At 28.6% G+C, this 69,476-nt stretch overlaps 5 protein-coding genes across 5 annotated transcripts; 2 read left to right on the top strand and 3 right to left on the bottom strand.

The window, feature by feature from the left end:
* Positions 1-2,886: 2,886 nt before the first annotated feature.
* On the bottom strand, positions 2,887-4,979 carry LOC114179625 (DELLA protein RGL1-like). Its single transcript, XM_028066039.1, has one exon. The coding sequence runs from the start codon at positions 4,606-4,608 to the stop codon at positions 3,058-3,060; it is 1,551 nt and encodes a 516-aa protein (XP_027921840.1). The 5' UTR covers positions 4,609-4,979; the 3' UTR covers positions 2,887-3,057.
* Positions 4,980-24,740: 19,761 nt separating this feature from the next.
* Positions 24,741-28,393, bottom strand: LOC114177358. Its single transcript, XM_028062667.1, has 2 exons — positions 27,723-28,393; positions 24,741-25,036 (listed from the first exon to the last, which is right to left on the bottom strand). The coding sequence occupies exons 1-2, from the start codon at positions 28,309-28,311 to the stop codon at positions 25,017-25,019; spliced, it is 609 nt and encodes a 202-aa protein (XP_027918468.1). The 5' UTR covers positions 28,312-28,393; the 3' UTR covers positions 24,741-25,016.
* An 18,354-nt stretch (positions 28,394-46,747) lies between these two features.
* Positions 46,748-50,633, top strand: LOC114178764. The gene is made up of 3 exons (XM_028064844.1): positions 46,748-47,192; positions 47,276-48,854; positions 49,113-50,633. The coding sequence occupies exons 1-3, from the start codon at positions 46,829-46,831 to the stop codon at positions 50,287-50,289; spliced, it is 3,120 nt and encodes a 1,039-aa protein (XP_027920645.1). The 5' UTR covers positions 46,748-46,828; the 3' UTR covers positions 50,290-50,633.
* Positions 50,634-55,435: 4,802 nt separating this feature from the next.
* LOC114175517 (lysine histidine transporter 1-like) lies at positions 55,436-57,230 on the top strand. Its single transcript, XM_028060273.1, has 6 exons — positions 55,436-55,629; positions 55,725-56,502; positions 56,596-56,701; positions 56,807-56,898; positions 56,986-57,054; positions 57,132-57,230. The coding sequence occupies exons 1-6, from the start codon at positions 55,436-55,438 to the stop codon at positions 57,228-57,230; spliced, it is 1,338 nt and encodes a 445-aa protein (XP_027916074.1).
* Positions 57,231-64,781: 7,551 nt separating this feature from the next.
* On the bottom strand, positions 64,782-66,183 carry LOC114176653. Its single transcript, XM_028061762.1, has 2 exons — positions 65,176-66,183; positions 64,782-64,959 (listed from the first exon to the last, which is right to left on the bottom strand). Exon 1 carries the CDS (start codon positions 66,100-66,102, stop codon positions 65,242-65,244), a length of 861 nt encoding a protein of 286 aa, XP_027917563.1. The 5' UTR covers positions 66,103-66,183; the 3' UTR covers positions 64,782-64,959; positions 65,176-65,241.
* Between the last annotated feature and the right edge of the window lie 3,293 nt (positions 66,184-69,476).

The raw sequence follows: 69,476 nt of genomic DNA, 5'->3' as shown, positions 1-69,476 counted from the left end.
ATAGTGTGTGTTTGATTTTGCTTTTTTTTTTACGCAAAATTAATGTTTCACCATAGAATTATTGTATGTTTGGTGTCAAAATTAATTTGAATGTCAAAATTTCACGTCTAAATAAAAACATCTAATTGTTGCTTCTCCATCGATAAATCGATTCAGTTCAAAATCAATTCTCTGAAGTATAATCAAACACACTTATAATTGAGATATATATATATGTAAATTGATATGATCTAATAATTATATAAAAAAAATATAAATTAATAAATTAAAAAATTGCATTTGAAAACGTGTACAATATCAAATTTACATGGTTATATTAGTTTTCCCAAGCCAAGATGAGAACATAAGTATAGTAGTCAAAGAAGTTATGCACTTAGAAGTGGTGGATGAACTAAATATGCTAATGTAATAAGTATTTTTTATTTATTAAATGAAAGGTAAAAATTGATAATGAGTCTTTCTTCCTATAATATGTTTTCAGCAAGTAAAAACTTGAAACTTGCATTAAGAGTCTGTTTTCTTAAGGTAGAAAAGAAGCCATATCTTTGTATTTCAGAAGAAATTAGAAAGTGAATCCCCTACTTTAAGTAAAAGTGATATATTTAGAATAAACAAATGTTTTTAAAAATCCATAATTATTGAACTAGTTACTATAACAAAGAAAAATACTTTTAAAAAACGATTATATTTGTAGAGATGTAATTTAATTAAGCAATATATATTTACTTTGTAATATAGATAATATTATTATATGTATGATTTTTACTTTTTATTTAATAATTTACTTCTAATATTATATTTTATTAAAAATAACTATGATTTATTTATAACTTATACATTATTTTATATATACTAATTTTAGTAATATAACACTGAATTATCACAAAATATATTTTTCAATATAACAAAGATTTTATTCAAAAGATAAAAGTCATAAAATATGTTATATATTCTTATAACTAATACTTATAATATATTAAAATTAGATATAATATACGAAAACTAATAATTATTCATTCCCCACAAAATAGAACATAAATTATATCTGTCACAATTAGCAACGGTAAAACGGTAAACACATACAAGTATTAAAACTCTTTAACCCGTAAAAAGTGTAGATTGAGTGAGGAATGAGTAATTATTAATTTTCGTATATAAAAAGTGTAGATTAGAATGAGTTTATTTGATAATTAAATCAAACTTAACTTAACTCGAACCGTATCTTATGAACGTATTTGAATGAGTTTATCTTACATGTTAAATCAATTTTAACCTAACTCGAACTGATCAAATATCCTATGAATTGAGCGATGGATTACATAAACTGACATCTAATTTAATTAAACAAGACTTTGTTTTATTATTAAAAACGTTATTCTTTGACAATTTAATTATTTCTTAAATTTTATTTTAATTTAATATTTAATTTATAGCTGGAAATTTTTGTTTAGTTTTATTTACCATGATTACATACTCTATTTTTTTTTTTATTTAAATATATATGTGACAACAAATGTTTGTTTGTTATTAATTTGGACAATTGTTTTTAGAATTGGTGACCAGAGTCGACCTAATTTGATTAAAAGCAGACTGAGTTAGATTAGATCTAAAAGTGTAGAAATTTAATTTAGGAAAATTATTTTTTGACAAACTTTTTTAATAAACTTTTGACAAAGTTTCTATAATTAGAATTAAATAGATTAATTTTTTTATTTTTTAATCAAAATAAAATAATAATAGTAATGTTTTTTTACTTAAAAAAAAATAATTTGTCAAAGTTTGTCAAATTTTTTTTTCAAACAAAAATCTTCCTTTAATTTAACCCAACCATTTCTTTACTACTGGATGATGAGTTTGTCAAATCTAACTCGAGTAGACCTGTATATATACGTACCCTTTGAGTATGTTACGTTTCTAACCCATAATCTGAGTAATGTTCATGAGAAATTTATTAAATTTTTATATTATTTAATATAAAAATTAGTTCATATGCATTAAATTCGTTGACTTCTATAAAAGTTAATTTAAAGGTTATATTTGTAATAAGTTTTATTGTTTAATTTTATATACTATTGCGAAAATATAACATGTCTATAAATGAGAATCGTTACTATGTAGATTATTTATTAATAAAATTAATAAATTGGTTTGACTTTCACAAATATGATTTATTAATCTCATTGAATACACTTTTAGAATATTTTTGTTAAAAATTCATGAGTTCATTATATAAAAAAAATTATTTTAGTAAATCACTTACTAACTTATTTCACTAATTTATAAATTTTTTTGGTCAATATAAAAAATATTTAATAAGTATTTCAAAATAATTTATTTTAAGATTTTTTTTATTTACAAGTTATGAGCTACATCTCGTAGTTTCTAATTGAGAATTTAACAACTTTCAATAAGCTTACAAGCTAGTTTGTTTTTTGGACAAAAGAGAATTTAACAACTTTCCCTGAACTGTTGTTTGAAGCCGTTTATTTGTGATAAAAGAGACATTGACCGCTCAATCGTGTAGATTTCGCTTAGCGTGTTTTTCATGTGTTTATTTCTAGTTTCATGTTTCTGTTTTTTCTGTTGGTTCCGCTTTTTATTAGCTCCTCTCTGCTCATCATTTCTGCTATCTGTTTGGTTATTTTTGTTTTCTTCTTCATGGATTTCAGTTGTGGTGCTAAAACGAAGACTTTTTAGATCTTTTCTATCTTTTTGTACTTTTCTTAATCTATAAATTCCACCAGATTTCCCTTTATCCCTTTTATTATTGTAAAATATGAAGCAATTGATTTTTGTTGTATAAATCGCAGGATGATTGATAGTAGAAAGAAAGAAAGAAAATACTGGAACAAGGTCACCAAACACGAAGTTGTTTATTTTTCATGTGTTCGATCCCCGGCAACAAGAACACATAATTACTGAAAAAAAAAAAACAATTATTCTGTGTCTAATTCACAAGGTGCATGTGAAATGACATTATTGAATGACACAAAAACAGCTCAGAAGAAACTGTTATTTATTGACATGGAACCAACTTCAAACTTCAGTGGAGATTCATCAGCATTTCCAGCAAGAAACCGCCACAATAGGCTTGGATTTCCATCCAAGAACCAGACACCCTTTCTCTTCCACCACCGTGTACCCCTCACACACCTTCCCATTCAGAAGCCACTGCTTCGCCTGAGCCACCATCTTGATCGGCGCAGCCTGAAACCCCGCCCTGCTCATCCTCCTCCGCCACTGATCCACTCTCTCGTGTCTCTCCATCCTCAACGGCCCCTCACGGCTCACTATGTTCTTTATCTCCTCAGCGAAGTAAAACTGCTCCATCTTCGCTCTCTTCGTGTCATACTTGGGCAGCATAACATCCAAGGAATCGAATATGGCAGAATAATAGTGCAATGATTCCATGAATCTCCCGAGGAAAAAGGGTCCGTTGTGACTCGAATCCTGCTCCACCATCACCAACACTTTCGGCCCAAGCCCGTGAACCATCTGCAGCACCGAATTCAAAGCCCCTCGGCTTTCCTTCACCACGCAGTGCAGCTGCAGAATGCTGTTCACCGCAAGAACCTCTTCCTCCCTCACTTCTATGTCCTCCGCTTTCAAACTTTCCAAATTCTTTTTCACCACTGAGAATTCAAAGTTGATACCCAAATTAGTCGCATAAACCGAGAGTTCGTCGCCGATGGATTGAAGTCTATCGCAGAGTCCCACCGCCGTGATTCGCAGACGACGAAGACGTTCGCTGCCGCCATTGGCGAGGCTCCGCATGAGTTCTCTCCATTGGTGTCCGTGCCGTAATCCGAGAGTCATCCCGAAATCCACGACATGGACAAAACTCTCACCCGAAAAGGCTTCCATCACTATAGAATTAGTGACAAAGTGTCCGAACTGGATTTGTGGACACAGCTCGTAAACCAATCTGAATGCTTCCTCCATTTCCTCGGAGGCTGTGTCCATAATGTTCATCATGGGTGGCATCGGGCTCACCGGCCCGGTGGGCTGAATCAGATTCAGCCTCTCCGTTAGGCCTTGAACAAAACAAGAGGCAACCCTTTGGAACGAAGATCCGAATACTAAAGCGTTGGCTTTCAGTTCTGATAGTAATATCGAAGCGTGCGATTTGTCTCGACAAGCCACCGCTTCTGCACATGCTATTAGAAGTTGAACCAGCCTCACACCGTCATGACAACCGTCTTCTTCAGCCCCACCACTTTCTGAACTATTTGTATCTTCTGGTGCCTCTTCTTCTGCTTCCGCTGCCAGATACCTTTGTTTGTAAGTCCGTATGTGATCTCTGAAGTGAAGCTTTGGTATGCTATCTCTACTCCTATTGCAATTGCTGGCGTTGGTGTTCAGGAAACAATGGGAATTGCTCATCAAATTTCCTAACCAATCAACGGGAATTCCCACCGTTCTCTTCACCCTTTTGTTATCCCTTATGCTTCCGTCACAATAGGGGAGAACTAAGCTGCAACTGTTACTCTCCGAGATTGGTTCAAGAGGAAAACAGCTATATTCATCGGTTGCCCATATATCAAACACGTACGATAGATTTTCACCATCGATTTCTCCGTTTAAGGCACTAAACTGAGGAGGGGCCATTTATGCAACCTTTTTCTTCTCTTTTCTTTCTAAAGATATTCAATAACGCTCTGAGAGAAACCTCCCCTTCAAATAATGCTATATATACACCCACACCATGACATCACTGATGCGTTACTTCCTAGTAGACGTGAACCTCGATGTTCTTCCTTAGATTCTACATATATACTTGCCTGTTCAAATTCAGCAAAGAAAAGCCTATAGATGAATTAGATATCTCCGAAACATCGTTGCTCCCAGCCTTTTGGAATTTCGTGAACGGTTTACACTGATTGGTCGCCACACCATTCTATATTCCCTGATGAAATTGCATTATCCATTTCGTCGCTTTCTATGTTGTCCCATTTAGGCACAACACTATGTGATATATGTACATGGGTAACATAGTTTCAACCATTTTTATTTTTTTTATGATTGTATTTACTGTAGCATGAATTGAACCAAATGCGTAGAAAATTTTCTGTGTGCGGCTGCCGCAGTTATTCTCAACCCAACCTCTAACTCTACCACTGGTTCAGAACTTCAGGGTTATCGTTTTTCTCTATCTGCATCATACAGAACACCATTCTTCATAGATGGGATGGCTCTGCTTACAGAAAGGTTTGATTTTCAAACTCGTTGAATCCTTTGAATGAATGCTGATTCGAACATGGCAAAAAAAAGTTGTCAGGAGTTTCCTCTAACAAAAGGGTGACTGACAAATAATATGAATTGTGTTGAAACATAAAGCAGAAGCATATTTCGCTCAAGTTGCTATGTAAAAGCATTGATGGAGTATTTCAAAGAACTTTAGCTTCTTACACTACACTCACATTTTAGTATAATTTTTCACTATATCACTGATGCTAACTACTAGTTTTACCGTTATTTTACAGACTAAATCTTTAAATTAGACTCTAATTATTTATCAAATTGATTCTTAAATTTAACAAAGTCATAAAATAGTTTCTCAAATTATTGATTAATTTAGTCTTTAAAAATAAATAAAACATTACAAATAAATTTTAATTTTTTAAAAGCATTAAAAGGATTTGGTGAGGAAACGACAGGGGTTCAAACCTTCATTAATAATTATTATTAACTTTTAATTATTTAATTTAATTAGTAATTGACCAAGTTTAACCGATTCTATTTTGAAAGAGTTGTTTGACAGAAGAAAGAAGATAAATGAAGGCACTTGCGAAGAGGCCTAGTGAAATGAATAAAGAAGGGAAGTGGCAATGAAGTTAAAGAGGAAGACAGAAAAAATGGTAAATCGTTGAATGCATGGAGTACATGATATGAATAACTATCTAACATAAAAGGAAAACAATCTATGCATATATTATATAAATGGATTAAATCACTCCAAGTGTTATCCTATAAATACACACATTCTTTGTTAAAAAAATGATAATAGGGTGTTAAGACTTTAATCCTCTCTCTCTTTTTTCAAAGAACATAAAAATGGTGCAGCTTTATATTTTCTTTAAACTGAAATGTATTTATAATTTTTAAAATTGAATTAATATTTATCTTTAGTCATTTAATCTTTTTAGCTAGGTAAACGAATTGTCTAGTTCATAAGTAAAATTCTATTTGAAACATAATTAAATAAATCTTAAGATTCCATTATGTTGGTTAAAAAATGTTTTAACTTTAATATGAACTGAAGTTTCTTTACTGGATTTTATTTTTGCTCAGCTGTATGTTATAACTGAAATGTTGCTAAAAAGTAAAATAATGTCGTCAACAACAAGTGTTGATTGAACGAAACTTTTCTATGTTTTTGTAACGACTCTAGTGAAAGGGAGATCCAACAAGAAATAAACACCCATAACTTGTCAAAATAGTAACTTTTCTAAGTAACAAGAGAGCTAACGAAAAAAAAAAAAGAGAATACTTTTAAAAAAAATTAGATCATCTAATTAAATTCATCTGACAAACTATTAAATTGGGTTTTTCAAATGTCATCTAATCTCATACTAAAATCCCATTAGGCAAGATTGAAAAACTAACAAATTACAAAATTTAAGAAAGATTAAAAAAAGTACTCCAAAGTTAAAGTAACTAAAATTATATTTCAATAATCTCTAACTTCTTATAGTATTTGAATATATGATGCACAAAAAGTACAAGATTAAAAGGCTGATTTATTTTGCTTGTCATATTTGAGAAGAAAAAGAAAATGTTACTCTTGATGTGCCTACTTGTATTCAGTGATGACAAAAATAGATGTGGCCACAATTATTTCTAGATATATTTGCATTATTTCTAGATATATTTGCATCCTATAGTTGGTATCTACATGTATCTATTATACGCGGGTAGCATGTAGCGGTATTTTAATACCTGCATTTATACATGAATCATGTGTAAGTATCATACTATTCGTATCTATAGGTATCAATTATTCGTAAAAGATTAAAATTAAAATTTAATTTATATTTTATTAAGATAAATTTAATTAAAATTAAAATTTAATCTATATTTTATTATGTTAAATTTAATTAAAATTTAATATATATATATATATATATATATTATGTTAAATTTAATTAAAATTAAAAATTTATATTATATTTTATATTTTATGTAATTTTATTTAAAGTTTGTTATAAAAATTTATAATTTCTGTTTTAAATATCCGTAGGTACTCGCAAGTACTTTTTAGACGGATATCTAGATAATAGGACAGGTAACTAGTGAATTCTTTTGTTGGGGCCCTATAGCGGGTAGACATTATCTATGTCCAATCTGACCTGTTGTCATCTTTACTTGTGTTATTTGAATGATGAGTTACGAATTTGAATTTATTTGTTAAATTTTTTGTATTATGTATACGTTAAACCTTTAAAATATATAGTGAACTATCAAATTTTTTTTAATATACTTTAAAACACTAAAATCAGTATAATATTTTCAAGTTACAAAAAAATTAAAAAAAAAAATCTGAACTCGTGTGGGAGAACCAACAACATTTTCATAAATTTAATTTTTTTTTTTTGGATTTCTATGATATTTTTCTATTTTCAAAATATATTGATTGGCTACTTTTGATATTATAAAATATATTAAATAACATCATAATATATCATCATCGGTTTATTTTAAATATTTAGAAGAAAAAAAAATAATAGAGAATCTAGATTTCATTTTTTCAATATTTGTATGGATCATCATAAACTTAATTATTTGAAAAAAAAAAGTCTGACTCAACATCTTTATAGTTAAAAAGATCTTATTGAGACCTTTAGTTAAGAGCATAATGAAAAGATTAATAGATAATGAATACAAAGCAATTATATTATGCTATTTTTATTTAATAAGATACGACATACTACATTAAATTAGAAATTAAAATAACATTATATTGTATTAACTTCAGTTTGATTACTTTTAAATTACCATTCAATCACCGAATATTAATACCTATCAGTCTATATTGGATCACTCATCTAGTTTTAAAACTTTGAAAACATATTTAAATTCATATAACTTAGGAATGACATTAGTACAAATTTATTAAATAAGTCCATCATAATTGTAGCATAGTATTTTTAAAAAGAAACTGCTTAAAGACTAAATGGCCGGCTTTAACCCCAACTAACGACAGGGAGAAAGAACAAACAAATTAAGGAACAAAACATGGGTTAAAATGAGTCCCGTACGTTGCTTAATGTAACTTTATATTTTAGTTTGAACACTGCGTCTAATTATTTAAAAATGGATTATTAGTTTTTATTGTTCCTAAAACTCTAATACTTTTTCCACTCTTGTTTTTCTTAGACGAAGCGAAATTCTTGGTCCATGTCGCCACAATGAATATTCTATTCTGCCATCGAAATGCTTCAAACGATAATATTTATTAAAAAGGGTAGAAAAACAGCTATGTATTATAAACAAATTCTCACCACTAAAATTAAAGGTAATAATGCATCAGAAAAATTATATAATATTCTTAACGCTCATCGTTATACAATGGTAATGTGCACACCCAAGCACCATGGAATCATGAAACAGAATTTTCTGTGTGGAAATATTCGTCTTTCAGTGTCAAGGAATCTAGGATCCAAATCCAATGTTAGACCTGTCATCTCATTATATATATATATATATATATATATATATATATATATATATATACAAAGTATTAATTAGTGTTGTGAATCTTGTATCGTAAGCTATGATGACAGCAACATCTTAATTTATATAAAAGTATACATATAAAATGGACAGAAAATATTTCTTGGACATCTATAAACAAAAGAGAAAAATTTATGTATGTAAAAGGTATATGATCTGATAAATAACGAGATAGACAAAGATTAAGATGTTTTGTGACAATTAAGTGTTTATTATATTTATGTGTCAAAAAAAGGAATTATAAAAATAGAAATCCTACTTGATCAACAAAATATGAGATTTTTCTTAAAAAAATATGAAAAGATTTGGTATCAATGAACTGCGAACAAACTTATATAAAAATTATCTTTTTTAATTCAAAATCTTAAAATAATTTATAAGCAATTTTATTTATATATTAGTCATTTTACTTATTTTTAAACTCGCGTTAAATTTTTAATACAAAATAAATATTCTTTTGCTAGTTGTGAATGAAAAAAAATGTTATACGTACGAAAAAATATGACAAAAAAAAAAGCAATAGCGATCTTTGCCTTTTAGTTTTCAACCCCATGTACTTTTAACTCAATTAATTATAGGAAAAAATCAATTTTCTCTATAAACATCTGTTAAAACCGATATTAATAAAAACGTCAAAGTTAAATTTTTTATATTTTTAAAATAAAAGGAAAATATTGAAAACAATAATATATGGGTTAATTTGGCCGGCTATTTATGTTTGCAATCATATATACATAAACATGTTGATAAAGTACCTAAATTTAAGAAGACTAAATCAATCGATATACATGGAATTTAACATTGAAAATAAATGTTACTCTGCATAAATAGTATTGGATATGAAAGCTAAAAAACAATATATTTGACTACATCATAATGAGTGTTGTTTTCTTGTTTGAGTTGCATAGTATTTCTATGTTTTTGTTCGCAATCGCATGACACTTTCAACTCTCTCTTAGCATGCTAACTTAGCATATATCATAAAAAAAAAATAGTAATTAAAGAAAATTTTCACAACGAAGTTTGAGGGTTGAAAATTAAAGAAACGTGGGAATGTGGGTACAACTTTATTTTATTGAGATTTTTTTGAACTTGATGAGATAACAAGGATTTTGGAAAATTTTCATGAAAATGGAAAATTCTTTTAAGCTATAAACTCTTTGTCCATTTCTTTGATTTCAAAGGTGCATGAGCCGAAAAAGTAAGAGGGTTGAATTGAAGCCTATTTTAGTGATGGTATATATGTTGTGTAAAATCTTAGCAGAGGATGAAGAAGATGTTGTCACAAGTCATTGGCCAAAAGTAGAGTGTGTCCTGAAGGAACTTACAAAAGAGTGGGTTGGTGATTAACGAAGTATCTGGGGAAAAGAAAGTGTAATCTATTATTATAAGATTTTTAAACAAATGTGATATCAAGATTTTTTATATAAATTTGTCTATAAATTAATGTTAAATATTATGATACTATGATTCATATTAGGAGAATGAATGTCTCAAGTTGTTGTTAGGAAGATGGATAGCATCTAAAGATGGTTATGAACTTTTTCCGGTTAAAAGCGAAAGAGTACAATTATTTTAGACACCTAATAAATTTTTACACACATTTTATGTCTATTATTTTACTTTTAATTTTTCTCTTTCTTTATAAATATAAAAGTTAACTATTTTAATAATTAAAAAATCTTTAAAAGTTAGTTGTCGACTTGTGTAGCATGTAGGGATGATAACGGGTAAGGTAGGACGAGTTTCGGTATTCCATATCCATCTCTGTAAAAAAATTTATCATCATTCCCATATTCAAATCCAACGGGTATTAAATTTTTGTCTCATTCTTATCTCTACTGGGTAATGAGTATATACTTGTACCCATACATGTATCCGTTTTCTTACTGTTTCAATATTAATTAATTTTTATAAAATAAAAAAAATTACGGCAAAAGAAACATAATATTATCAAAGATTCAATATTAAGAAGATGGTTATTTCTTCAATATCAAATATTTATAAAGAAATTATATTATAATTGTATACATTTCAAATTAGAATACTAGATAAAATTTTGATGCAAACCAAAACATCTATTAAATTTACAAACATTAATGAATTGTAGTTGATAAAATTTAATTTTAAAAAAAATATATATATAATGAAAACAAATATTCATATTAAAATATATGTTAAATGTATGTTTACTTCAATTTTTTAAGTTTAATGAATCTCTTTTTTATACACTAATAAAAATTATAATAAATCATTTGATCCAAATAACGCAAAGAACAAATATTAAACTAATAATAATAAAAGTTTAACATAGATATTATATCTTTTGAATTTTAATATATATTGGATGGAGATAAAAAGAAATTCATGGTAATTACATTAAAATTTTATATTATAGTAAATAAATTTTATTTATATAATTATAGTGACAAAATCACAGTATGATAATGAGTTAAAAAATAAAAGATAATTATATAAAATATATCTCAATAGTATTTTACATTATAAAAATAAAAAACAAATAAAAATATTAAAAAATTATTAAATATGTGTCTTAAAAAAATTTGAGAGATCATTGAATGAAATCACACAAAGAAAAACAAATATATAATTAAGAGTATGATAAAATGAAAAATACTTTAAAGATTTAAAAAAAAAATTCAAATATCAAGATAGTCAATGGTTGAGAAATAACGAAAATCAGTTTAGCAAAACGAAATAGTTTTTCAAATAAAAAAATAAATAATAAAGATAATTTTTTTATATTACATAGTAAATTAAATGTTCAAGCTAATGAACATTTAAATTAGTGTTAAACTTTCATATGTGAAAATAAAACAAACAATAAATACAAATATTAAAATAAATATAAATGTTCAAATGTGAAATATAAAAAATATTTAATTGACATACATCATTTAAATATAATTGCATAAAAGTTATGATAGGATAAAAAATATATTGGAGATACAAATAAATTTTATGACAAACCAAATAATTAAAAGAAATAAAATTAGAAAGTGTGTATTAATATATATATATATATATATATATATATATATATATATAGTTGACTTGATTGACTATGAATATTTTAATAATTTAAACAGAAACAGGGATATAGCGGAGACGGGAACGAGACGAATATTTACATCTCCATATCCATCCTTATACCTACTTGAAAAAGTCAAAGATTTCTCATACTCATACCTACTTAATCAATGAAAAAATTTTCTGTCAAAATAAAAACAGATTCAGATAATATTCACAAGAGTATGTTTATTTGTTGTTCCTAATAGTATGTGTTTGAGAGAATTTACGATGATAAATTTGGAGAAATGAAAAAAAAAAAAAATATTCTACTCTGGATGAGGCAAGAAGATTTGCGTAAGAAGTCAATTCACTCCCGACTAATCAACATTTTGTCCTTGTTTTTTTTACTCGACTTTTATTGTTAAAAATGTATGTTTTTTTAATTAATAAATATAATGATATTTTGTATACTAGGTTTAGGTTGATCGTATATCATATTTATAATTGATTTAAGATTAGGTTTGTGAATTAGGAAATTACAAATTTGTTTCTTATGGGTAAAATAATATTTAAAATTTTTTTACGCCATTATAGACATAAAATATTATATATTTTATAAAAATGTATGTTTAATTAGATTGTAATTTTAATTCTTTTACGCCATTAAAAAAATAATATTTATTATAAAAAGTTCTAGTTATTTAAATTGTAATTACTAATAACTTTACTTAATATTTAGATCAGTCGATTATTAATTAGCTTAAAAATACATTTATATGTAGGTTAAATTAGTTAATATCTAATTAAGTTAATTTTCTATTGCATACGAAAAAATTATATTAAATATTAATATATTTTTATCAAGTTTATTTAGTTAATGTAAATGCTTTTAACAAAATTAGATTTAATTTATATTAATTTTAAACAACTACATTTGAATTTAAAATAATTTAAAATAATTATTTAATTTTATTTAAAATAATCTCAAAATTTTATTTCATCTTAATTTTTAAAAATTATATTTTAATTTAATATACTTTTATGAATATTAATTTATTTCAGTTTAATAATCAATCGTATTTCATTATAATATAATTTATACTATTTATTTTTATATATAAGAATAAAATGATAATCTTATATTTTATTAATTAAATTATTATTTTTAATTTATTACATTCACCATATCATTCACAAATTTTCATAATTTTTTTTCATGTTCTTTAAATTTCTCTATTTTTCTCTTAATTCAACCGATCAAACTCTTATACTTTTTTTAATTAAAATTCAATCTCTCAAATATACTCCAGAAAAACAGACCTAAGTTTAAGTGATGTAAAAAATAAAATAAATTCCAAAATGAAAGGATATTGAGAGTGAGAGTGCAAAGGACAAACTAAGAGACACATTAAGTAGAGAGAGCGTTTGTGTTACTATACATAAAAATTGGTAGGTTAGCATTCACCATAAAAGGTTGAAGCTACTTCATTTTAGGTCCCTAGACAAGTGAAGATGACGAACCAACCAGACAAAAATCACAAGACAATAGTTTGGTGGAAATTATTTCAGAAAGGACTAGTCAAAACAAAAATTATTTCTTTTCTTATATTTATAACTTTTTTTAATTTTTAATTTATAAATTTTATAACTATTAACCTAAACCTATCAAATTACACCCCTGCATAAACCCTTTTTTTTTTGTTAGGAATTACATTAATAAATCTTGCAAACTTATTCAAAATGAGCGTCAAATTTTGAGGTGTAGGGATGTTTCCATTTAAATATACATTCCTTTTTAAAATATTGTTACCATACTAGATATATAATCAAAACAAAACCACTCAATGATTCGTTTTTATTTATTAAAAAAGTGTTGTCCCACACACTCATGATATATCCAATCCAATAAATGCTTCCATTCTTTTTTTTTTTTCTCCTTGTTTATCTGCAGTATAAGATGTACTATTGGGGAGCTACTGGCACAAGCTCCCACCATTTCTTTGCTATTTGAAATTGAAAATATTTAAAATAAATTTGGACATTCGTTTTAATCCAATAAACACGATAATATCTACTTTTAATCATTAAAGAATAAATCTTTCTTGTTCAGTCCTTTATGAAAAAGTACTATACATAATTCTTATTTTCATAAATTAAATAAAAACAGAAAGTATATAAAAGAGAGGTGATCTATTTTTGAGAGATAAAAACAAAAATTTTTCTCATTTACTCCTACATGAATTTGGATTCTTTATCTAATTTTTTTTTCTCTTTTGTATCTTTAAAGTATATTTATGGTTATTGATTTTAAAATTTTAAAATATATTTAAAAAAATTTCAGATATCATTTATAATACATTTTTAAAACTCAACAAAAGAACAACATCAAAAAAATTTAATAAAAAATCTGTACTCGACTAAAACATACATGTTTAGTTAAAATATCTGAAGATAGAAGGCAAACTTTTGAATTTGAATTTTCTGTTCAATATTTTGTGTTTCTTTTTTATTTCTTTGAAACATATATTTACAAGCACTGATTTTAATTTATTATTTTTTAAAAATATTAACGTAAAAATATAATGCTCATCAGAACAACACCCATTAATCCACTATCATCCGGAGAATTTGCAATCCAAAAATTCATACTTGTAACATCTAGAGAGCTACTTCAGAAAGTTACTAATATATTGACCCATGGTACAGTTATTGAAAAAGAATGAAGACACAAAAGTTATATAAATATATATTAATTGTTTAACAAATCTACTAATTAATTAACTGAAAAAACCCTTGCAGGTTATAAACAGGGATACAAAGAGATAGGAAGCTAGAGTGGGAAGAATAAGGAAGAAGAACTGAACATATATATATCTATATATATCTATCTGATAAGATAGAGAAGGAGAAAGAGAATAAGAAGGAATAAATTGAAAGTGTGGACTAGGCGAAAGAAGGAGCACAAGCTATGCAAGCAAGAAAGAGAATGGCAGAAGAAGCACCATCCTCTTCCAGATTGGAGCTGCTCCTCTTGAACTTCCCAGCTTTTCCTTTGTTGCACTGAATCTGTTTCTGCACCTGCTGTTGCTGGTTCTGCCCTTCTTGCTGCATTTGCTTCTTCCTCTTCATTGCTTCTTCCACTTTAGACACCATACTTTTTTTCTTCACTATAGAAAATTATTAGGAAGCAAGAGAGAGAGAGAGAATAGTGTGCATGGAGACAACCCTACATGCACCTCCCCCTTTTATAGACTTTTCTGGAACCAAAATGCCCCTTGCTGAGTTTTCACTTACCTCAACTGGTATAACATTGGGGGGCCCTTTACCCTATAAAAATCAGACACCCCAACCAAGAAATGTGTTTTCAATTTCTAAACTTTTAACCAACTCTACCATTCATAAATCCCTAATTTTCACTGTTATGCCAATGTTTGATGGTAAATTTCCTAATCTACAACATTACGTCTTCCCTTCCATGTCTGCCTAATTCAGGGGGAAAAAAAGGACACCTAAGCCGAAACAAATTATTCACAAAACAAACATTATAGGTGTATAATCATTGCATAATTACAAATTACAATGAATGGGATTACGTGCAATTGCCAGACCACAAACTTAAACCAGCCTTGTCTTTATCATATTATTGAAACAGCATGTGCGTAATTCTTTTAATTTGGCCATAAAAGGGCATCATCATCCTCTTTGGGTGTCGGATTATTGATGATGTACAATTAAATTAACAATAAGAACGATGTTTTAGTTCATAATTGAAACCAATGATTACGCACCAAAGCTCGTTGTCATAAAAAAAAAAATTGCATACAATTGAAATCTGATGAACTAGCATTACACGGCAAAAATTCCATCACTTCGATGTTCCAATTATAAAGGATGGACATGAAAGAGGTCACCGTTTTCTTTCGTTCATGATTCGAGAGTATCTATAATTTCCATATAATATCTAAGTGGTTTGTGTCCTGATTTAAGGATAAAGTTAGGTCTGAGTTGGATTCTGGGAGAATATATTTTTTTATGGGAGTTTATTTATGTCTGATTCGAATTTCTTGAGCATATTAAAGTTGAGTTTTTGAAGTGTATGGTTGTTGCGAATTCATGTGCGAAAGCATGTGAGCATGTGGGGGAGTTCTTGTCCTGTTCTACTCTCATCCACTTCCTTTGGGCCCAATGGTTTTCTTTTGTAACTAATAATAACAACAACAATAACTAGCCGTGGTATGCGGATTTTGTTATGCCCCACTTCTATTTTAGTCACCTAATAACACAAAATAATCATTAATACTCATACACTAAACCTTGTCTGTCGTCACACAACATTTTACGTATCTCTAGCTTGGTTCATGAATTTACCACTATAACTCTACCCCTACTTCACGTGTTATCTTCTGAACTCCACGTGACCCTTTTCTTTTCCATCAACCATGAACCATTCTTAATGTGCTCATGTTGCCAGTAGCGACACGAGCTCTCTGCTTTTTTATTATGTATAATTTGGTCATCAATTATCATCCATTTATTATTTATTATAAGTTTGACTTGGTCTTCTTCAAAACAAATATAACTTATATAAAAGTTAATTTTTGGTATAAATTTATTCTTTAATAAGTTCGTGTTTGTGGTTTTTTTTTATATAAGTCAAGCACGAGAAAAAAAAATATGATTTTAGCATATGTATAAAATGAAAAAATTATTATTTATAATCATTTAAATACATAAAACTATTACACCTGAAAGTGTTTTTAATAGACTCAAAATAAGACTCTTTTTTTAACCAGAAAGTATATTGTAAACAGGTAAAATTAAAAGCACATGTGCTATTTAAATAAAAATCATATGTAAATCCTTATACGATAAGAAAATAAAATGGTAAAAGGATGTAAACTTCTCTCGCTAGCTAAAATAAATTAACGTGTTTTAACTTTTAAAAAGGTTAAAAGAGAGATTTCTTTATATACATTAAATGTATAAATTAATTTTAGTTTACGTAAAAGTTTCTTTAATATTAAATTTTAAATTTTTTTTATTAGTGCTCGTTCATAAATATTTCTTCAAAACGTCCTTTGCAAAAATACGATTGATACTTAAAAATAAATAAGTAATAGACATTATTACTTAAGAAAACGATGAAGAGTGAATAGTGCATGAATTCTTACTTTAAAAAAAAAATAGAACATTCGATATATCTTAAGTAAATTTATTAATTGTTATAATTACTGCTCTAAAAGGTGTACTAATGATTAATAACTTTTCATTTGTTAATAATATAACACAGTAATTTATGCTTTCATAAAATAATTTTTATGTTCTAATTATACTTTTATTGGAAAAATCGCATTACTTTCAATTTATTATTTTAAAAATTTTGTATTAAAAAAAGGAAAAAAATAAGTCGTCATTTTCACTTTTAGTATTTTATATACAGATTTTTAAAGAATAAGAAACAAAATAAAAAACAACTATTTCTTTCAAACCAACAAATCACTTAAATTTGCAAGTATATCCCAAATTCAGATGGTTTATTGGTTGAATGTGCTATTTGCTTTTGGAGTATTCTTGGTGTATTTATCAAAGTTAATGAGACCATTCTGAAGAGTTAGTTAATGATTAAGTAACTTAGTTATGATTCTTTGCACTTAGACAATCTAATGACATCATGCATGAATCATGATCTTAGGGATATATGCATACATTTCCTCTCTCATCACACCTTAGTTATAGGATTTGCAGTTAAGAATGAGCAACCACCATATATAAGAATCTAAGCACCAACCAAATCTTAACTCAGACAATAAAATTTCGGAATGCTTTTCCATCTACCTTTGGTAGAATCACCCCAACACATCACGTGATCAGACATAAAGGAATTTTGGCCACTGTCATTATTACATATTATTACATGTGTTTATGTTTTTTTTTTTTATTATTATTGCTGCATCTAATTTTTTAGAGTGTCGAGTTAATTTTGTTGGCCTATGCAGGAGAGATTTATGAAAATGACAACATTAATAAGATTTGTGTATAATTACATATAAAAAATTGATATTATTTTTAATTAAAAAATTTAAAGTAATAGGTTGTTAGGTTTTTCTTTTTATAATGTTCAATTTTTTATTTTTATTTATTGTACGACTTAGATTTTCAACAAAATTTTATTAGTTTTGATGAAAATTCAATATATTATTTTAAAAAATGTTATCTTTGAGAGTAGAGACTAAAGTGTTGTTAGTTACTAAAGAGTAATTGTTTTGTATTATTTATTTACGTACAAGAAGATGTGATGTAATAGGGTATGGGAAGTCTCTTGACGTCATTCTAGGACTAGGACTAGTAAAAAATGGATTTCTGCATTTTTCATTGAAATTAAAAATGTTAAAATGAGTTTTAATTCATGAACTAATTAGGTTCATTATAAGTTCGAGTTGAATTGGGTTGAAAAAATTTCACATTTTTTAAAAGTGGATTGAATTGAACCCGACTCACTTAACTCACGGGTTAAACAAGTTTAAGTCGGGTTGAAGGTAGATTGACCTACGGGTTAAATAAGTTTAAGTCGGGTTGAAGGTAGATTGACCTGCAACCCACCAACAACAACATTATTAAATTTTTTTAGAATTTTTTAATTTTTTTATTATAATTATATAGGTTCACAATTTGATATTTTTACATATTATAACGTTGTTCAATAATATTTGAATAGTTAGTTTGAATGTTTACTTTATTTGTTTCTCAATTTATATATGGTAATACTTTAATCTTTAACTACTATATTATGTGAACACTTTGATTTCACTATTATAAAAAATAAATCGAGTAAATTCAATTTCATTGTAATACAATAAATATACAAAAAAAATTGTAAAAAAAAAATCGTAAATGAGCCAACTCACTAATTCACCAACCTATGTTGGGTCAGACCAGGTTGCAAAATTTTTATTTCACTAAAAGATGAGACAGGTTAAGCTGATCTATTTTTAGTTGAATTATAATCACTTTGACACCACTAGTTGAAATTAAACATTAAAATTAAGTGTAGTTTAAATGTATTGGTTTAGATGCCAAAATTATTGATAAAAATATGTCACTCATTTATTTCATAGATAAAGTGTTATAATGGATGAGAAGACAAATAATGGAAAAAAAAAATCATGAATTTTAAATTTCTTTAAATGAAATTTTCATTATTAAGTAATTGAAACAAGTTTATAATTTTATTACTTAAAATTAACGTTTTTTCTTATTGTCATAAACACTCACCGAGACACCACTGATTGCGACAAAGGAGCAGTTTGAAATTGTTCGATCTTAGTTATCATAGGTTTAAGATGTCATAAAGTGTATTAATACCCAAAAACTTTTATTTATTTTTGTAATAATCTTCTTATGAGTCGAGTAAAATTAAATTTAATAACTATTAGTTAAGTTTAATCAATTAATGTACTACCTGTACAATTAAATTTAAAGTCAACATAAACTTATTAATTTAGTAAAATGATTAAGTTAGCTAAATGAATATTGAACCAGTGGACTTCAAATAATTAAAAATAATGATAATTCAAGCAATTTTCTTCTACACGCACGCCTTACTTTCAAGGTGTGGATAATTGTCTATGTGTTATTTGAGTATATAATATTTCCATTAATTTGGCAAAAACATTGAACATTTGGTTTAGTTTATTTTGAGTAGAAAAAGTTTTTTGTTTTATAGTTTTTGTAGAGTTTGATTTCTTGTACAATTTTTAAGACAAGCTTTTTCAACACACGTACTTATTCTATCCACTTTTGCGTTATGAAAAAGAAAACTCCACTTTAGTGCATACAAAATAAATTAAAAAATAAATAAACAAAATCCTAGAGTACTCTGATTCTTTTCCACCGAAACAATTTAATTGCTAAATGCTAATAACATAATACAGCCAAAAGTTATTGCTATCTATGCTTGAGCTGTTGTCTGCAGTGAAAATGATAAGGCAAACATCTCCAATATCTGATCAGTCTTTATCCTCAATTTTACAAATTAATTTGTTTGTTGAAATTTGGAACAATTATATTTTTTTCCACTAAATTTAATTTCTAATCTTTCAAAATAAAAAATAATAATGTCTAAATATTAAATTTGAGAAATTTAAAATAGTTTTAAATTTTAAACATTAACCCCTAAACTCTATATTATCCAAAGTTTGAATTCTAAACCTAACTTTATATTTAGTTTTTCAAATATTATTAATTTTTATTAGTTTTATGTATTTATATTTTCAAAACATGTATCAAATTATTCAATAATTGTTTTCTAATGGTGTAGAAAATTTCCGGTGATGAATGACATGAAAGGTTGTTATCAATGAACAGTCCAGAACAATGTGTTGAGATTAAAACTCTGAAAGTAGAAATGTCTCGAGAAGTTTTCGATCATGAAACGGTTTTAGACATGACAAGAACATCGTCCTACAATAACAAAGCCAGTTAACTAAAAGCAATTCTTAGTTACATAAGTGGTCTAAAAAACAGTTATGAAAATGGAAATCTTGATAAACTCAAGGTTTGTCGGCATTGAAAGGGACAAGGAAGAAAAGGAAGAGGGGGTGAAGCCATAATTCTAGGCAGAGAGGGGCCTGGTTTAAGAAAATGGGATGTTGGGCATTCCATGAACAACCCCTGTTCATTTTTTGGGCCCCAAGGAACCTTAGTGCAGGAATTAGTTTGCTGTGTCACTTGCCCAAATTCATTGTTTCTCTTGGCTTCAATCCGAATAAAGATACATCATGTACGATATCATTCTTTATCAAAAGAAAAATAATATCTAAAGTTTGGTTAAAGTTTGTAACACTTTGGAGTTTCTTTTGTGGCGCATGAAATTCTTCAGGCAGCTAGGGACACAGGACCTAACCATGTTTAGGTGAGAAATGGTCCTACTAACTTATAACTACAACTTCAACAAAGGAGTTACTTTTCCCGTGTTTTTTTAAGGAAAATTGAATGAATGAATTAGTAGATTTAAGGATAGAATTTTTGTGTTTTTTTTAAGTAATTTGGAAGTGTAAGTGAATGGATATGAAAGTGAAATTTGTAAAATTTTATAAAGGACTTGATAGATATGATAAAATAAAAAATTATTTTAATAAATTAAAATGAAATATTACTTTTTTTCATTTTATAGTTACTATGATTATTATTTATTATTTTAAAAAAAATTGTGTTCTCTAAAAGATGCTAGAAATAGTTTCTTCCTCGTATAAAGTAAATAAAAGTATTGTTGAAAGTCTCACATCGACCAAAGATAAGGTCATTTCATAGTATATAAGTAAGGTGCAAACCTCACCTTACAAGTTACAAATTGGTTTTATGGGATTGAGTTAGGTTTAAAACCCACTTCTAACATGGTATATCGGGCACTAATGAACCACCCACTAATTTCTAGTCTCACGCACGAGATTAATCATGTGAGTGTATTCTCTTATAGGCCTATAAATGAGTAATATTCTCGAGAAAGAAATAATTATGATTGTACCAATGTTTTTATAAAAAATATTCAACTACGTAATCACTTCCCATAATAGTTTTTTATGTACACAGTGGATCATCAAAAATGGTATATGGATCTATGTATTTGATAAAATGATATTGAGTCTTGTGGTTGTAAGTCAAATTCTAGGTCCCCAGTGTCTATTGTTTGTTAAGTTTATTAAGATGAATATTTAAGCTTAGAAAGACCTCACTCCTTTCACATCTTTATTTCATATGTACCTGCTCTACGAGTAGAAGAGGAACCTACTCAATGAGAGCTATTTGGGAAATTTGGGAGATCTTCTGAAGATTGACTTGTGGATAATTTATATTAATATCTTTAAGAGATATTAAAAATATGGATAATCTTCTACTATGATGTAGAACTCTTAATATTATACAAAATACATATTTTTGTAATATTTTATGAACAAATACAAAAATGTAACACACACACATTTTTAATATTTTTATTTACAGTATATTTTTTTTCACATGAGAATGTTTAATACTCTTAATTTAAGTGTTTAATAACACAAACTTTTTGTTTACTAGGTAATATAAAAAAATATTTAATTATTATTATTAATTTTTGTTTCATTTGATGAACTCTTTTGTTTTTCTAAAATAATTTTTGTTATTTCTCAACCATTGAACGTTGATATTTGAAAAGTTTTTTAGATCTTTGAGGTATTTTTCATTTTATCATTCCCTTAATTATACATTTGTTTTTCTTTGTGTGATTTCTTTCAATAGTCTTTCAAATTATTTCTAAACATTTGTTAATTTGTTAATTTTTTAATATTTTTATTTGTTGTTTATTTTTATCGCGTAGAATACTATTTCGATATCTTTTATCTAATTATTCTTTATTTTCTAACTCATTATCAATCATACTATAACTTTTTCATTATAATTGTATAAATAACTTTTATTTACTACAATATAAAAATTTAATGTAATTGTCATTAATATTTTTATCACCATCCAACATATATTGGAGTTAAAAAATACAAGATCTATATTAAAATTTTATTATCATGATTATTATTTGTTCTTTGTATCATTTTGATCAAATGATGTATTATAACTTCTATTAGTGTATAAAAAAGGAGATTCATTATAATTTAAAATTATAATTTAAAAGTGATGATACGGTTATTTAGAACTTTAATTACTAAAATTATAATAATATCACGTATTTTCATTAGTTTGCTTTATATTTTAAAAATATTCTAATAACTAATAAGACGGTGTTTGAACTAAGTTTGAGTTTTGTACATAAAAATATTATTAAAAGATACTTTGAAAAATATCATATTGTCCTGAAAATTCATATATAATTTTAAGAAAAACCTTTTATTGTCTAATACGTTTCTATGAGTAATAAAATTCCACCAAAGATGTAAATAAAAAGAATTAATAATCTAAGTTTGATACCTTAATATGAACAGCTTACTGGGCTTTTATGTGGGCACATACCAAAGTAGTGACATGTCCAATCCAACACCTCCAAGACAAATTGAAAAGTCAATTTTACCTTCGTCTTCTTCCCTCCCCTTTCCTCTCCCACACCTCCATACTTTTCTCCACATGCAACCCATATTCTTTCACCTCCACCTCACTCCATCTTCTTCTTTCACCTACACCCATATTTTTTTTCCACCTTTTCCTTCACCTTTGTTCCGTCTTCTTCCATCATATTCATCTCTAAACAAATGGAAAAAAGATACAGACATTAAAAAATAAAAAGAACAATGTACAAAAGAAAATGGAACTCAGCGGAATGTAAGCTTCGGATTCCACAATTTGTGTGCATTGGGAATTGTCTTTTAAATTTGTATTTCAGATCACATAATTCGAAATTCGAAATGTAATTTTGAATTATTAAATTATGGATTATACAATTTGAAATGTAATTTGAATTTTGAATTTACTTTTAAATTTGTATATGGACCATTCAATCCAAAATGTATATTGACATTATGAATTGTACAATTTAAAATAAAAAATTACATTACGAATTATATAATCTAATCTGGAATGTAAAATCACATTATAAATGGTATAATTTATAATATAATTTCACCATCGATTGTTGAATTGTATAACCTAAAATATAAATTTGCATTAAAGATGATACAATCCAAAATATTACGAATTGCACTATCCAAACTTGTAATTATACCAAGGATATAATTTGAATTTGAAAAATATGGAGATGCAGGAAGAAATCATGGGGTGCAGCCATATGCTATCCCCATTCACAATCAGTGACTTGCTATTGACAACCTCCCATTGTTATATATATATATATATATATATATATATATATATATATATATATATATATATATATATATATATATATATATATATATATAATTAAATTAAGAACAAAACGTGTTTATTAAAAATTGAAAGTAAATATTCATATATATATATATATATATATATATATATATATAATTCTATGAAAGTCATATAAAATAATTTTTCCATTTAACAAAATATTTCTTATGTAACAAAAAAAAGTTTTACAAAAATTATAATATAAATTTCATTGTTTGTTGAACATAATGTTTTACATAACTTCTATAAAATCTATAACAATATATAAAGAAGATATCTTTTTTTTTGTTCACATTTTAAAATTTCAATTTTACCCTTTAAAATATAATTATTTATTAAATTTTTAAAAATTGACCGTTATTTTTACAAACTTTTAATAAAATTTTCTATTTCTGTTTTTTTTTATTTTCCTTATTTATCAATCATTATTCTCTCATCTTTTCTGATATATTTCCCTTTATTTTTATTAAATATAATTTTATTTTATATATTAACTTAATAACATTATAATATCATCATCTATTAATATAATGTCACCCATGTTTAAGAAATGTGTACACACAGACACGATAATGTCTGTGTCAAAGAGCTTGGAGTCTTCCAAAGTACCCAACTATTGTCTCCTGCTCATTCATAGAAAGCAGTTCGTACGGCCTTCATAAAGACCAGATCTTGACCTTCTTGATTCTTCCATAATTGCCATACCCAACACACAACATATCCCACGCTTTTTTGGTTGTGCTAGCCTTTGATATCTTTTGGAACACGTTTGATGAAACAACATTCTTGCTTTGCAATCCATGCGTTTCTTCTCTCTATACTCCTTTTTTGCTCCATCTACATTCTTTTATAGCTCTTTGAACCTAATCTTGACTATCTCATGTATAAACCAGTTAAATTGACCCACTTCTCATGGTTTGACCATACCCCACGTGGATTGGGGCTAAAAAAATCCAGAGCAAAAAAGTTCCTCATTAAAAAAGCCCACAAGTCCAAAAAGTCCACAAAAACCTTATGGGTTAGGGTTAGCCTATAGGCCCTTTTTTAGAAAAAAAAATTCATCCTGAATGCAAGAAAAAATGGAAATAATTGAAGAAAAAACACAACAAAACACCATATGCATCTTCACTGTTTTTTAGTCTTGTTCCAATTCAACAAGAGTTAACATTTATAGAGGAATACAATGTATGAACAAAAATCAACATTTCCAGTGAAGAAATAAGCAAAAAGTAATTCTTTCCTCACTATTCCATGTAATGTAGATCCCTCCTCCATACTTGGAAAGCAAAAGTTGCAAAACTAAACCAGGCACAACATAACTAATACCATACTAAGCATCTCTTAGTTCTTAAGGATCAATTTTTCCACTCCTGTCTTTATCATATCTCTCGAATATGCCCTGCAAAATTGAAGTAGCACATTCAAAGACAATTTCATGGATGAAGATCGATCATAAAACACAATCTATTTAACTTTTTTTGGTAGTAAAGGCAGAGACACCATCAAAACTATTCAGTATAATAAAGCTTATGATTTGATGAAGTACTTGTCGGCATAAATCCACCCATCAGGCAAAAACATAAAATTGTTTTATGCAGTTAAAAAAACTACTTAATTAGCACATGAATTAAACACAAATTTCAAACTTAATCTAACTTGAGTGATACAAGTATCCAACCGATAGAAGACTAAGAAGACAAAAAAAATGAATTCAAGAACCAACAAATATGGTAATTATACCGTGATGGGGAAATTTATCTGTTTCAAAAATTTAAACTATATTTCTAAGCTTGATCAAACTATGAAACTAAACATTTTCTAATGCTAATAAGTCTAATTATGCAGCTAACCTGCTAAATATGTTAGTTCAATTGAATGATCAATTTGTTTAGTGGTTTAAGGGCCTTTCGGTGCCTATAAATCAAGCTTTAAGGAGTGGGAAGAAGTTCATTATTTTTAAACTTATGATCATGGTTATCAAACTCGCGAGTTAACTCGTTAACTCGGACGAGTTTGCGTGCCTGGTCATGCCCAGCGAGTTAACTCGCAAGCAAACTCGGTTTTGAAGCAGAATCGGTGGACTCGTGAATGAACTCGCCGGAATCGTTCAAACTCGCGAGTTTTCAGCGAGTTCGCGAGTTCAAAAGGAGAAAAAATTGGAAATCGAAACGGGGTCGAGTGGTTGTCGCGAGTCGTTCTGTGGCTATCGCAACCCCTTTCATGGCCGTCGCGACCTGTCCTGTGGCCATCGCGAGCACTTCTGTAGCCATCAACAACCGTCGAGCAGTTCTGCAGCCTTCGTCCTTGCTCGCGAGTAGTTTTGCGGCCTTCGCACTCCCCATCGACCACTCTCCTACCGTCATCCTTGCTCGCTTTGCCGTCGCGGTGGCCGTCGACAACCATTCCACTTGCGTGTTCTCAATAGAGCGAGGTTCACGAGTGTGGTTCCTAGGTTTGGGTGTTCTATTGGCGGATGTTATTCACTTATTCCCAGCTGCAGTGCACTGTTTAAGTGTTTGAATTTATTTCAGCTTTGGGTCGAACACAGTCACACTTGCACTGCACCATTTGTATGAAGATGATGATATCATTAGAGGATTAAACAGATATTTGAATCTATGATTTACGGTATTTGTATGAATTTATTTATTTTAAATACTTTTAAGCTATATAATTTTATGGACCGATTTGAATTAAGATATTATTTATATAAAATTTTTTTTCATGTAAAGTAAACTCTTTCGAGTTTACGATTCGAGTTTACGATTCGAGTTTACTGGACTCTCACGAGTTTTAGTAAACTCTCGAGTTTGACAACCTTGCTTATGATAGTTGTGTAAGATTTATAACAACACTAAATAACAGATTAAGGCATTGAATTTATATTAATATTTTTTTTTAAATGTCAAAGAAGAAACAATAAAAAATTATGCAATCACAACCATACAATTAAAAGTGGTCAGTTCCTGAGCTTCCTCACAGTAAAAGCACAGACAATGTGTTTAATGTTTCTTATCTTAATTGGAATCAATACTTTTGCAGTTTCAAAACCATACAATTAGCATATTAAAGAAAACTAAATAAAATTGATCAATTTTATATCACATGTCCAGAAAAACATGGTAAAAGTTTTATCATCTTAACTAATTTCACTAAAAAATATCTTCACTAAGCTTCCCCATAATATTTGGCATGCTATCATTTCATTTTGTTATCCACAGACATGAATTGAATGTCATCACTAACTAGCTCTGGAGAATCTTTTTACCAACATTTTGCTCCTAAAACTCAAGCAAATAGTTCGCAATGGTTTCTATTAAGTATCTCAAATATTGTTTGTAGTTTAAACATAGTCCAAATGATATTAGTTGTGAGGGAAAGATTAGTTAAGTTTATGGTAGAAATTAGTCATGCATAAGCAACATAAGCAACATCAGTTAAAAGCAACATAAGCAAAATGTATGAACACATGCATGATCAATATTAACTGAAAAGAAAACCATCAGTGAAAATAGTCCCTACAAAACCAAAGAAGGAGGAACAATTTTTTAGCACAGCCAATGTAATCATTCAAAATGATAATCACAGGAGACTCAAATCTCTCCAACTTCCCATCAATTCCTACAGTTTTAAACCTAAAAAATGCTACAACTTAAAAGCATTTAATGTTATTTATTACATGTTGGGTGGAGAATTATCCATCCAAACCTCTAAATAAATTTAATGTGCATTTTGACTTGTCAGCTTTTTAGTATTTTCCCATTTCTTAGAATTTTCACCCAACATTGTACAACAATAAACCAAATACTTTAGATCATATTAAGCAACTAGTTTTAAAAGCATTTAGATTATTACCAGGCCTCTTCAATTCTTGGTCCCACTTCACTTTGAGTGGTGACGATGTTTGGGTGAGTGAGAAGAAGAAACTTTCAATTCGCGGACAGGAAAATAGTTTTCAATGTATTTGACGGAGGAGATATAAAAGTGACGAGGTTGTGGATGAGAAGAAGCTTCGTAGACTTTCAAAAACATTAAAAAAATAAAAAATAAAATATTAGGGATAATAAAAGTTTAACAAAACATACCGGCATGCGAAGGGTCCAAATCGGTACAGGCTTCATCTAAAAATGCTTTGAGCTTCACCATGGCATCCCTTTTAGTATCTATGGAGGCCAACCTTTTCATTACTTCTGAATCCAAAAGTGAAGCTTCAATGTCCTTTCTCCACTGCTCCAACTCCCCTGAAAGCAGAAGGCTCCCTTCGCTGGAACCGGAACTATTCATACTCGCAATCCTAACTCGCCATATACTGTTCACGGCACGGCGGTAGAGAGGATTGTGGTGGTGGGGATTTAATTTCAGATACTTGGTCGTGCATTCCACCGCCACGGCACAGTAGGCGGCAGTCATGGTAGCGGTGACCGGAGAGGCTTCGCAGCGAAAGAGTTCCTCAAGGAACTCGAGGGTTTCGAGAAGCGATTCGGTGATGGAGTGAGTGGAGAGGTGGTATTGAAGAGTTTTGAGAAGAATGGTCTTCCTGGGGTGGGAATCAAGGTCAGAAACTCCGGCGATTCGAAGCACATTTTTTAGCATGTTACGGTTAGTCTCTGTGTCTGGGACGTTCTGAGGAATGAATTCAAAGGCCGAGGGCACAAAATCATCCTTTGGCTCCATCTGCTTCCACTTCCCTCACTACTTCCAATCTTTTTCTTATTTAACCCTAACTCTCTTTTCTTTACTTTTCACCTAACCATCCGCTTCGACTTCCCACACTAATTTAATTTGTTTTATGTTATAAAATAATATATATCATGTAAAATAAAAATTAATATATATGGATCATTATTATAGTCAATGTTTTTCAAAATTTAATATTTTTGAAGTATATAGTATTTAATTAGTCAAATATATTATGAATAAAAGTATTCATTTTATTTTAGAAAAAAAAATTAAGTTATTGTAAAAAAGTAAATGTTAATTTAATTTAATAAGTTGTTATTATATGTTAATTTAATAATAATAATAATATATATCATAGAAAAGTAAAGTTAATCTTAGAAAAAATTCACATAAAATATATTAATTTAAATTTGAAAAAAAAAAAACTATCTACATTTGTTATAAAACTAGCATTTATACTCGTGCAATGCACGAGTTACGGAATTTTAAAAGTTTAAAATTAGTATATATCTATTAAATTAATTAAAAAATTATAAAAAATAATTAAATTTAATATAAATATTTTATTTTATAAAATTAAATAATATTTTTTAATTAATTTTATAAAAAATATATTTGAATTATTTTATATTTTTTTAATAAAATGTATTGTATGTAATTATTTTAAATAATATATTAATATTGAATTAATTAAAATTTAGAATTAAACTTAATTTTAAATAATTTATTGAGTAGACAATATCATTAAATATTATATTTTATAACATATTATTATATATTATTATATAGTTATAATCATCAATTTTTTTTAATTTTTGAATTTATATATTTTTTATGAGAAATATTAAATATGTTTATTAAGAAAATACTTTTTGTATATATATTTTTTATTGTTTTTTACCATTTCAAATTTAAATTTAAACTTTATTATATATATTATGAGAAATTTCTCATAATTTAAAATCAGAGAAAACATTTTAATTTTCAATGAATTATTTTTGAAATTTATTCTGAAAAGAATGAATATATTACATAATATTACCTATTATCTAATGTTTGAAAAATAGACTATGAGATGTAGAGATCATCTTTCAAGGATATTAAATGAAAAAAAAATTCAATATAAATTCAATATAATGTAAAATTATATAAAATTATAAAATGATAATATTATATTAATTTTATATAAATTTAAATTTAATTATAAATTAATATAAATTTGAGAATATAAGCAGATTAATTAATATAAGATCAATTGATTTCAAAAACATTAATAAAAGAAAATTTTGTGTTCCAATGCAATATCTTTAAACTGTTCTTTTAGTTTTATTAATTCTAATTAATAATTAATATTATTGAACAATAATAAAAGATTAAATATTAATGATTAATGATAAATAAACAATCGATAACATTTTAAAAAAACAACATGATATAAAATTTGTATATTTTATATATATTTAAAATTGATAAATGACACTTTTTGAAATTCCTTATACCCTAATTATATGTTAATTTAGTTTTAAAAAATACTCCCATAAATAAGTTTTGCATCATCTATTAAGAGAATAATATTAAAAAATAATGTAATCTAAATAAATATTAAGAATATATATATATATATATAATAATAATAATAATAAATTAGATATTCTTTGATATTCGAAAGAATGCATATGGAAAGGAAATTAATGTTGAAACCTTCTATTTCCAAAGGATATTAATTGAAAAAATATTTGATTTTAAATGCAATATTCCTACATTATCATTTTTGTTTTATTAATATTCATAAATGTCATATAAAAATAATAAAATTTAAACTTTAAAATTATAAATGGAAAAAAAATTAAATTGAAATATATTGAATATTAGATTAAGATCTTATCAAAATTTTCATAATAGTCTAAATTTTGTTTTTTTTACTACCGGAGTCAAACATACCAAATATCATGTACAAAAAATATGTTTTTAAAATACGACAACACTTTACAATACAATATAACACTATTTTAAAAATCCTGAATGCATTATAACACTATTTTAGAAATCCTGAAATGAAGTATCGTATATAAGGTTTTTGTGATAGAATGAAGAATATTTAATGAGCCTGTTACCGAATTAATGTAATGCACATTATTTATCTTTTTAAAATTGATTAATCTAAAAATTAAAATTTAAAATAAAGATTTAAAATAATCTTCCAAATTTGATTTATGTTTGACATTGCATTGAGTACCACAAATTATAATTGTTGTTGCTCATAATAAATAGAGTTATAGTTAAAAATGAATAAGTGTTGGAAGAGGCCAATTTTCTTCATTTATATGAATTTGCCTTATTGTATGTTGACAATGCATTGAGATAGAAAAATATTAAATTGTTTTTTGTTCATAATTAATGTTCTTTGAAGTCCGATGCAAAATTATTGGAAGACGAAAAGTTGTTGATATTTGATAACAAAAATGTTAGAAGACAAAAAGAATATGAGAAGTTTTTCATTGGTAGTGTGACCAACATTTTTTCATTTATTCTCTATATTGTTGACATTTATATTGGAAGACGTAATTGTTGATTTTTTGAAACTTATTTAAGAAGCTACATTGAAAATTAAGAAAAAATAATTTTGTATGAATTAACAATTGTTAGAAATTAAAGGTTGAAAATTTTCCAAAACTCCGATTCTTGATATATTAAGAAAATAAAACATTTTTACAAATTAACTATTGTTGCTAACAAACTAAGAGACTTTACACGTAAAAGCTCTCCATATTTAACAATTAAAGGAATATTGAAAATCTAGGTAAACAATGATGACATTTCATAGCTCATGAATCTTCAAACTTTAAAGTTACAAATATTAAAACTCAAAATTAAAATTGTAAAATAACTTGGAAAAATTGTACTTTTCTTATCAATAAAGCTATCTTCGTTATGAAGTTTTCTTTCATCTTTGATTCTATGACATGTTGATATGGTATTAGAAGAACAATTATTTTCTTCTGCTGCTTGTTTAAATATTTCTCCCATTATTTGGTCATTTAGATAGTATAAACTTTTTTCAAGAAGATAGGTAGATTTTTTAAAACATTTTCCATTTAAAATTATAATACAATAAATTCAAATATAACATTGCATTGAGACATACAAAAAAAAATCATTTGTTTCTTTGTAATTAATGCTAATTAATGACAAAATCGTGCTGGAAGAGACAAAAGTCTATCTTGAAAGTAGTGTTGAAAGAAACTGTGTTGAAAGAAACTGAAAAATTATTTTTATTCTTCTCAACATCTTTTAATTTTTGGAGGATGAAAAATAAATTTTGAAAAGTATAAAAAACTTCTCTAGTAACCTAGGTATAAAAATTAAAAGTCTTAATTTTTAATTTGGTAAATAAATGTATTTAAGTAAGTAATTTTATTTGTATATATTATTATTATAATTAATTAATTAATAAGAAATTATTAATTTATCAAATTAAAAAAATGTGTAATATGTAATAATTATTCTTAAATCAAAAATTATAAAATACCTAATTTTGTTTATAGAAAGAAGAAACTATTAATATTTATATAAAAATATTTGTTAGTTACAAACTAGACCATTATGTATTTCTTTTTATTTTAAATTATAAATCTTTTTTTCTAATATGAAAATTTTAAAATGCGTGTTATGAATTTAACCTATTAAACTTTAATAAATATTTATTGAGGCATGAGCTTTTATATTTTAAGTTTGTTTGTTGAAAAATTTAGAAATTTTGAATTCTACCTGGTTTGCATTTATTTTAAAAATAAATTGTAGTTTATAATTTTCATTTATTTAACTATTATAATTCTCAAATAGTAAATATTAATATTATTTTATCAAATAATACTAAAATTATATTTGAAAGTATTCATTCTCAAGGTCGCAAAACATTTAAGTAAATATCATGTTAATATCTTTAAAATCCACACTAAATCCTAATTAATTTATTTCATTACAAATTTTAATTTAATTTATTCTAAAAAAAATTAGTTACCTTCTCCAAGAAACTATGAAATTTTTAAAAATAAATGGTTACATTCTTGAAGAAACTTTGTAAAGGTTCCTAAAATATTATCTTATGATACTTACTACTTCAAAGGTTCCTAAAATGTCATCTTATGATACTTACTACTTCAAAATATTAATTATGAAGATCACCAAATATATTCTTTTTTTTTTTGGACATGAAACTTCCTCGATACATTAAATGAATGTTGTATCTTCCAATGCAAACCTTCTCCCAACATTCCATTCCCAACCTTTGTCAAACATAAATTGTCTCCCCAAAGACTAAATTTTTCACATTAATTGTGTGTTCTTATTACCTCTGTCAAACATAAATGTTCCCCCAAGATTAAATTTTCCCACCTAGGTCTGTGTGCTATCTTGTTCTTAGCAATTGCGTAAATGTCTAGAGCACAATTTTACATCTTCAACAAACACCTTTTGGCTCCCTCATTCTTCTTAGACACCCACCATATTCATCTTTCCAAAAAAACATTGTAGGTGTGGTTTTTGAGGAAGAAAAATTGGAAAAAAAGACAAAAAAAAATAGAATGAAGTTTTAAAAATGAAATATTATTACTAATTGTTATCAATATATTACAGTCATTCGATATTATATATTAAATAATTCCATATGATAAAATAATTAAATATAAAAAATATATCTTGATAATGTTCAAAAATACAACTATGAAGATTGAAGATTGTTACTGCACTCTGTTAATTAAAGAAAAAAAAATGAAAAGATTGTCAATGAACTCTGTTAATAACAAAATAAGAGATTTTTGAAAGATATTTATTGATCAAACAGGATTAAAAAAATTAAAGTAATCTCGCAGATAACTATTGATTCGACATGTTTCACCTTTTTCTATTTTTCAATGAGTTCATCGAACATCGAACCATTTCACAAAAAATCTTCATGGATGTCCTTACCTCAATCAATTAATGAATTTGACAAAAAAAAACTTGATCTAACAGTTAAATATTACAAAGAAAATGAGTTAGATATTACATATGGTAAAAGAAGAAAAGATAAGACAAAAGAAGAAAAACATTGACCTTTTTTGGCGTTCTTCAATTAATTAATGAATCTCAAAGAAAAACCTTGCTATGACATACAAATACTACAAATAAAAGTAGTTAAATATGGTAGAAGAACAAAAAATCAAAGTGAAAAGGAGAACTTGTTACCTTTTTGGTGTTTTTTACCGTGTTCATGAATCTCGCAAGAAAACACCAATCCAATAGAGAAAAACTACAAAGAAAAGTGTTTAAATATAGTAGAAGAACAAAAAATCACAGAGAAGCGAAAAAGTTCTTACATTTTTTGTGTTCATGAATCTTAGAGCAAAACATCTATGTAACAAAGTAATACTACAAAGTAAGAAAAATAGTTGAATATGGTAGAAAAACAAAAAATCGCAGAAAAAAAAAATTGTTACTTTTTTGTGTTCTTCACCCTGTTCATGAATATGAGACCAAAATATCCATCCAACAAAAAAAAACACAACAAATAAGAAAAGTAGTTAAATATGATAGAAGAACAAAAAATCACAAAGAAAAAAAAAAGTTGTTACCTTTTTGGTGTTCTCCACGATATTCATAAATTTGAGAGCAAAATATTCATCCAACATAGAAATACTTCAAAGAAAAGTAATTAAATATGGTAGAATAAAAAAAATCACAAAGAAGCAGAAACATATCCATCCAACAGAGAACTACTACGAAAAAAAGTAGTTAAATACGGTAGAAGAAAAAAATTGCAAAGAAGAAAAAAATTGTATCTTTTTGGTGTTCTTCATGGTGTTCATGCATATGAGAGCAAAACATTCATCAAATAAAGAAATACAACAAAAAAATAAGTAGTTAAATATGGTAGACGAAAAAAAAATCGCAGAGAAGAAAAATAGTTGTTACCTTTTTGGTGTTCTTGACAGTGCTCATAATTATGAGATGTGCAACGCACAGGTAGACAAATCGTTGATATTTTTTTGGTGTTCTTCATGGTATTCATGAATCTTAGAGCAAAACATCGATCCAACACAGAAATACAACAAAAAATAGTAGATCTGAGAGTAAAACATTCACATTCATCAAACAGATAAATATAACAAATAAAAGAAGTTAGATATGATAAAGAACGAAAAATTGCAGAAAAGTTGTTACTTTTTTGTGTTCTTCACGGTGCTCGTGAATCTCAAAGCAAAAACATCAATACAAAATAAAAATAAAAGAAATACAAAGTAGATCTGAGAGCAAAACATTCATCCAACAAAAAAATACAACAAAAAAGAGTAGTTAAATATGGGAGAAGAATGAAAAATTGCATAAAAGTTGTTACTTTTTTTGTGTTCTTCATGATGCTCATGATTTTGAGAGCAAAACATCAATGCAACACAAAAAGTTGTTACCTTTTCGGTGTTCTTCACGGTGCTCATGAATCTCAGAGCAAAACATCGATCTAACACAGAAATACAACAACAATAAAGTATATCTGAAAGCAAAATATCAATATGACAAAGAAAATGAGTTAAATATGGTAGAAGAATGGAAAATCGTAAAAAAGTTGTTACCTTTTTTGTGTTCGTCACGGTGTTTATGAATCTCAGAGCAAAACATCAATCCAAAACAAAAATAAAAGAAATACAAAGTAGATCTAAGAACAAAACATCCCTCTAGTAGAGAAATACAACAAAAAAGATTAGTTAACTATGGTAGAAAAATGAAAAATCGCATAAAAGTTGTTACATTTTTTGTGTTCTTCATGTTGCTCATGATTCTGAGAGCAAAACATCAATGCAACACAAAAATAAAACAAATACAAAGTATATCTAAAAGCAAAATTGAGATCAAAACTCGAGATCCAGCAATAAAGAACCAAAAAGAGTAACTTTTTAGTAGATCTGAATGTTTGAGTCAGAAAGACATATGAAGTCTCGTACAACAAATACAAAGTATATCTAAGAGCAAAATCGAGATCAAAACTCGAGCTCCAGTAGAAAAGAACCAAAAAGATTATTTTTTGAGTAGATCTGAATGTTTGAGTCAGAAAGACAGAGATGAAGTCTCGTAAATAAGGTGAGGACATATGTAAAATGAGAAAGATGGTGTTCTGTGTGAGTGAAAAAGAGAAATATGAAGCTAAAGATTTGGTGTTCGCCATGGTGTGGTGTGTGGGTGATCCAGAGACAAATGAAGAAGTTGAGAGGTTCAAGAAATAGAGAGAATAAACTCTAAAGAGGTTTGAGAAAGAGAGAGAAGACGATGAAAAGGTTTGAGGAAGATAGAGAAGAAAATGAAGGGTTTGAGAAAGAGAGAAGTTTGAAATAGATAATAGTGTGTGGGATACAGAGAGATGAAAATGTTTGTTTTTTATTTATTTTTTAAATCTTCAAGATTCGGAGAAGATGACACATAAACGTATTTTTCTGTTGTAGAAAGACAAATTTGAATTCAAATATTTCAGAAAGATTAAAATATTGAAAACTTTGTCATTTGTTAGTTCACATTTGTATAATAGATTAGATTAGATTTCTTAACAAAATCATATATATATATATATATATATATATGTATATGTATAGGTAAAAATATATACTTGATTACTATTTTCGTCAATTTTGTCAATTTAGTCATAATTTTTTTTTCAATCTGATCATAATTTTTGTCAATTTTGTTTAATTTGATTTTTTTGCTAACATCATATAAATCATTAATGGGATAGTAATAGTCATATATCATTTCGTGATTTTTTTACTTTTATTATTTATTATTTATTATTTATTTTCAAATTTTTAAAAAAATGTTCACATGTCCATTCGCCGTGTGAGAGTCACTGTTTTATATTAAATTTATTTTTTATATTTATTATTTTTGTTTAATTTAATCTTAATTTTATTTAAAATTAAATAAATTTATGTTCTCAAAATTAAAATTAAAATTATTTTTTATATCAAAGTTTTAATAATTTTTTTATTGAAATTCATTTTTTATTATATTTTTGTTTAAGATTATAATTAGTTTAAAATTAGAAAAAATGATAAAAATAAAAATTAACAACGTTAATATAAAATCTTAAATGTTACATAATTGTATATTTTGAATATAATAAAACTATTTATAATTAAATATTATTCTTTTATCTTTTAGCTATATTTTAAACAAATTTATTGAAATTTAAAATTTAAAGATTTTTTTTCCGTATAGTTTATTTCATAATTTCTCAACATAACATTTTAAAAAATGTAAAATATTAATCTTTAGGTGTGCTAAATTTAAAGTTGATTAAATATTAAGAAAGTACTTCCACAAAGAAACTTTCCCATATAGTTTATTTCATAATTTCTCCACGTAACATTTTAAAATATAAAATATTAATTCTTAGATATGCTAAATTTTAAAGTTGATTTAATATTAAGAAAGTGCTTGTGCAACACTTTAAATACACATATGATATGAAGAGTCTTTACTTAGAATTAAAGTTACATAACTTTATAAATTATTAGCAAACAAATAAGCGCGACAACGCCTTAAGAGAGAAAGATGTGAGATTAGGATAAATATAAAATGAGGGACCGAATACTGCTAAGAAAATAAATAAGAGAGACAGATAAGGCATTAAGATAAATATAAGGGTTAAATATATTTTTTGTTTTTTAATTCAGCGAATTTTGGAATTAGTTCATTCTAAAACTTTGGACCAATTTAGTCTTCATATTTTGAAATACATGGATTTAGTCATTTTAATCAAATTTTGTTAGGTTTATTTGATATTTCGTACGTATTTCAATATTGTATTTGAGTTGTTTATTAGTGTTAATATAAAACTAACTCTAATTCTAAATTAAAAATATTTAATAAAAATATGCATTTTAATAAGATTATACAACTTAAATTTTGTCTCAATTTGGAGAAGAACAAAAATGCTAAATTTTTAAAAAAAAAATATTTAGACAAATAACGAATATTAGAACCAAATTGAATATTAAAAATTGACCTTGACATGTGACATGATATTGGCTTGACACGTAGAATTTTTTTGTTAATTAAAAAATAAATAAAAAATCACAAAATGACACATGACATGACATGTAGAGATGGCAAATAAACCCGTCCCCGTGGGTATTGCCCGAACCCGTCCCCGTTTTGACGGGGAATCCCCGCATTGACTGGGTATGGGTACGGGTATGGGGAATCCCCGACTTTTTCAGTTGGGTATGGGGATGGGTATGAGGATGTACATATACCCGCCATAATACCCGTCCCCGCCATATCTCCATTCTCGTTTAACCCCTATATATATATATATATATATATATTTTCTATTTTTTATTTCTTTTAATTATTTCATTTGTCATGAAACTCATTCTCATCTCCAATATATTTTTTTATCTTATCATAACCTTTATGTAATTATGTTAAAATGATGTATGTTAATTAAAAAAAATTATGCCTCACATTTGAATATTTATATTATTTTTTAATATTTTTATTTATTATAAATTTTTCTTTCACATGAGAATGTTTATACTCTCAATTTAGGGTAATATAAAAAAAAATTATTTACTTATTATTATTATTAATTTTTGTTTAATTTGAAGAACTCTTTTTTTTTCATTAAAATAATTTTCGTTATTTTTCAACCATTAAGTATATATGTTGATATTTGAAAAGTTTTCTTAATTCTCTAAGATATTTTTCGTCTTATCATACCTTAGTTATGCATTTGATTTGTTTTTTTTCGATAGTCTCTCAAATTATTTCTAAAACACACATTTGTTAGTTTTTTAATATTTTTATTTATTGTTTTTATTTTCATCATGTAGAATAATATTTCGATATATTCTATCTAATTATTTTTTGTTTTATAACTCATTATTAATCATAATGTAATTTTTTCACTTTAAATTCTGTTTGAAGTGGTTAAAATTATATATATATATATATATATATATATATAATGATATTTAGGAATAGTATATAATAATTCACTACAAGAAAAACATGAAATGGTGACTGATTTTTCGTCATTGGTGGTAGTAGTTGATTTATTGTCTGAATCAATGACTAAATTAGTGACCGATTCAATGATCGAATCGGTACTTAATTTAGTGACCAATTTAATTACTAATTTATTTGTAATTTAATGACAAATTTTTTGGTCACTAATGATATTTCTATTTAATTTTAACCACTTCAAACATAATTTAATAATTAGTTCTCTAAGGTATTTTTCATCTTATCATACCTTAATTATACATTTGATTTCCTTTGTACGATTTCTTTCGATAATCTCTCAAATTATTTCTAAAACACACATTTGTTAGTTTTTTAATATTTTTATTTATTGTTTATTTTCATCATGTAGAATAATATTTCGATATATTCTATCTAATTATTTGTTATTTTATAACTCACTATTAATCATACTGTAATTTTTTTCACTTTAATTGTATAAATAACTTTTATTTACTACAATATAAAAATTTAATGTAATTGCTATGAATATTTTTTTGTCACTATCCAACATATATTGAAGTTCAAAAGATACAAAATTTATGTCAAAATTTTATTATTATGTTTATTATTTGTTCTTTGTGTCATTTTGATCAAGTGATGTATTATAAATTTTATTAGTGTATAAAAAAGAGATTCATTATAATTTAAAAAATTGAAGTAAACAAACATTTAAAATATATTTTAATTTGAATATTTGTTTTCCTTTTATTATTATGTTTATTATTTGTTCTTTGTGTCATTTTGATCAAGTGATATATTATAACTTTTATTAGTGTATAAAAAAGAGATTCATTAGAATTTAAAAAATTGAAGTAAACAAACATTTAAAATATATTTTAATTTGAATATTTGTTTTCCTTTTATATTTTTTTGAAATATTTTTTAATTTTATCAACTAAGTTCATCAATGTTGTAGTTTGCAAATTTAATAAATGTTTTGGTTCACATGAAATTTTATTTGGTATTCTAATATAAAATGTAAACAATTATAATTTATTTTAAGGTATTTGGCATCGAAGAAAATCCTCATAATATTAATATTTCATAATATTATGTTTTCTTTACCGTAATTTTTTTTCTTTTATAAAAATTAATATTAAAGTAGTTAGAACACGGGTACGGGTATGGGTACGAGATTATACCCGTTACCCGATGGGGATGGGGATGGGAAAAAAGTTTGATACTCGTTGGGTTTGGGTATGGGGATGGGGATGAATTTTTTATGCGGGGATGGGTATGGGATAGCGAAACCCGTCCCCGCCCCGCCCCGTTGCCATCCCTAATGATATGAGCTACATAAATGTATATTTTTTTTTAAAGAAAAAATTTTAAAAAAATTTAAAAAATTACAAAATGACACGTGATGGTTACTGTTCACATTCCGTTATTTTAATGGTGTTAGTGAAAAGGACTAAATTGAATAAAATTAACGAATATTATAACCAAATTAAAAAAAAAGATTACATTAAAAAAATCCGAAAAAAAGCATGACTTAATGGTGTTAGTGAAAAGGACTAAATTGAATAAAATTAACGAATATTATAACCAAATTAAAAAAAAAATTACATTAAAAAAATCCGAAAAAAAGCATGACCAAACCATTATTTAAACTTTTATTATTTTAGATAACTTAACACTACTGTACGGACAAACTTTTGCGTTATTTATTTAAAAGAATCAACACAACAAAATTTAGTTTTCGTTGAGTTAAAATTGTTTAGATTTTTTAAAATTTGAAAGGGTTCAAATAGTAGGGTCCACGTGGATTGGATGTAGCCTAAGCCCAGAGGTTCATCAATTGATTATTGGTTTTAATAGAAACCCCAACAATTACTTCCACCCATCAATTTCTTCCGCCACTCCATCAAAAACTTTCCAGAGAGTATTTTCCGTAAAAGGGAAGGATATTTGATTTCTGAAAAGAAAAACTTGAAATTAATTTGTTGTTTGATCAGTTGAATATAGAGATGACAAATAAATCCGTTCTCGTAGGTATTGTCCGAACCCCTTCTCGTTTTGACGGGGAATCCCCGCATTGACTGGGTATGGGTATGGGTATGGGTATGGGGAATCCCAAACTTTTTCAGTTGGGTATGGGGATGGGTATGGGGATGTACATATCCCCGCCACAATATTCGTCCCCGCCATATCTCTATTCTCGTTTAAATTATTAAAATATCTACAATTAATTAACTAACCATATATATATATATATATATATATATATATATTCTATTTTTTATTTCTTTTAATTATTTGGTTTGTCATGAAACTTATTCACATTTCCAAAATAATTTTTATCTTATCATAACTTTTATGTAATTATGTTAAAATGATGTATATTAATTAAAAAAATTTATGTTCACAATATTTCTATTATTTTTTTAATATGTTTATTTATTATATATTTTCCTTTCACATGAGAATGTTTATACTCTCAATTTAAGGTAATATAAAAAAAAATTCTTTACTTATTATTATTATTATTATTTGTTTAATTTGAATAACTCTTTTGTTTCATTAAAATAATTTTCGTTATTTTTCAACCACTAAGTATATATGTTGATATTTGAAAAGTTTTCTTAGTTCTCTAAGATATTTTTCATCTTATCATACCTTAATTATACATTTGATTTTCTTTGTGCAATTTCTTTCGATAGTCTCTAAAATTATTTCTAAAACACACATTTGTTAGTTTTTTAATATTTTTATTTATTGTTTATTATTTTCATCATGTAGAATAATATTTCGATATATTCTATCTAATTATTTTTTATTTTATAACTCATTATTAATCATACTGTAATTTTTTCACTTTAAATCATGTTTGAAGTGGTTAAAATTATAAATATATATATATATATATATATATATATATATATATATATAGATATAGATATTTAGGAATAGTATATGATAATTCACTATAAAAAAAACATGAAATAGTGATTGATTTAGTCATTAACCCATATCAGTCACTATTTTTCGTCATTGGTGGTAGTAGTTGATTTATTGTCTGAATTAGTGATTAAATTAGTGACCGATTCAATGATCGAATCGGTACTTGATTTAGTGACCAATTTAATTACTAATTTATTTGTAATTTGATGACAACTTTTTTAGTCACTAATGATATTTCTATTTAATTTTAACCACTTCAAACATAATTTAATAATTAGTTCTCTAAAGTATTTTTCATCTTATTACATTTTAATTATACATTTGATTTCCTTTGTGCGATTTCTTTCAATAGTCTCTCAAATTATTTCTAAAACACACATTTGTTAGTTTTTTAATATTTTTATTTATTGTTTATTTTCATCATGTAGAATAATATTTCGATATATTCTATCTAATTATTTTTATTTTATAACTCATTATTAATCATACTGTAATTTTTTCACTTTAAATTATGTTTGAAGTAGTTAAAATTATATATATATATATATATATATATATATATATATATATATATATATATAATGATATTTAGGAATAGTATATGATAATTCACTACAAGAAAAACATGAAATAGTAACTATTTTATTCCTTAACCCATATCAGTAACTATTTTTCGTCATTGGTGGTAGTAATTGATTTATTGTCTAAATTAGTGATTAAATTAGTGACCTATTCAATGATCGAATCGGTACTTGATTTAGTGACCAATTTAATTACTAATTTATTTGTAATTTGATGACAATATTTTTGGTCACTAATGATATTTCTATTTAATTTTAACCACTTCAAACATAATTTAATAATTAGTTCTCTAAGGTATTTTTCATCTTATCATATCTTAATTATACATTTGATTCCCTTTGTGCGATTTCTTTCAATAGTCTCTCAAATTATTTCTAAAACACACATTTGTTAGTTTTTTAATATTTTTATTTATTGTTTATTTTCATCATGTAGAATAATATTTCGATATATTCTATCTAATTATTTTTATTTTATAACTCATTATTAATCATACTGTAATTTTTTCACTTTAAATTATGTTTGAAGTAGTTAAAATTATATATATATATATATATATATATATATATATATATATATATATATAATGATATTTAGGAATAGTATATGATAATTCACTACAAGAAAAACATGAAATAGTAACTATTTTATTCCTTAACCCATATCAGTAACTATTTTTCGTCATTGGTGGTAGTAATTGATTTATTGTCTAAATTAGTGATTAAATTAGTGACCTATTCAATGATCGAATCGGTACTTGATTTAGTGACCAATTTAATTACTAATTTATTTGTAATTTGATGACAATATTTTTGGTCACTAATGATATTTCTATTTAATTTTAACCACTTCAAACATAATTTAATAATTAGTTCTCTAAGGTATTTTTCATCTTATCATATCTTAATTATACATTTGATTCCCTTTGTGCGATTTCTTTCAATAGTCTCTCAAATTATTTCTAAAACACACATTTGTTAGTTTTTTAATATTTTTATTTATTGTTTATTTTCATCATGTAGAATAATATTTCGATATATTCTATCAAATTATTTGTTATTTTATAACTCATTATTAATCATACTGTAATTTTTTCACTTTAATTGTATAAATAACTTTTATTTACTACAATATAAAAATTTAATGTAATTGCTATGAATATTTTTTTGTCACTATCCAACATATATTGAAGTTCAAAAGATACAAAATCTATGTCAAAATTTTATTATTATATTTATTATTTGTTCTGTGTCATTTTGATCAAGTGACGTATTATAACTTTTATTAGTGTATAAAAAAGAGATTCATTAGAATTTAAATAATTGAAGTAAACAAACATTTAAAATATATTTTAATTTGAATATTTGTTTTCCTTTTATATTTTTTTGAAATATTTTTTAATTTTATCAACTAAGTTCATCAATGTTGTAGTTTACAAATTTAATAAATGTTTTGGTTCTCATAAAAATTTATTTAGTATTCTAATTTAAAATGTAGACAATTATAATTTATTTTAAAGTATTTGATATGGAAGAAATAATCATTCTCCTAATATTAAATATTTGATAATATTATGTTTTCTTTACCGTAATTTTTTTTCTTTTATAAAAAATAATATTAGTTAGAACACGGGTACGAGTATGGGTACGAGATTATATCCGTTACCCGGTGGGGATGAGAATGGAACAAAAGTTTGATACCCGCTGGATTTGGATTTGGGTATGGGGATGGGATGAATTTTTGATGCGGGGATGGGTATGGGATAACGAAACCCGTCCTCGCCCCGCCCCGCCCCGTTGTCATCCCTAGTTGAATGATATTATTTCTTTGGACGTGTCACTTTGATATCCATCTTTTAAACTGTGTTAATTTAGTCACTATTTTTGAAAATATATCTGTTATATTTCTTTCATAAAGTAATTATTAATATTATCAACGATATTAATATTTAAAATTACTTATAAAATTAAGTATTAGTATTTATATTAAAATTTAATGATAAAAGTCATAAACAAAATTAACGGTATTATTAACTTTTTTTCTAAAAGAAAAATTTTAATTGAAATTATTTTCAAAAATTAAGTTTTAATTGACAATTTCTTAAAAATAAATATTAAACTAACACACGTGAACAAAATCATATATTATACGACTAATTAAACATATTTTTTATGTTTTGAAAAATAAATTCTGGAATTGATCGGATTCCGGAAGTAATTGCCCTGGTAGAAGACCACTAAGCCTTCCTCTTCTGATCTTAAAAATTTATATTTTACATGAATTTAGTTCCTAAAAGATTACACTTTTATAATTCAGTCTCTAAACTCATAAAGTTCAGTTGGAATCAAATTTTTTTTAACTAATGTTAAGATTGAAAATTAAATTTTTGAATAAGTTCAGGGAATGTGTAACAATGTTTATATAGTCTTTAAATAAGTAAATTTCATAACAATGCTCAGGAGCTCCTTTTGAAAAAAACAAATACTTAATATTAATTATCTTTGCCAATTATTTTAATTTGTATTTAAAAAATCTTAATTTATAATGCATACTTTCATTTAAAATAACTAAATAAATTATGAAAAGTCATGAGAAAAAGGTAAGTAAAAGTTTAACATTCTTCTTAAGTTGACACGATTGTCGATTTGATGACTACATTTTTAAGATTTGCGACTTTTGTAAATTTTTAATATATTATACGTTTTTGAAAAAAGATTAAATAATTGATTAAGAGTATTCACAAGGATGATAAAAATATTCGTAGATAGAATTTATGGGGATAGTTAGTATGTTTTTTTATAAAAGTGGGTCATTTTGACTCATTTATTATAAAAATGGATCAATTTACTAATTAATTATATGACATGGTCAGTTTATTAATGATTTGATTAATTCTTTTACAAAACTTTGATTTATTATTATAAAGATGGGTTAGTTTACTAATTAATTACATTGTAGATTTAAAATATCAAAATTTTTATAAAATTTTATTTAAAATATTTTTAATCAAATTTTATTATTATAAATTTTATAATAAAATCTAAAATATTAAGTTTTAAAATATAAAAATGTAATTAATTAGTAAAGTGACTCATCTTTGTAATAAATAAATCAAAGAGACCCATTTTTGTAAAAGAACTAGTCAAATCATTAGTAAACTGACCCTACCATTTAATTAATTAGTAAACTGACACATTTTTGTAATAAATGGGTCAAAACCACCCACTTTTGTAAAAGAACCTAGTTAGTACATGCGAGTATTTATTAATTGCGAGTAACGGGTAATAGGTTTTTAATACCAGTTTATAAATGGGTCAGGTACGAATATCATCCTACCCGTACCCGTGGGTATTTATTAACTGCAAAAAATTAAAATTAAAATTAAATTTATATTTTATTAAGTTAAATTTAATTAAAACTAAAATTAAATATATATTTTATTAGGTTAAATTTAATTAAAATTAAAATTAAATTAAATTAATATTTTATTTTTATAATTTTATTTAAAAAATTTAAAATATATGTTTTTAAAATATTCGCATGTATGCATGTATCTACGGGTACCCGTGAATTTAAAAAAAGATCACAAATTTTTTAGGTTGTGTTTGCATATAAAAATTTATTATTCAAGATGATGGATGAAACTTATTTGCTTCCGGAGATTAGACATGATATATGCATATGAATTTGAACGTGAATAAAATATTCCCATCTTTACATAAATGAAGAAATTAGAAGAGAAAGACACCTAAGCTCATACCCATCTACTTAAATGTCCATAAGTTTTTTAAAATTCCAACTTAACACATTTCATGCTTTTACTTAAATGCCTAAAATTTTTAAATTGAAACTTACCTTAGTTTAAGTGATTTTTCAATTATACAGTAATGCATGTTTATATTCTATTAAAGTACTTTCAATTAATGTTGGTTGTTTCTTTTTTTGATCTCATGTTATGTACTTACGAAAAAAATAGTTATAAAAAGGTTATTACTTAAATATGACATGCACAAATTAATAATCAAAATTATTTAAATAATAATAATAATTCTTGTAGATAATTAACAATAATAGTAATAGTAATATTAATTAGATTAATAATAATAATAATAACATTACTAATATAATAATAATATTAAAACTAATAATAATAATATTATTAATAATAATACTAAAAACTAATAATAATAATAATAATACTAAAACTAATAATAATAATTATATTTTATTTTGTATTAATTTTAACAATAAGGGTAAATTTGTAATCTAACATTTTTATCTATTAAAATATTATTTTATATCTATCATATTCATAAAATTATTTACAAATTTTCACAAACTTTATTTTCAATATTCTTCACTTTTACATCTTTATCCATGAAACAAACAACCTCATTTTTCTCTCTTCATTTCTTTAAATTTATCAATTTATTCTTTCTCAAATCCATCATTAAAAACAAACGTATCCTTAAATAGGTACCAGTTGTAAGTAATTTTCTTTTTTTACATATTAGATTACAGGTAAACATTATTTATATATGATCTGACCTCTTGTCATCCATACTTACACTTTTAAAAATAAAAAAAATACTCCTTAAAATTCTCTTTTATAATTAAACTAGACTTGGTCCATATATGCCAAACTTATCACCTGGCCATATCTATGATCATCATCATCTTCAAATCACTTCTAATTTTAATATTAATTTCATAATCTTCTGCAAGTTGAATTATATGCACTTAATATGATTTTTCCTGATAGAATTGAAAAAACGTAATCGAATTAATAAAAGAATATTTTTTTTCGACTTTTAGTCCATATAATTTTGTAATTACATACATTTTCTTAATGGTCCGATTTGGTTATTTATTTTTGAAAAATTAGAGCTTATATTTTTCTTAAAACCTAGGCCAGGGTAGAGCAAGGGTTTTAGCGTGAGAAGCAGCGAACTCCTCCTCGTTCGGAGGCACAGCCATGGCAGCCGTTTCGCGCTTGTTCGTGATCCCAGCGGCGAGGCCCGTTCTCGCCAAAACCATATGCTTCATGTCCTCTTTTTCATCTCGCACGCTCGAACCGTGCGAACCGTCACCTTCCCCTGCGCGCTCCGAGGAAGAATCGCGAAACGTGAGGGTTTGGGCATGGTGGGACTTCAAGAACTGCCACGTGCCCCCGGATTTCGACGCCTCCAAAGTCGCACCGACAATAATGGAGGCAGTGAGAGCAAACGGAATCAAAGGACCTCTCAACATCACCGCTTTCGGCGACGTTCAACAACTCCCCAGGGCTCACCAGGAAGCACTCGCCTACACCGGCGTTCGCTTCATCCACGTCTCCGACGGTTCTTGTTCCTCCCCATCCCTCACTATTATTCTGTTTCTCGTTACTTTCCCATCTTTCATTTACTATAATGCCCTGTTGCAGAGGGAAGAAACAGTGCCGACATTCTCGTTGATCTAATGTATTGGGTTTCTCAGAACCCTCCGCCGGCGCACATATTTCTGATATCCGGCGATAGAAACTTCGCTGGCACGTTACACCGCTTGAGAATGAGTAATTACAATATCTTGCTCGCTACGCCGGAGAAAACTCCCACTGTTCTCCACAGTGCTGCCACTATAGCATGGATGTGGGATTCGTTGCTCAACGGAGAAAGTCTTACTGGGAAGGTCCTCAACCACCCTCCTGATGGGCCTCTTGGCTCTTGGTATGGAAGCTACAAGGAGCCGGTGACGGTGGCGGATCCGGCGACGGAGGAACCGGTCACAGTTGCAGCTCCGCAGGCTACCTCGTTGCCCAATGTGGAGGTCTATGGGCCTTCTAAGATCACGGTTCCTAAGTCGGTTTTGACGAAGATTTGCAATATTTTGAGTTCGCATCCCAAAGGGATGAGCATTGGTAATCTTCGCGGTGAGTTGATGAAAAATCATGTGCGTTTGGATAAGAATTGGTATGGACATAAAAAGTTTTCCCGCTTTCTGTTGTCGTTGCCACAGGTAGATCTTCGGTCTACTGGTGATAGTTCCTTTAGTGTACATTTGGTTCCTGTGGAATCCATGGAACCATGTAAGAACAGCTCTTTGGAATCAACAGTTTCTGATGCTACGAATGAGGAGAAAGGATGTGCAGAGGCACCAAAGGTAAATTGTGAGGGTAAAAGTAAGGTTAGGGATGCTGACGGGAAATTGTCAATTGCCTCGGTCTCTGAAAGGAGTATGGGTGACGATTTAAAATCAGTACAACCGGGGCCTTCAAAAGGGAGACCTGTTGAGGAAAATGAGTTGCGGAAGTCTGCTGTGGATGTGGGTAATGCTCCACAGTCAGAAACTGAACTGCCACATGAGGACAGCAAAGATTCCAAAACTAAGATGGATACCCTAAAAAAGAGTTGTAAAAAATTGTCTGCTAATAACACTGCTAGGTCTAAAGTTGCTGGTATGGAAAAACATACAACTAAAGACAATCTCTCTGCTGGAAATGATCAATCGATGGTGGAAAACAATGTTATGGCTAATTATGAGTCTGGAAATTTTGAAGCAAAGAATAAATGTGAGAATCGAACTAGTAAGGAGGTTGACGATGTTTTTCCAAGCCTATCTCCACCAATTGATGACTCTGAGGCCGCCCAAAAGCCTGTCGGAAGTGCTGAAACTAATAAAAGAAGTCCAACACTGTTTCATTGGATTAGACGGTGGTGGCCATTTGGAAAAAACAATGAAAAATATGATGATTTGACGGCTCATCAGAGGGAGGGGGTTAGTCATGTTGAGGATTCCAAGTTATCTGAACTGGAGCAGACTGTTAGTCAAACTGAAGAGGCCAAATCGTCTGAACTGGATCACACTGTAAGTCAATCTGAAGAACCCAAGTTATCAGAACTGAATCAGAATGGTAGTCATTCTGGAAAGCCTGAGTTATTTTCCAGTGTTTCCTTTTGGAATGATATGGAATCTTTTATGTTTGCACCCAAAGGATCATTTCTTTTCTCCCAGTCAAGAAGCAGGTTAGTGTGCAATTTAGTTTTGTACCGATCATGTAAATTTTCCCGTGCTTTGGATAGTAGAAAACTTTAGGCCTCCACGTATTCATTCGTTCCTTGTTCTAGTCTAGGTCTCAACTACCAAAGAAAAGAAAACATTATAGCAAACTAATTATATCACAAAGTCTGTTGAAAGTGTACCTTTGATATATATGTAATCATTGTGTAGCTACTCTGTGAAAGCGTAATTAATCACTTTATGCTACGTATGATTTCTGCCAGGGAGGATGTGGCGCAAAGGTTACAAAATGGAGGACCCCTGCTTCTCAGATCGCTCCCCAAAAAGGATATCCTTCAATTGGTTGAAATGTTAATAGCAGACAAAAAATGGTTGGAGGAAAGGCCGTCCCAAGCATTACCTTTTAAGCTAACTCAGCCAGTTCATAAGAATTTATCGGTGGACCAATCCCATGGTGGCAATGGTTTGAGATCTATCTTTCTACGCAGATCATCACAATCTCTAGAACATGATGTGGGGAAACACAATCAGAGTGTTCCTCATACACGCATTTCTGCAGCGGCTGTTGAAACAAAACGTATTGAGAGATCTAGAAATGATATATTAGATGACTGTCAGAAACTTGTTAATGAAATAGTAAGGGAACACCCAGAGGGATATAATATTGGTTGTTTCCGAAGACTATTTGTTGATAAGTATGGCTATCATCTTGATATACAGAAGCTTGGTTATCAAAAATTGGCATCCTTGCTACAGATAATGCCTGGGGTTAAGTTTGAGTCTACTTACATGTTTCCTTCTATTCCTGCTGCATGTGATTCTGATTCTGATACTATCCTCAAAACTAAAGCAATCGCTGATAGTCATACAGTCTCCAACTCAGACAGCGAATTATCTGAGTCAACCCTGGAAGATAATGACATGGAATCTGCATTGGAGGAGTTGGGTCCTGTTCCTATAAAAAATTTAGACAAGAGTGGTTTGAGTTTAAAGTCAAGTCAGAAAGCTATAGAACTAGATATATCAAAATCAAAGCATCCTGGTTATGAACTTGTTCTATCAGATGACGATACTTCTGCATCTGAAGGAGATCACTCCTATTTAACTCAATCTGAAGATCAGAGGAAATCAATTTGTAATGAACGGGACAGTTCGTTTTGGCAAACTATGGATTTGTGGCACAGCTGCAAGGAAGGAGAGAATGATGTCACAAAGTCAGACAATGTTGACAGCTTGAATGTTTCTCTGACTCATATTTTAAATTCATCCCGTGACCCAACCACTGCTTTCCCTTCCAAAACATCATCAAATTACACAGATAAACAAAGGGCTCACAAGAACTATAACTTCGTTCTTGATACAGTCTTACCTGACAAGGATGAGTCAAAGAAAACTGATGAGTCAAAGATGCAAAAACAGAGTAATTCCTGCTGCAAGTAGAACCCGAGTCTTAGACTTCCACAATAAGAAATTTGGGATGCCTGGTCTAAGATTACAGATAGAAGGAGATGGTGGTACTATTCTTCACGCGAAGGAATTACTGTTTTTGCTGGCCAGGCCCTGGCATTTCAATTGAGGAAGATTCAGATGGTTGCTATTGCAACTCCAGAAATTCTTCCCATTTTTACATTTACTATATTGTGAATCTTTACAGTTGGAACAGCTGAGTTTTATCTTACTAGGTAATAGGAAATTCTTGACTGCTGGAGCATGTGAGTTTTGGTGTTTACGTGCTGTCTTGGCAGGAACCCTCCTTCGAATAAACAGCTACACGACTTGGTATATCCCTTTTCTTTTCCTTCCCCTTTTGGTTCTTGGTCCTTCTGCACTACCGATGCTATTTCTCTAGCTAACGATGACCCTGAATTCTTGTTTTTCTAATTATCATGTGGAACCACGGTAAGTCTTTTGTTTCTAACCTAAAAGATCTCGTTTAGTTTAAAAACTTTAATATATGTGAATTTTACAACTTTAACATTGTATATTAGTTTTCTGGAAATGTTTACTGATCTCAATGTTGTCATTCATGTGCACACACTACTGGATCTGCATTCCATGGAGCACGATGTTCACCTAGTAGTGTTAACTGATTTTGTTAAATACTTAAGTTGAATTATGTATGACCTATGTGCAAAAGTCTAAAATATACTATAGGCTATAGCATTTGGTTCAAGTATTGGACCATGATTTCGATAATTTGACAAAGTTCATCACTAGAAATATTACAACTCTTCAATAATAACCAGATTCTATGTATGTAAATGCTTAAACTTATGTTTTAATCAATTACTTTGATATATAGAATAATAATATCTTAAAATAAGGAAGAGTCTAGTAATTATGTGTTAAATATGTAATAGTAGGTTTAATATTAAGTAGGTAATGTATTAATCAAGGGGCACATAAGTAATATTACTCATTATTTTATTAAAGGGCTATCAGTGATATTGTTAACTTATACTAAGTGATTTAAGAAAAAACTTTTTTTTTTCTTATATTCATTTACCTAGTGGCTTTAAATCATTAAGTGTTAGAAATTAAAATATTTTTAAAAAATTTGTTAATTTGCACAATAATATTAATTGAAAGAAAATACTCAATTCTAAAATGTTATTTTGTAGGTCTTTACATCATACATATACAAATTATATAAATTAAAAAATATATATAATAAATATAATTTTATTATTATTATTATTATTTGAACTTAAGTATTATTGTTATTTTGAAAACTATGTTTAATGTAGTTGAATTTTATTTGTTTATATTTAAATATTTTAAAAAATTACTGTAAAACAACAAAATTCACCATTAGAAAATATTTTTAAACATTTTAAAGATATTAAATTTAGCTACGTGATGCTAAAAAAGTTGAATTTGATAGCCTCACTATAACCTAAATTAAACACTTTCTGCTAGTACTAGAATAATGACACTATTATGATTATTATAACAATATTTACTTTTGGATTACCGTTGGCCATAAAATGTATTTTATGAACTAAATTAAAATGCAGGCTATGCTTATATATACTAAATAATGTAATATAGTGTTTCCATCTTATTATAATATAATGCATAATAATTTAAATAATAACTATTTTATTGAAATATACCAACTAATTTAAAACGTGTGTGATAGTTGTACTTTGAAAATTTAAATTAATTCATTTAAAATAAAAGCTTATATAATCAACAATATTTTAAATTATTTTTAAAATATTAAGTTTGATTATTTTATATCATTATAGTTTTAAATTTATCAATCTCGTTATATTTTAAAATTTTAAATCCATTTGTAGTTTATCCTTTTTAAAATCTTTTTTTTTTTTTCAATTCGTGAATTTTAAAAACAGTATTCTTTTAATATTTGTCAACTGTAGTTAGTATGAGCCGATAAACCATAACAATTTTACAAGACATAAATTGTTTTTAATTGATTTTCATTTTATAATATGATTTTTTTTCTTCTTCCATCATCACCAATAAATCACCCACCGAACCATTCCAGACACAAAGCAAAATCAGTCCAACCTGGCCATTGAGAACCTGGCCATTAATATTTGTCTAACTTTCATATCTATTAGAAATTAAAAATGATAAAATTTAACACCAAACAAATTTATTATATTAAGATTTTAAAACTAAAATTAACTACAAAACAAAATGCTAACCGTTTTTACGATAGTCAAAGTTGTATTTTTTTTTTGTTTAGTTCACATCAGCTATCAACTTAAAAATCACAAATTTTAAAATCTAGAGATTAAACGACAAATTTAAATTTGGAAGAGCAAAATAAAAAACTTCGTACTCAATTGAGACATATTTAAATGGCAAGTTCTCTAAAAATGCAGTGATATTTATTATTATTATTATTATTATTATTATTATTGTTATTAAACTTTTAATGTTTATAAACTCTATTTAAATAAATAAATTAATTTAAAAATAAAGCATACTTTGTATACACACTCTATTTTATTGTATTCATGGTATAATAGTAATTTAAACAATAAGTGGATTTTTTATAAACATGATAATATTTTAAATTATCACGGTCAATTTAACTAAAAAAATGATATATAATATTATAAAATTGTGATAAAAAAAAATCTTAAGTGTGTTTTAAAATTATCCTTATAATTTATCTTTCATGAAACAGTTTATTTTTAAAAAATTAATAACTTAAATACAAATTTTATATCATTTTCCACAAATATTTCTCAATAGTTATTTTTTTAAATACCATTGATATTTTTTATGATGTTGATGTGTATTATTTTAATGTTTAACTTTAACCGCAAAATTTTATCTTTACTTATATTTAAAATTTACTAAATATTTATAGATCATTAGTTCTCAACTATGTATAGTTTTTTTTTACAATATTATAATATAGTGTTATCATATTTTATATATATATATATATATATATATATATATATATATATATATATATTATCTTAAATTTATCAGAGTATCAAAGTATATTTACAAAGTCAAGTGTAACTTTATCAAATTCAAACAATACATATAATTAAGAGTGTAGATAGTTGGGTTGGGTGTAGGTAAAAATTGTCGCCCAGCCCTAATCTAATAAATAAATTCATGAGTTGGTAAGTTTCTATATTTTTTATTAGATTTAACGTGATGGTAACGAATAAGGTAGAGACGGATTTCGCTATCTCATACTCATTTTTGTAGAAAGAATTTATTCCCATTCTAATATCTAAATCCATCGGATAACGAGTATAATCTCGTACCCATACCTGTACCCTGTTTTCTTATTACTTCAATATTAATTTTAATTATTTTTTATAAAATAATAAAAAATCACGGTAAAGAAAAAAAATAATATTATCAAATATTCAATATTAGAAAGATGATTATTTCTTCGATATCTATTTTGAAATAAATTATAATTGTTTACATATTATATTAGAATACCAAATAAAATTTCAAAACATTTATTAAATTTGCAAATATTAATGAAATCTAGTTGATAAAATTTTAAAATATTTAAAGAAAAGAGGAAAAATAAATATTCAAATTAAAATATTTGAAATGTTTGTTTACTTCAATTTTTTATACACTAATAAGAGTTATAATACATTACTTGATAAAAAATGATGCAAAGAACAAATAATAAAGCATAATAATAAAATTTTGACATAAATCTTGTATCTTTTGAACTCCAATCTATGTTGGATGGTGATAAAAAAATTTATGACAATTACATTAAATTTTCATATTGTAGTAAATAAAAGTTAAGTTATTTATACAATTATAGTGAAAAAATTTACGTATGATTGATAATGAGTTAGAAAATAAAAAATAATTAGATAAAATGTATCAAAAAAGTATTCTACATCATGAAAATAAACAACAAATAAAAATAATAAAAAAAATTAACAAATGTGTGTCTTAGAAACAATTTGAAATACTATTGAAAAAAATCATACAAAGAAAAAATGAATGTATAATTAAGTATATGTAAGATGAAAAATACCTTAGAGATCTAAGAAAAATTTTCAAATATCAAGATATATATATACTCAATGGTTGAGAAATAACAAAAATTGTTTTAGCGAAACAAAAGAGTTATTCAAATAAAACAAAAATGAATAATAATAAGTAAATAATTTTTTTTATATTACATAGTATATGAAATGTTTATGCTATTAAACACTTAAATTGAAAGTATTAAACATTATCATGTGAAAGAAAAATATACAATAAATAAAAATATTAAGAAATAATAGAAATATTCAAATGTGAGACATAAATTTTTTTTAATTGACATACAATATTTTAACATAATTATATAAATTTTATGATAAGATGAAAAATATATTGGAGATACGAATGATTTTCGTAACAAACCAAATAATTAAAAGAAATAATATATATATATATATATATATTAATTGTGAATATTTTAATAATTTAAATGAGGACGCAGATATGATGGGAACGAGTATTATTACGAGGATATGTAGATCCTGTACCCATCTTCATACCCAATTGATAAAGTCGGGGATTTTTCGTAGCCATACCCAATTAATGAGAGAATTCTTCATCAAGACGAGAACGAGTTTGGATAATACCCACGAGAGCAGGTTTATTTGCCAATATTTATGTCTAACTCAATTGATGAATTTGGATTAAGTTAATTGATTCAAATGTTTTAATTTTTTTTTAAATTTGTATTTTTAAAACATTTTTTAAAAATAAACTATAATATCTATACCAAAAGAATAAAAAAAAATTAAAAATACATATTTAATTAATAAAATATTAAGGTAAATTAAATAATAAATATATTACTATTATTATTATTTAATCCTTTTGGTTGATTAGATTATGCAGTGCAATTATAATTTTTGAAAAAGTTATATCTAAAGTGGTAACTAACTTATTGGTTAAATAAATATTTAATTTAGATAAGATTAACTGGAAAAAATCTTTTTCATATGCATATCCGTTGCTTACAAATAGGGAGAAAGTTACCATTCTCTGTAACCAAATAGGGAGAAAGTTATCATTCTCTGTAACCAAGGAACAAGAAGAAGAAGAAGAAGAAGACATGGAAGTAGAAGGTAACGAAAGTGGAAGAACAGCAAGAATGGCAAAAGAAGTTGAGAGAAAAAACATCAATGACTGGCTTCCCATCACAAAATCCAGAAACGCAAAGTGGTGGTATTCTGCTTTTCACAATGTCACTGCTGTTGTTGGAGCAGGAGTGCTGGGTTTTCCCTACGCCATGTCAGAGCTAGGATGGTTCGTTCACCAAATCCTTTTCCCTGTAAATTTCTAACCTTCTGTGATTTTCTTTTTGCATGTTACACGATGACGTTGTTTGTGGTGTGTGGCAGGGGTCCAGGTGTTACACTGTTGATACTTTCATGGATCTGCACTCTCTACACGGCATGGCAAATGATTGAAATGCATGAACCCGAACCAGGGAAAAGGCTCGACAGGTATCACGAGTTGGGGCAGTATGCGTTTGGAGAGAAGCTAGGGCTGTGGATTGTGGTGCCCCAGCAACTAATGGTTCAGATCGGTGTTAATGTAGTATACATGATAACGGGTGGGAATTCTCTGATGAAGATACACGATATTGTTTGTGATGGATGCACTCCCATCAGAAGAACCTACTTCATCATGATCTTTGCTGCAGTTCAGTTCGTTCTCTCCCACTTCCCCAGTTTCAACTCCGTCAGTGTTGTTTCTTTTGCTGCCGCAGTCATGTCCCTCAGCTACTCCACTATTGCGTGGGCAACGTCGCTCCACAGGGGCGTTCAACCAGGAGTGCAATATGGTAGCAGATTTTCAACCGATGCAGGGACTATATTTGGGATTTTTGGTGCCTTGGGAACCATAGCTTTTGGGTATGCTGGGCACAACGTAGTTTTGGAGATCCAAGCAACAATCCCTTCCACACCAGAAAAGCCCTCAAAAAAAGCCATGTGGAAGGGCATGATTGTTGCTTATGTTGTGGTCGCTCTTTGTTATTTTCCTGTTGCTACTTTGGGTTACTGGGCTTTTGGAAACGCTGTTGACGACAACATTCTTCTCTCCCTCGAGAAACCTCGCTGGCTCATTGTAGCTGCTAATCTCTTTGTTTTTGTCCATGTAACTGGCAGCTATCAGGTACATGCATATGCACTGCATAACTTCTCTTCCTCGATCTCGATCGTCGTCTTATATTAAACCATGTGAATCTAATTCTAGTTTTCGTGTTAGGTTTTTGGCGTTCCCGTGTTTGATACATTGGAATCATTCCTGGTGAAACAGATGAAGTTCCAACCAACTTGGTATCTTCGATTCATAACTCGCAATTGCTACGTTTGTGAGTGTGCTTTCATCATCTCTCACACAAAAGTTCCGTTTTCGTCTACTTAATAATTCCGCCAATAAATACAATTTATTTATCTAAATTATTCTTTGTATGCAGTACTTACATTTTTCCTTGGAGTTACATTCCCTTTCTTTGGTGGACTTCTAGGATTCTTTGGGGGTTTTGTGTTTGCTCCAACCACATACTTTGTAAGCAAAATTTCTTTGTCTAAGATAACTTTTTCTTAAAGTAATCAAATGCTGATGTTAATTAACCTATGTCTCAATCGTTTGCAGCTCCCCTGCGTAATGTGGCTTGTCATCTACAAACCGAAAAGATTTAGCTTGTCGTGGTGGGCAAATTGGGTAAGTTGACCAAAATTATTTTGTTTCTTTTTATGTATTTTTCCAAGTAATGAGTTTGATTTTTCTTCTGATCTCAGTTCTGCATCGTATTTGGATTGTTATTGATGGTGTTAGCCCCAATTGGCGCATTGAGACAGATCATACTGGAAGCTAAGGACTACAAATTCTACTCTTGATCTGTTTCGCACAGAGGAAGCTGTTTTAGTAGTCTATTTCTTTTGGTCCTTAGTTTGTTAGACACTTCTATTTTTTTAGGTCTACATTCCTTGTTCCTGAAACATTATTTATCCACTTCTTAATTTTTTTTTCATTAGTTAAAACAATTTTATATTTTGTTTTGATCTGCATCTTTGCTATATCCCCGAGGTCCCGAGCAAATTTGTTATTAGTGTTTTTAAATAACTGAAAATTAATTAAAAAACTTTATAACTGAAAGAAATCGATGTTTTTTTGATTTTTTTTATTCCTCAACCAAACGGTAAGCAAATGGCTAATTCAATTAGAATGGAATATGGTATTTTTTTTAATTAATTAACAATAGGTAGATGTGAGTTTAAAAATGTAAATTCACCATTTGTTTTTATTGTTTTTAACTTCCATTATATTTATCGAAACGATTCACTGGTCTGTCAAAAGAATAATTCTTGAAATATAAAATGGATGGATACATTTAATCTTGAATGTTATGAAGTGTTGGAAAGATACTTGTTGTGAGTGAAATTTTCAAAAACTTGTATTTTAGGTCTGAATTCCTCTGATCACATTAATTGTCGAGATTTATATTTAGATATGACATCTCTTCATAAAATATTTTTTTTAATGAATTGAAATCTCACTTTTAAACGATCTAAAATAGAATTAGAAGCACTCAATCTCAAACATAACGTAAAATAATATTAAACATAAAATTAGGAGAGGAATTATATAATACATAAATAAAAGACTCAAAAAATTATATAACAAATTTTATGACTATATATATTAACATGTGGGAAATCATCCCTGATTTGCCTATTCCTTCTGTTAAGCCGTGATTTAGGCCTAACTTTTAGGCAATTACTGCTTCCAGGATAAATACAAAATAATAACAAATTATTTTATATAATAATATTTGTCACATTCCATAAAATAAAATATTTTATTGTGCATAAATATAAAAGTAAAATAAGTATATTTCTTGTAAGGCCCATTTAAAATCTTTTAACTTTTCTGCTCTAAAGTTAAGGGCTGTCCTCTTGTGCTTGGGTCTAGGGTTGGTCCAATTGATAAAACCCCTTTCTGGGCCTAGGGTTGGTCCAATTGATAAAACCCCTTTCTGGATGTCCTAACCCTCACTTTCACTCTCACAGAAACGCAGCAACCGTTAACCCTTTTCCCCTTGCCCTCACGAAAAGCTCTGCTAGGGTTTGCCCTAAGATTCCCTTCCTTCGAGCTCAAACTCAGTTCCTATTCACGTAAGTCACTCCTCAGCTCATGCTCCTTCCTTTCATGGTTTGTGTTCACTGTATCGTTAGGGTTTGGTAATAACCCGCTCCTTTCTTCTGTTCTGCCGTTCAGTTCAGTTGCTAACCGCCCTAGGGGCAATTCTACCTTCGTTGTGCGGGTCAGAGCGTTTTGCTAGCTTGAATCCCAGGTACGGGAAGTTAGAGCTCTTGTTTTCCAGTAGTTTTGGTCTGTAATGGCGTTGATTTCTGCTTATATGATTTAATCCTTCAATTTGGTGTATGAGAATGCTTTGTATGCTGGTCTGGTTCGATTTACATGGCTGTTGCAGTGAAGAACAGTGGCGAGACCTGTTAATCTCGCCTAAGCGAGTCCATCTCGCCTAGGCGAGATGAAACAGGGAGCTCGCCTAGGTTTTTTGCACGGAAGGTCGCCCAGGCGACTCGCCCAATTTTTGAGCGAGCAGGCAACTCGCCCAGGCGAGAGGGATCTCGCTTAAGCGAGATCCCGCGTTGCGCATGCTCTTGCTTTTGTGCTCTCGCCTAGGCGAGGGGGAGGCTCGCCTGAGCGAGCACGTCTTGCCTGAGCGAGACGTCTCAGCCTGAGCGAGATGCTGGGCGAGACCGTACTGTATTTGAATGTCTGTTGTTCCTGAATGATCTATTTTGGCTGAGAATGATTGTATGATGAATGACATGTATATGATGGAGCATGAGGTATGTTTGGTATGATTCATGAATTGCGTATGACGGGTGGGATTTGATATTGGCATGTGAAATGAATGAAAGGTTTGGAACTAAAGGAATACGTTACTGATGTGAGATGAGGCCCTAGATTCATGGGGTGGTGATGATCCGAGGTATGGATTCGAAATATGATGCGTATGAGGAATTAATCTCGAGGGTTGCTATAGAAATGTAAACATGATTTAATGTTCTCCTATTGCTGAGTTATGAATGTTGGTCCGTGTCAGCGTGTAAATTCCTTGGGGTCTCTAGGCGAGACTTTCGGGGTTGCGCTTCAGTGGTCGGGACGTAATTCCATGGCCCCTGTTAGTGGGTGCCCAAGGTGGTGTCCCATCTGTATAACTAGGTAAGGATTCAAGGTAAGGACTGCATCCTGACACTCTAAGGGGCCAGTTAGTCTCACTTAGAGCAGACTGACTCCTGTGGTGAGAGTAGCAGGAGGCCTGAAATTCATTAAGGGCTAACCTTGTGGTGAGGGAGATTTGATTTATCGTAACACTTGTAACACATAGCTCGGAGATGAGCAGCTCAGAGTCGAGCAGGGATATCCACCACAAGTGCAAGCATCCGCTGAATCCGACTAAGTTATACGTATCCGGATGAGTCGAGTCGAGTCGTAGTGTATTGAATGAGAGTCATAACATGTTCGGTTAATTATATGGATATGTGATGATGAAAATATATTTGACTGCATGATGAATATGTTGTTGGCTTTAGCTTACCCGTTTTGTTGCATGGTTGTGATGTATGTGGCTGTTCTTTCTTGCGATGATCATCGACTTGGTTGATGGGAGCAGATGGGTGAAGTTCTCGTGGTCAACAAGGGAATGGTGATTCCACCGCTTAGCCGTCTGGACTGGATCTTACACTTCTCTTCTTCATGTCTTCTTTAGGGCTATGGCCCCTGTACTCGTTGTCGTTGGATTATAAACTCTTAGTTAAACTATTATCCTGCTTTTGTTGGCATCGTGGTATGCCTGGTTTTGTAGGGGTGACGTTATGAACCCCAGGACTGCATTGTTGATTATCTCTGTGTGACGTTTCCTTTAATTTTATGTATTAAATTAAATGGGGCGTTACATTTCTTCTACGGTCATCATCAGTTTATAATCAGAGAGAAAATAGCAAAAATAAATTAAAATTGTACTATATCGACTTTAAATAAAATATCACCAATTATCAAATATAGGTCTGTGCTAAAAAGTTGTTATAAATGACAATGTAGGAGTCAGTTTCCTTTTCATTAGTTAGCCCATTCACACTAATAACACTCGAGTCCCCATTCTTATCATGTTTCATTATTTATTACGTTAAAAGTTAATTATTAATTTTATTATTATATATATATATATATGGATGACAAATAAATTTGTCATGTAGGTATTGCTTGAACTTAATCTCGTTTTGACAGAAATACCTCATGAACTAGGTATGGAGAATTTTCGACCTTTACAATTGAAAATGGATATAAGGTATACATATATGCCGAGTCTCCATACCCTTCATAATACTCGTCCCCACCACATCGGTCCTCCATTTACCGGGCCTAGTACCTGTTTAAAAAATATCCACAAAATTTTTTAAAATCCGTGTGTACATGTGGATACCCACATACCTGTGAACATTTTAAAAAAATATATGTATTTTTTATAAATTTTTTAAATAAAATTATAAAAAAAGTATAATATAATATAAATTAAAATTTAATTTTAATTTAATTTAACTTAATAAAATATAAATTTAATTTTAACTTTAATTAAATTTAACTTAATAAAATATAATTTTAATTTTAATTTTAATTTTTTGTGGGTAATGAGTACCTGTGGGTACGGATAGTATAATACCTGCACTCGACCTATTTCTAAGCGGATATTAAAGTACCCGCTACTTGTCACTTGCGGGTAATAAATACCCGCAGATACTCACTACCCGTCACAAATTTTATCCTCAAATATCCGTGGGTGCGAGTATTTTTGTCATCCCTATATATACCCGATAACTGTTGGGGATGAGGATGAGACAAAAGTTTGACACCTGGTAGAGATGAGGAAGAGACAAAAGCTTGATATCCATTGGGTTTGAGTATGGGGATGATAGTGAATTTTTTCTATAAAAATAAAAATGGGTATGAGATAGCGAAACATGTTTTCGTTTTGAGTGGCAAATAGGGCCTGGCCCGTCGGGCCTGCCTACAGGCCCAGGAAAAAAACACGGGGCGTGCCAGGGTAGTGAGCTCGAAGGCCAGTAGTGGTCCGACTCGCATAAGCCCGCAGCTCGCGCGGGCTGGCCCGCAAGCCGCATAAAATTAAAAAAAAAAACTTGCACTTGTGTATATTAATTACTTTTTTTATGAACTCTTGCATTAACGTTTCAAATTTTTGTATAACTGGAAAAGACAAGTATTATGTATTTTTTAATGTGCTAAAATCTAAAGAGTACATTGTGTATGTCATAGTATGAATATGATGAAAATGTTGAATTATCAATTTATCATCCAATTCCCCAAAGTCTTTACTTAATTTTGTGAACTTCTTAAAGTTTCCCAATTTTTAAACATTGAAAGTTTTATCATAAAAATTAGAAAATTAAAAAAAATTAAAAAAAATTAAAAAAAATTAAAAAAAATTAAAAAAATTAAAAAGAAGCGGGCCAACCCACGGGCCTGCGGGCTAAGGAATATGTGGGGCGGGCCAGTGTTTGCAGCCCGCATAAAGTGTACGGGACGGGACGGGCCAGTCCGGGTTATGCGGGCCTTATGCGGGCCAGACCGACCTGCATTACCATCCTTAGTTTTCGTCTCGCCCCGTTGTCATTCCTACTCGTATAGGTTAACATAATAATGTAAATTAAATAAATTGTATATAAAAATATTAATTCAAAGATATTTCTTTTTGTTATTGTTGAAATGTAAAAAAAAAAAAAAACTCAATTTTTGTTTGGTAATTTAAATAAAAATTAGATAATATTTTTGTTAATTTTATTAAAAAAAAAGTCAAAGCTTTTTAATTAGAAGTAAATTATATTTTTTCTAAAATTTAATTAACATAATTTTATTAGATTACTTAATGTTAGGTGAGGAATTATTTTTTTCGATTTATCATACCTGACTTTTCAGATTATTCATTAAAAAGACAAAGAAATTGTGTTATTTGCACCATTTTTTTTTATCGGACACTTTCTTTTTTTCTCTTTCTATATCTTCCTCCTGTCCTTCCTCATGCATATCATCAACTTTCTTTCTCAATTCGTCAATGAGAATGCTATATTAATTCTCACGACGCTTCCAGTTGATTAACCATTATTTCTTTCAATTTCTTGAATCAAAATTGATAAAAGATCGACACTGTACAATATTATTCAATAATATATATATATATATATATATATATATATATATATATATATATATATATATATATATATATATATATATATATCCTTTGTGTCACTCTTGAATCAAAATTGAAACCGTTGCTTTCAGACTTCACATTATTTGATTGTTCATCATTTTCACGGTTCTAATTTCTATCTCTCATCTTTCTACTTCACTTTCACTTCATACTTTATTTTGTTTTAAAGTTATGCTACTTGATATTTTCGGTTGTTTGTTTATATAGTTAATGTTTGTGATGATTATAGAACAAAATGAATTCTGAAACAGTAGATGATCAACGTGTTAATGATAATTTAAATGATTCTTTTACCACCAACCGTATAAGAGATTGATAATGAGGGTACAAATTTTGGTAGAGAAAGTAAGAGACCTAGGGGAACTACTTCTAAAGTTTGGAGTTTAACATAATTTGAGATTTTATTTGGATTATATTGAAGTTTATTTAGATTTTAATCGGAATTATAATTTAGTTTTCTTAGAATTGAAAAAAAAAATGTGTTTTTTTTTAATTAAGTAAGTCAGTGAGCCAACCTGTTTAATCCATCAACCCGTAATGAATCAGATCGAGTTCTAATTTTTTTGGCTCGCTAATAAATGAGTCAGGTTGGATTGATCCACTAAGTAGCCAACCTGTCCTATACCAAACCGAATTGGATCAGGTAATCCGTTTTGACAGCTCTAGCTAAAATACTATGACGGTTGAAAATATTATTCTCATGCATCTCCGTTTATAATTCTAATATCATTTTTATTTTGTTTTTTTTTTCTCTGCTATATTTCCCCTTTCGTTATGGATAAAAGTAGTTATCTTCCCTGCACCAAATGTTGAGTATTGATTAATGTTAAGATTTCAAATGTCTCTTATACAACCATAAAAAAACTTTTATCTTTTTTTTTTTGACATTTAATTAAGTTGTAAGATGATGATTAAATTATTTACACCCTTTTTAACATGTTCTAACTCAAAATGTGAATCTAAAATACTAATTAACAAATCCTAAAATATTAGTATCATTAAATAAAAAAAATATTTATTCAGTTTAGAATTTAAACCTAAAATATATTAAAATTTAGAACAAAGACTAAAATCAATTTTGAGTCCAAATTTAAGAATTAAAATTATATTTAAACTAAAACAAATTATTACAAGCTTAAAAGTCGAGTTCCACGTGCTAATCTTTTTTAAATAGTTTTTCCAACGTTTTTCAACTAAATATTGGTTGCAACTCCCTTACTTTTTTCATTTTCTTTCTTTCTTTTTCTCCGATCTGCTTCAATTCACGTATTATATAATTTATTTAATTTTATGTAATTTTAGTTAAATTTGATATTTGATTTAACAAATTTAAATTTAAGATGTAAAATATTGAAGGTTTGGAGACATTTTTCTTAAGTTACTATTATCATTGGTTCCACTTCCAAGAGCACCCTTTTACCACATGTATTCCTCCACGCAATAACCCATCGCCCACACCGCTCCAAGCCCTCTTCTTTTTAACAGCATACGCATTATATCCCACAATCAATATCTTTATCATGTTCTTCAATTCTATTATTTATGTTAATCTTGTATTCCATTGTTTATTGTGTTTCTTTTTCCCACATTCATTTCCTCCTCTTCTTCTTCTTCTCACCGATGCAGTTCAGGAAGAATTCCAATCAAACTCGTATAAAATAACAGAAGGTAAAATGGAGAATTCCAAAAATATTATATGGAGGTGTGGAAAGAAGTTACGGGACTAAGAAAAGAAATTGCCGTCAAGGAAACATGCTGTGGTAGAAGGGGTTTGACGGATTAAAAATGATAAAATCTGAAATTACCTTTCAAAACTGAAATATGTTTATATTTTAATTTTACTCACCTTGTGTAAATTGAAGGAGGCAGAAAAAGTTGTTAATAAAACATGTTAAGCATATCATAACTATATATTTATAACTTTTTCTTTCTTTCTTTTCTCCTTAGGTATATAATAATATTTATGACATTGCAAAAAATCTAAATCCTAGGAAATAATAAAGCACCATTTTATCATTCGAAACTTGTGCACCAGATGCCTTATAAAGTGTCGACCCAGTTTCTTTGAGTATTTAAATTAATTCTTCATTTTGAAAGAGTAAAATGAAAATGAGAGGGTGGAAAAGTAAAAGTTTACACGGTTGGCTTGGACTCAACAACGTGGTGCAATCAGCATACGCCAGAGTTACATAGGTTAATGGTATCCCAAGTGACATTCAATAGGTTTGCGACCACCTACCCTTCCTAAGTCCCATCTCTCCCACAACACATTTTTCACCCTTTTTTTTCCCCACCTTATTATGTACCTAGCACCAACTCAAACAAAAAAATTCATCAATTAACGATTCCAACGTTAACCATGAAAATAAAGAGATGGAAGCAACATAATAGTTTGACTTAGCAGAAGGATATGTTGCGAGATGGTGATTAAAGCTGAAACTCAAACTGGAAAACCGTCTAAGGAACAAAAGACGAGATACATGCATTAATTTACAGTCATGCAGGGTGGCCTCAGGAGTTACATATTTACAGTTCTGAGCACTTCCAGAAAAAGTGTTCAATTTGGATCAAAAGCTTCGTCTTTGTAATCAGTAACCCAATCTCAAAGCAGTTTTAACGTCCAACCTCCATGCAAAACCACCAAAATCCATTCTCCAAACATCACAGTTTAACGTAAGCGAACCTCTCTCCCTACCAAATAAATATTTCACCATCTTCACCTTACAAGTGAAGGAAGGACAAGAAACCAGTGCACCCTCCTTCATCACCAGAAATACCGGTGCCTGTCTCTCTCCCTTCATCATCTCACCGTACGCTTCGTTCGTCCACGTCACCCTCCCGTGCCCGTCCGATATGAACCCAGGACACGTGTCCCTGCTCAGTCTCACCCTCCGCTCCTCGTCCGTACTCCCCAGCCACTCGCCCTCCACCCACGTGCTCGTCACGCACTCCACCGTCACACACGAACACCACCCTCCCATCATCGCGCCGTACGGTTCAACCTTGCTCGTCAAGCTCCGCTTCTCGAAACTCACCCACATCGGCACGTTCTTCTTCAAGTAGTTGTTCGTGTTGCTGATGTCGTTGCTTCCTGCTTGTTTTACTCCCGGTGGAGTTAGATCCATCACCGGAGAAACCTTCCGAACGGGAGTCTCTGGCAATAAAGGAAGAGTCACCGCCGGCGGCTTCTGCTTGGGAGAGGATGTGTTCTTCCTGCGGCGAGTCCTTCGTTTGGCGGGACAGTTGATATCACTTGCGCACTTTCTCTTTGTGGTTCTGGTTTTGAGTAAGGTGTCGCTGCTCTCCGAGGAAGAAGCATCGGAAGGTATGGATGCGGCGACGGGTTTGGGAGCGATGGGGCGAAACCTGAGCATTATTTTGTCGACGGTGGAGACGTGGGATGCACCGGGTACATAGCGGGCGATGCAGCAGCCTCCTCTGCCATCCATTTGCAGTGTGATTAAAGTAACCGCTTTGGTTGTTTGTTAATGTTATTGCTGTAATGGAGACAGGGATGGGGGGTTAAGAGAGGTGTTGGTTTTATAGGAAGGGTGAAAGGGACACGTATGAGGGGAGACACGTGTAGGAACAGTGAAGAGGGAAGGGGATTGGTTAGGGAGGGAAACGTGTCATGCGTTGGGAGAGGGAAAGGGAGGTGAACGAATGGGAGAAGGAGGAGTGCCTGTGGTAGCTACAGAAAAGCGGCACGTAGATTTCGAGCTTCGGCAATTGTGAAATGAGAAAGTTTGACCGTTGGATATGAGGTTTGGGAGGATTCCAGATCCTGCTCACACTCACCACCACGTGTCCACGTGTGTGAAAACCAATGGCAGCCACACTAGACCCACAAAACGACACCAATCAGAGTTGAAGCTTCGTGACGTGAGATTACATTTTCCCAAACTTGTGCTTGCCAATTTAAGTAGTGCCTAAAACCAGGCAGCCCCAGTTTATAGTAAATTCTCTTGTTTAGGCTAATCACCTACGCAAGCTGCTTTCGCAAACACTGCCTCATTACTAAATTCATAACACCATAATAAAGGCTGCATTCTTGAATCGTTAGTTGGTCCCTCAGCCAAAGTATCTGTATGAGTCAGTCAAAGGCTCTAAGTTATACTAAATTCATATTTTTAAGAAATTGTTGTAATTAAGGGTTTAGTAACATATTGTGAAAAAAAAGAAAAGAAAATTGGATTGAAAAATGATTGGAAAGGGTGGGTTTTGGTGTGGTGGATTAGATCATTCTACGACACATTGAGCCAATAGGATGAGTCCAAGTGACAGGAGTGTCGATAACCATTGCCCAGTATGGAAGCAACCCTTGAGCATGTAGAAGAAGGCCACGTAGAATGGTGGCCACGTTTCCGATTGGTTGAGGAAAAGAAAATCCATGGAGTATCGTGCCTATAAGGTGTATGGTAGGACAGAGAGAGTCCTGGGGCATTGATATTTGAATTTTGAAGTTAAGAGTTCAATTATTCCGGCATCGGGTAAGGATATAGTGTGGTTGCGTGGACCCCATCTGCATGCAAGAAGTTGGTACAAATGGAGGAATCAGAGCCATTGGTTTGGCGTAGGTTGTGATTGGTTCCGACTTTTGTAGTACAAGTAATGACGTGGTGTGCATTGGTGGTGAAGCAGGGGTGTGAGAGCAACACAAGGTACGATTTGGTGGCAGTGGAGGATCTGATGGTCAGGTCATAAGTAGTGGCATTATTGAGGCAGCTCCACATACCATATCCTCTTTCCTTTAAGCACTGTTCACGGAATAATGTTGATGATCAGGCTATGTTTGGGGATCAGAAACCATCTTTATTTTTTAGGTCTCACTGAATTTGTACCTTCCATATGAATAAAGGTTGTGGGTGGCCAAAGTGAACTGGATCTGTAAGAACCCATTGCGTGGCCGTTTGGATAGGCATCGCAATTCATGTCAGATCACTGTGTTACACTGTGTCAGAGGAGTGGTGAGGGATAAGTATGACAACGGTGTGGGTGGGAGATGTCTCAGTTTATTCCAACACTGCCATAATTTGGTTAATTCAATTCATGGTTTTCTTAGGAAACGTATTTATGCTATTAGAATCAATTATTATATTTCATCAATGAGTGTATGAATCGGAAACAGATTTGAATGAGGTAATAGGATGGATCGTAAGAGATGGAGAGCAGATTATAGAACTATTTTGATTAAAGAGTTTGAAGGGGTGAATGAGTAGATTTAAATGGAAAGTTTTTGAATATTTTGTGAATATAATAAATTAAAAAAATATTTCAATTAATAAAAATATATATTTATCAAAATTATAGTTCAAAGCTGAATTAATGTTTATCAATTATACCTTTCATCTTGAAAACATCAAAAACACTTAAATTATTATTTTTATATGATTTTAAGTGAGCTATTTTCGTACCAACCAATTATTTTATGCATTATTATCATCCAACTTTCTATCTAGATTCTGATTAATTAATTAAGAACAATAATATTTTAATCTATTTTTTTTAATTCATTTTTAACTTATTATTTTAATCACTATTAGATCATCACATCACATTATTAAAATGAATCAAAATAGATGATCTAACGCTAATTAAAATAATAGATTAAAAGTGGATAAAAAAATAGTTAAAAAATCATTATCTATCAATTAAATTCATATTATTCTTTACAAAAAAAGAAGTTAGAGAAAAATTACAAACAAAATATATGGAATATGATTAGAGCATGCATCTTTATGTAATTCAAATTAATACTATTTTTTGTCATGCTTTCTGAAATATACAATGTTTTGAAATAGTTTATTTTGAATACACAACGATAACATAAAAAAAATCAACTCAAAAAAAAAATTGAATTCGCTAATTTTTAAAAATTTGAAATAATATTCAAATAAAGAAAAATAATCATCAACAATAATTTTTCAGTCTGGCAAAAAAAGCGTAAAAATATTTTTGGCCGAAATAAGTTGAGTATCTTCCTTTCCAATATCTGAAATTGTGATTTAATTATTTAAATATATATTACATAATGAAAATCTATCTTTTGTAGTCATATTTGTGGAAGAGTAATTTTTTTAAAATATCAATTTATAGGTGTGAAGCAAAAAAGTTCTTATATGTTTTTTTCAAATCAAGATTTGCAGTAGTAAAAATCTTGAGATTCAAAATTGTGGAGGGAAACTTATTTTTACGAGAAAAGAAAGATGTTTTATGATAAATGATATGTGGATAATATGATATATTCATATAGTCAATTATTTTTACAGATGTGGTGCATTTATCAATTAATTCTATAATTGTTGGATAAATTTTAATATTGTAATCTCATATAATTGACAACCATTTATCCTGACAAGCAACTACAATGGAAAGAGAAGTCTATAAATTTTTAACATGTGCTTTGAGCTTTGGATCATCAAATATGCTCTCTTATATAATATATTATACCATCAAAGTTGAGAGAGTGAAAGTTTGAAATGAGGAAGCACATTAAAGATTATCTTAAGAGTGGCAATGGATGAATGTTAGTTTTTATCCTTTTCTCAGCATAAGGTTTTCATTTGTTAGGAGAGTTTAAATACTTTGTTTTGAATTTGTTGCTATTATCCTTTTGGATTCTTTATTGTGTTTTTTCTCGGTGTTTGGTGTCAAACCTAAGATTTCGGGGTTGGAGGTGCCATTATTGACGAGGTAACACTAAAGCATGGTTGCTTTGCGATTATGTGTACAAAAGATCTCAAAATATTGCATTGCGGCCCTTTGAGGCTTTGTCGAGATCGTTATAGGAATTCGAGATTTGTTTTGTGTACTGATGTAATGA

This window comes from Vigna unguiculata, chromosome 3 (genome assembly GCF_004118075.2).
Source record: "Vigna unguiculata cultivar IT97K-499-35 chromosome 3, ASM411807v1, whole genome shotgun sequence".
Taxonomy (NCBI): Eukaryota; Viridiplantae; Streptophyta; class Magnoliopsida; order Fabales; family Fabaceae; genus Vigna; species Vigna unguiculata.
The sequence above is the reverse complement of the archived record's forward strand: the minus strand, read 5'-3'. Positions and strand labels throughout refer to the sequence as shown.

What these genes read in the sequence shown, in the direction of transcription:
- LOC114179625 (XM_028066039.1), bottom strand. Translation starts at nt 4,608, where the DNA reads ATGGCCCCTCCTCAGTTTAGTGCCTTAAACGGAGAAATCGATGGTGAA.
- LOC114177358 (XM_028062667.1), bottom strand. Translation starts at nt 28,311, where the DNA reads ATGGAGCCAAAGGATGATTTTGTGCCCTCGGCCTTTGAATTCATTCCT. An exon ending in TTTGGACCCTTCGCATGCCG is followed by an intron (nt 25,037 to 27,722) that starts GTATGTTTTGTT and finishes TCAATTTTGCAG; the next exon opens with GGCATATTCGAGAGATATGA.
- LOC114178764 (XM_028064844.1), top strand. Translation starts at nt 46,829, where the DNA reads ATGGCAGCCGTTTCGCGCTTGTTCGTGATCCCAGCGGCGAGGCCCGTT. An exon ending in CTTCATCCACGTCTCCGACG is followed by an intron (nt 47,193 to 47,275) that starts GTTCTTGTTCCT and finishes GCCCTGTTGCAG; the next exon opens with AGGGAAGAAACAGTGCCGAC. An exon ending in TTCTCCCAGTCAAGAAGCAG is followed by an intron (nt 48,855 to 49,112) that starts GTTAGTGTGCAA and finishes GATTTCTGCCAG; the next exon opens with GGAGGATGTGGCGCAAAGGT.
- LOC114175517 (XM_028060273.1), top strand. Translation starts at nt 55,436, where the DNA reads ATGGAAGTAGAAGGTAACGAAAGTGGAAGAACAGCAAGAATGGCAAAA. An exon ending in AACTCGCAATTGCTACGTTT is followed by an intron (nt 56,702 to 56,806) that starts GTGAGTGTGCTT and finishes CTTTGTATGCAG; the next exon opens with TACTTACATTTTTCCTTGGA. An exon ending in TGTCGTGGTGGGCAAATTGG is followed by an intron (nt 57,055 to 57,131) that starts GTAAGTTGACCA and finishes TTCTGATCTCAG; the next exon opens with TTCTGCATCGTATTTGGATT.
- LOC114176653 (XM_028061762.1), bottom strand. Translation starts at nt 66,102, where the DNA reads ATGGATGGCAGAGGAGGCTGCTGCATCGCCCGCTATGTACCCGGTGCA.